Consider the following 72,089-nt stretch of genomic DNA (forward strand, 5'->3'; position numbering starts at 1 on the left):
AAACCTTGAATACTGATCCATACGTGTTTGTTTACAGTATCATCAACTTTTCTTTGCATATGAGTATGCATGTACTCTAAAGAGTGCTAAAGTCTTCTCCATTAAACTTTTTGATTTTTTGCCCTGTTTTAATCTTATTTATTGATCTTTTTTGTATTTTCTTTATCACTGAGGGCACCACTGAAATTTTTGTTACGTTCTTGTAACATAATGACAATAAATAATCTAAACCTTGAGACAATTTAGTTACAGTTTAGAGTTATAAACCTTGGAGGAGTCCTTTTACCTTCAGCTAAAAGCAATCAGGTTGTCTCATAATATAAAAAATAACCTAGGCAAGGCAAGGCAAGGCAAGTTTATTTGTATAGCACAATTCAACAACAAGGTGATTCAAAGTGCTTTACAGAGACATTAGAAACAAGAACAAATAAAAAGCATGATTTAAAATTGATTAAAACAAGCAAATAAACTAACTAACTAATTAACAAACAAACAAACAAACAAACAAAACAGTATATAAAATCAAAACAGATAAAATCAGAACAGTAGATAAAATCAGTAGTTAAATGTAAGTTTTGAAATTTAAGCTTAAAGTGTGGATTTGGTGCTTTATTCAAATGCAGCTGAGAACAGGTGAGTCTTCAACCTGGATTTAAATAAACTGAGTGTTTCAGCTGATCTGAGGCTTTCTGGGAGTTTGTTCCAGATATAAGGAGACATACACTTCTTTTTCTTTTCTTTTTTTCAAAAAGTCCCATGGAATAAACCTTTAGGCTGACAAGATGTTTCAATGTCTTTAATTTAAAGATTTCTGTTGGGTCTAAACTCAGACCCCGCTGTATCCAAGACTTATTCCCATGAAAGAAAAACAAGGCAACAGTGTTCGATCGATTTCTTGCGCAAGGGAGGCCCCCTCATCTGTGTCCAGCACGACAATGAACCCCGATGATGGCCTCCTCTCGCTGCCTTTTATTGACAAACTTCAAACAATAGTTTACAAAACACCTCCCCCTGCAACCCCCTTTGGTTACAAAGACAAGGCACTGTATGTAAGTGTGTGTGTGTGTGGGTGTTATGTGAGAATGTGTGTGTGTGTGTGTGTGTGTGTTGATCAAAGGGTCATAAAACCTAAAAACAGGAACAACATCCTTGGTCATAAAGAGGGTAGTCTTCCCCCACACCCAATGTATGGTTTACCAAAGATAACACAGTGAAACCATACAAAGGGTAGGAAGCTCTACCAAACATCAAACAGATCTTCAAAAGGACGTTCCTGTGATAAAACACTTCAACCTCCCACCCAGAACCTCGAGAATCTGGGGATGGGAGGAAAGAAAGAATTCCTTTCACAGAGTTAAAAACAATGGACAAATGGTATATATAAAAATGACAAATGTTTAACTATTTAATCTAACATTTCCCTCCTGTTTTGTTATTTTTATGTTACAAATTATTCCTATGTAGCATATTCTCAGCCATGCACCTCTTGCTTAACATTTTCAGTGCAGGCATCATTCATACACAGGCTTCTGTTACGTCAGTAATTTCAGTCATTTCATATTGTTGTAAGAGTACATAATTAACAAATGTATCAGAAATCATTTTAGTTAGCAATGATCTTATACACGGTAAAATGCATCCTATACATAAGCAAATCAGTATCAATAGTCCAAAAACAGGAGTTAGTACTTTTAAAAGGAGATGCCACCAAGGACCAGACAGTAACCATGCCATCCAGCCTTGTGGTGCATCTGCTCCTGGCGTGCTATTCATCATGTATTTCTGCAATGTGGTTAAATTCTGCAGTGCTTCATAAATGTCTCCTCCACTTGTATATCCATCTGGTATGAACGTACAACATGTTTCTCCTATCAATTTGCATACTCCTCCTTGCGATGCAGTTATCAAGTCCAAAGCCAGTCTGTTTTGCAAAACCATTGTTCGTATGGCCTTTTGCTCCTCTGCTAAGGCTGTTCCAAGGGTCTGGGTCCAATTTATGTGTCTCAGTAGTGCATACCTGTTAATTTCTACATGAGTTCCAACTTTCCCGACCCCGATCCACGGGAACAACCCTTGTAAGAATTTGGCTCCAGGTCCCCAGATTCGAAACTCCCAGGGGACCTCACTTAAATCTGTGAGCTTTGTGCTTGCACTCTGTACGTCTCTCTTTGTCTTTGATCCTGGATGATGTTCTATCCTCTCCATGAAGAAAACATGATCAGATAATTTCACGAGTGCACATAGACCTCCCCATTTTGCTGGTAAAGATGGGTAAGCCTTATGTCCACATAAGAAATACCAATCTGCTAACACCCTCGTACCCTTAGGTGTCGGTGCGATTGTTGAGCATTTGGCCACATCCTGTCTTCCTTCAGTAAGTGTCATTTGGTACGAAGTGTCAAATGCACAGTCTGCTGCTCGTTGAATCTCATCATTTGCACATCTGGCATTCTTCAAACACGTCAGACAGCTAATTCTTCTTGCAGTGCGCTTGATGTATCCAAGTGTTCCTTTCAGCGATCTTCACTGCTGTGGGCGTCGTCAGCAGCACCTGATAAGGACCTTCCCACCGTGGACTGGACCAGCACTTCCTCTTTATGGCCTTTATCAGCACCCAATCTCCAGGCTTCAGGCTCTGCTCCTGCGGAGAAACAGAAACATCTGGCAGATCATTTGCTCTCATGACTTCTTTACTTTTAAACATTTTAAGCATCCAATCTGCTAATGTGTTCTCCTCTTCTGCTTTTCTGTCGTCACTACTGAAGGATATAAAAAAAAACAACAACAGCAATAGAATAATATTAAACACAAAGTGAACCCGTCTTCCTTCATTAAATAGGTTCTTTTAGATGTTAAGGAGGAATTGACTTAACCAGGCTGGCGGAGAATGAAGACAACCGGACACCTGCAGCAGATGGGGAATCAGTGAACTTTTATTGAGACAGAGACAACCTCTCAACACAGCTCACATCAGGAGATTCCCAATATTTGCTGTGAGGATGGGTATATATTCTCTAAAACTTACAGGAGGGGGTTGTGAGGAAAGTGCTGCATTAGCAGAAAAACAACTCCATAAAAGGAAATCGGCCTTGGGTGTTCTAGTCTCTTCGCTTGCAGATATCTTGCACCTGCAGGATGAGGCGATCGCTTCTTATCGCTCTCAAGGCCAAAGTCGTGAGCACATTTTTATTACACAGTTGCACAGTAACTTTAAAGCTGAACAATATTTAAAGCTGAATAATGTTTGATCAGATTATATTTTCTTCAAATCCCCCTTTTGACCCATCTTAAATGGGTCAACACACAAACATAAGTAACATTCAAAGGAACACAGAGACGTGTCGAAGCCTGGCTCGAAAAACTCCTCGGGTCTTATCATTTGTCTTTATCTGTCATTGCAGATGAGGAGAAAAGAGTCCAGGCACCACCCTGCCCAGGGGTCGGCTGCAAGCAGTCTCGGTTCCCGATGAAAGCAGTAACAGCTGTCCTGCACACAAGGATACAACGAGTTAGTGCAACCAGGGTAGTGACACAAAATTAACAGTTCCTGTAACTCAGCAACCAAAAAGCATAAGTAATGATAAAAATGTGGAGAGTACAGAGTATACTATAATAATGAGAGATATAAACGTGAAAATGTGAAAGAATAAATCAACCATCAAATAAACCCAGAACGGTAACTGCTAAGGACATTCAAAAGTGAATATGGTAAAACGCGAGGAAGGGGTGTGGAAAAAAACAATTTATATCCAGTGGTGGGAGTACACATTCGCTCAGGCTTAAGTCCGGAGACCCTGAGAACATCGCTTAACCCTCACAACCCGACCAGACACAGTTCAGCCAGATATATCCTTCAAGAGGAAGTGGGTGAGGGAAACAATTAATAACAAGCCTAATACAAAACACCACAGAGAAACAATCATTCTAGAAGCATTTAAACAAGAGAAAGACGATAATGTTCGTCACCCTCACGATCAGAGTTTTCATCATCCGTTGGCGAGGAGGTGGGAAGTTGACTAGCCAATAAAGGCATCTGCCGGGCGAGATCCTTATCCTCAGGAGTGAGAGCTGTAACAATCAGTCTCTGGAAGAGGGATCGAATGCATGGAATACAACAGCAACCGCAGGTGACTAGGACAGCAACAAAAACTGAGATGGAAACTAGGATGGAAGCTACAAGGGCCTTATATTTGCCAAACATGTTAAGCCAAGAGTCCCACATGGCAGTATCAACGCCCGAGTGTTCCTTCATTTTAACAGTAAGAGCTGTGAGACCAGTAATAGCTTTAGTGAGGGAACCATCAGGAGCTGTGTTATTGGGGATATAGGTACAGCACTCCTGACCAAAAAGGCTGCAGACTCCGCCTCTTTCTGCGAGGAGAAAATCCGTTGCGACCCTGTTTTGGAAAGCCATTAGGGAAGTGGCAGATAACTGTGCATGCACAGCTTCAAAACCATCTCGAGTGTAATTAGCTAACAGTTGCACATTAAAGTGAATGTAGTTAATTCTGTCTACATTCGCATTTATTTCAACCATCCAAAGTATCGAGGCCCATCCTGCTTTAACCTGGTCTCGCAGTTTATATTCATCGGGGACCCCACGGGGTATACCTACAGCATCAATATAGGTTGGATTATGAGCTGAACCTGGGATTAGAGAACGTTTAGAGCGGCGTTCAGAGGAGGATGGGAGGCCAACTCCGTGTACTTCTATAGAGAGATCTACTGGAGTGACTAAAACAGGTAAAATAAGAGTTATGAGAGCGCAAAGACCTGACGCATCCCGAGGGAAACCATCATATAACTTGTTATTGCCACACCACCACCACAAATCAGCCCTAGCCGTAGGTCGGAAGTTTGGTTTCATAACCGTCATCTCAGTGCACCAAGAAGAGTTCAAGCTACCTAGTTTTACTGCATTGCCAGTCAGGTTAATACAAGTGAAATTGTTCACAGCTACATCTGATGAAAAGAAAGGTGGTTTATTAGAGACCGAGCGTTGAGTTTTAGGAAAGTGGTTTTCCAGATATGAGCAATGACCTCGTTTTGTATTGTTCATAAGATGCAGGAGGCATGCACTATTGACTGGCGCCGGTACAACTCTTAAAGTGGGGCGGGCTCCCATACATACTATGCAGTCGGAAGCCGTCTTGTCAGCAGCTTGTTCAGCTAGTAGTAACCAGTTGTTTGTTGCTCCAGAAATACCGGTTAGAATTTGGAAGAGGTCATCTTTAGACATTTTATTTGTGTCTACAATGCGTATTCGGCCGTTTCTCCCCCCGTTTGTATATGTCACCGGAGGGCCATTAAAGGTGGGGTTATCATCTTTAACTACAGAGCTTGGAGCTGCACCAACGCTAGGGCATATTTCCATTTGCCAATACAGGGCGGTGCGATCAGTCCAAGGGGCAAGTATAAATTGTTGACAGGAGGTCAAGGCCAGATCCTTTAGGGTAAAAATTAAGCCTGAAAGATCCGGTTTTTTTGCTATTCTGAGCATATTTTGGTTTCTCCAGTGCAAAGCCTGACCCCTAGAGTGCTTGGACCAATCGAGGTCCGTTTCTGACACTAAACTGGACCACTTCCACTGATGCCAACCTCCCAGGGTTATATACCACACTGAGGAGGAGAGATGTACTGCAAGGTTAAAAAGATCCCCCCCTTGGTCTTTGGTGACGGGAGTGACTGGGAAGCTAGCGAAATCTATTTCGACTACCCAACTTTTATTGTTGGGGACACAGAGAGTAATCATTCTAGTCGTACTTGGGGTACAGGAGGTAACCGTGTCTCGTTTCTTTCTAAATGAATCGGGCGTGGGCAAAACTGGAGAGGAAGTGGTGGGCAAGACCCTAGGGGCTACATTTGTCAGATTGGGACTGTCAGAAGGGGGCGAAGCTTTTGAACTTGAAGGTGTCAGAAGTGTCGGGGGCCCTTCACAGATCAGGATTATGCCAATGGGAATGAGACCCAGGGCCAGGAAGCAAACAAAGACGCAACATCTTTGCCTGCCTGTCATTTCAGGGGGAAAGGGCCAAGACATGTTTACTTAGCTTGGATGTCTTCTAATAGAGGATGATGGGGCAGAGAAAGGTGGTCCAGTTCCCCCCACCTCGCCAAGGGCGTGTTCTAGGAGTTAAAGAGCAACAAAAAGTATCAGTGACACAACTTTAAATGAGCTTTCAGCGGTTAAAACTATTGCAATGTAAAATGTAAATCTTAAAAACTCAAGCCAATATAAAAGCAAAGTCATAAAAGATGTTAAAAATAGAAAAATAAAAATGTTTAGTTCAGTATGAAGAACACCCCCTTTTGTAACCAGCCGGCTTGTAGGTTGAGTTTTGGCTCCCTCAAGTGGTTGGTGATGCTGTTGCAGCTCCTTCTGACAGGTCCTTCTGCACCTCTCTCAAGGTTCTTCCTGGTTCGGTGGCAGCAGCGCACTGTGTGTAATGAAACCAGGTGTCACCTTTCCCTTCGAGCCTGACAGCGTGGGAGGTCCGCTCTGTTATGCGGTAAGGGCCTGTCCAGCGAGGCTCAGCCCACTTTCTCTTTGTGACTTTCAGGAGGACGTAGTCCATTCCAGGTGTAGCCGCCTCTTTCAGCTCTTGCTGGTTTCTTTCAGCGACCTGTGAGGAATACTGGGCAACAAAACTGCGGAGCATGTTATAATATGTCCTCGGATCGAGGTCTGAATCAGCTTCATCCGACATTAACAGGCGAGAGGAGGGGCCAGGAAAAGGCCTGCCATGCTCCAACTCAAATGGAGTGTAACCAGAGGTTTGATTTACTGAGCATCTTATGGACATTAATGCAAGAGGCAATGCCTTAACCCAATCTAATTTGGTCTGTGCACAGATTTTAGCCAATTTAGTTTTTAGAGTTTGATTCATCCTTTCCACTTTCCCCTGGGATTGGGGGTGGTAAACTGAGCCAAACTTATGTTTCAAACCTAATGCGGCTTCAACCCTCTGCAGATCGTGGTTCCTGAAATGTGAACCATTGTCCGACCTTATGACCTCGGGAAACCCATGCTGTGGTATATAATGATTAATCAGACACTTCACCACAGTTCTACTGTTTTCACTTGCTGTCGGCCAGGCTTCTGGCCAACCTGAAAATGCATCCACAGCCACCAGCAGGTACCTGTAACTACCTACTCTGTCCACCATGTCTGTGTAATCAATGATTATTTCTTTCCCTGGGCAAAGTGGGATGGGGAAGTACCCTGCTATTGGCTTGAAGGCGGGCTTGATTCCAAATTGGTTGCACTCCTTACAGGTTTTAACCATGTATTTTGTCATGTCTTTTAGATAAGGGTGCCACCAGGCGGCTAAGTTCCTCATCATTTGTGCAGGTCCCACATGCCCCACTCCATGTGCCTCTTCCATTGCTGTCTGTCTGACCCCTGGCGGTAGAATGGGCCTTCCATCTGGGCCACGCCAAACATCTGTGTTTGTGGCCCCTCTTATTACCCATAATGATTTTTCCTGGGGGCTGGCTTTGTCCTGTAACTCTCTGATTGTGGCTAGGCCTAGTTGTATGGGTGGTCTTTCGGGAGGGGGTGTGGCTTCTGGGTCCATTACCATAATCAGGGAGGGTAAGTAACCAGCTGTCTGCTTCGCTACTAAGTCGGCCTGTTTGTTACCTAATGCCACTAAGTCCAATCCGGCACTGTGTCCTTTGCATTTTACCACTGCCACCTTAACAGGTAACAACAGTGCTTCCGCTAATTCCCTCATTTCTATCTCATGTTTAATAGGCTTTCCGCTGGCTGTCAAAAAACCAGCTCTTAGCCACTGCTTGAGCTCCACATGCACTGCTCCCACAGCATAAGCTGAATCACTGTATATATTCACTTTCTGTCCCTTTCCCATCCTTAAGGCTTCAATCACCGCTCTCAGTTCAGCTCTCTGTGCAGACTGTTGTCCTGTCAACTGCTCTGCTTTCACTGTTTTCCATCTCATGTCTGTCTGTTCCACTATTGCCCATGCAGCCTTCAACATTCCACTTTCAGTTCTGAAACAACATCCATCTGTGAACCAATCTTTTTCTGCATCCATTAGAGGTTCTGCCTGCAAATCTGGCCTGATTTTCTCCTGTACCTGCACAACCTCTTCACACATATGTGGTTCCCCTGATCCCATGTGATCAGCCATGTTTATGCCTTCATGTGAGTAGGTGATGTGTGGTGCTTCCAAAATGGTACTGAGGCGTCTCTGCCTGAGTGAAGTGAGTGTGAAGGCCTGTGAGGAGACGTAGGCCACCACACTGTGTGATGTCAAAATTTTTAGTGGGTGGTTCATCACTATGTGTGCTGTTTTCTGAATGATTTTTGCAAGTCCAGAAACGTGTTGTGTGCACGGTGGGTGGCGTTTTTCAGTGTTGTCAAGCATTACGCTTACATATGTCAACACTTTTCTCTCTCCCCCTTTTTTCTGGAACAGGATACCATTGATATGGGTTCCAGTTCCAGAAACATCAAGATGAAAAGGCAAAGCATAATCTGGCACAGCAAGGTCAGAGGCGACAGAAAGCTGTTGTTTTAACTTTATAAACGCCTGTTCTGTTTCTGTAGTCCATGAGAGGGGAGCAGAGAGGTTTCTCATGCCTTGTTCATTTACCAAAACGCGCAAAGGGGAAGTAAGGCCAACATAGTCTGGGACATAGGTCCTGCTGTAACCAGTCAGGCCCAAAAATGACAACATGTCTTTTACAGTTAGAGGTTTTGGATGGTGCAAAATGGAGTTCCTGTGTTCTGGGGACAAGGAAATACCGGACTGTGAGACCATGCGGCCTAGAAAAGAAACCTGTTTTCTTGCAATCTGTAGTTTGTTTTTGCTCACTTTAAAACCTGTGTTGGCCAGGTGGTGAAGTACCACTCTGGTGGCCTCCAAACAGATGTCAGCCGTGGGGGCAGACAGCAAAAGGTCATCCACATATTGTATTAACATACAGTCAGATGGTAGTGGGCTGGTTTGTAAAAGTTCTTTCAAACACTGATTAAACAGTCCTGGGGAGAGGGCAAATCCCTGTGGTAAGCGAGTGTAACGCCATTGTCGGCCTCTAAATGTAAATGAGAAAATGTCACGCAGTGACTCACGAAGTGGGAGGCAGAAAAAGGCATTAGCCAAGTCAATGCAGGTGAACCAGGCATGAGATGGTGGGAGGTTGGTCAAGGCAACATAAGGATTAGGCACAGGCAAAGTAGGAGTGCCAAGTAAGGCATTAATCCTTCTCAAATCATGTGCCATTCTGAACTTCCCCGTGCCTTTTTTCTCAACGGGTAGGATGGGCGTGTTCCACTTAGAGCAGGAGGGCTCCAAGACACCGGCAGTGACCAAACCAGAAATTGTTTCTGCAATCCCAGCCTCAGCCTCCGGTCTGTGTGGGTACTGAGGCTGCCATAAAGGGGTAGCAGATGACAGTTGAAAAGAGACTGGCTCCACATCAACTAAACCTACATCTGTGGGTCCAAGGGACCACAAACAATCTGGAAGAGAGTCGAGTAAAGGCGCAGCATCACAGTGGTCTGTGTGTTCTCTTCCATGTGACCCGCTGACCACTCCATGTTGCAGTGTTGAGGAATTAAAGCAATCATTTAAAATTTGGTATGTCTTGGTAGATGGAGAGAACAAAACCTGTGGGAGTTTTGTAGGTGTCCAGTCAGTGGCCGCAAGGGAACGTTTAACCATTCCACCCAGCTCCTTAGCCTGGTGTCCAGGATGTAAGGCCAGTGACACATGGGGAGCTGCCTCATCAGACATCATGTACCACTGTAATTGATCTGTTGTAAAAGTAACCGCTGCTGCCACTCCCTCCGGTGCCGCAAAAATGCACGACATGTTCAGAGACCAAGCCCGCCCCTCACACTGCTCTTGGAACATGTGCTGGTACCAGGTGGTGTCATGCCTGTCATAAAACAGTGTAACATGAGGTGGGTCAGGGGGAGGGACATAAGGATGTAGGAGTGAGAGCCACGGCCGCCATTGCTGAAAAGCAGTCCAAACTCCTGGTTCAGCAGGTGTTTCAACTTCCAATAATGCCCAGTAGATGTCAGCAGAGTCCGCCAAACAGGAGGAGGGTTGCAGCAGAAACTGACCACCTCCCTCTGGCCCATCAGAGCAGGGAAGTACAACCCCAGTAGGGAGAGTCACAGTTAGGCCTTGTGAAGAGCAGAGTATTGTGGCTCCTAATTTAATCAACAAGTCTCTTCCCAGTAAATTCACAGGCGCCTGTTTTGAACAAACATAGCTGTGTAACAAGGTCTGATCTCCAACCGTTGTGGGGAGGGGCACGGTGTAAGGCAGAGTTTTAGGTTCCCCAGATATGCCCACCACTGTAGTCACTCTGTCAGTAAGTCTTTCACGAGCAACATCCTTAATGGTGGAGTACGTAGCTCCAGTGTCCACTAAAAAGCTGCTTCTCCTTTTATCTACAGTTATGGACAGCATAGGGTCCGCCGTTGTCCCTTCACCGTCCTGGGCAGTCTGTGGGGTGTCCTATAGCTGGGGACCACCCTCGTAGTACTCCCACCCCATCACAGGCATCTGTGGGGCCGGGGGCACTTCAACTAAAGCACCACGAGGTCCACCTCTGTGGCCAGGATGCTGATAGGGCCCACCACGGGCTCCCCTGCCTCTTCCAGCAGCCGGGTTCAAAGGGCACGCTTTAGCCCAGTGTCCAGGTTGTCCACACCGGAAACAAACATACATCTGGCCTCCCCTACCACCTCCCATCTGACCCCTTCCCCTGAAACCACCTCTGTTTCCTCCAAATGGGGAACCTCTCTGCCCATAAGGGGCCGGGGAGTGATAAGCACCATACTGGGGGGGCTGTGGATCAGTTGGCCATGGGTTCGGATACAAATCAGGGGCAACTGGACCAGGAGGGGGAGCCGCAGCGGCCACAAGCTGCTTTTTAGGCTTGTCACCTTTTCCACCCAGGTCGTTTTTAGCTTTCTGCAGCTGAACCTTCAACAGTTGCAACTGTAAATCTTCGACGCTCTCCGCTTTATCATCAGACTTAATCTGCACTTTGTTAAGATTAAAAATCAAATGTTTCTTCCAGATTGCAAAGTCACAGTCCTGCAAATCAGGATTATCCTCCATTTTCTGGCTTACTGACTCCGGAATGCCCCTCAGCACCGCCCTTCTAAACCACATGCTCTGTGAACAAGTCCTACTGGGGTGATGACCTGTATGGTTCACCCAGTCTTCAACAGCCTGATTTAGATAATTGGTGGGATTTTGCTTTCCCTCCCATTTAAATTTCTGTAAGGTGCCTTGATTTTTGGGTGGGAATTGTTTGCGCAGGGCCGGTCCAATAAACCTCAAGGCCTGCATTAGTGGCACCTCGTTCTCATGCATGGTAGTACCCGCATTTTGTTCCAGGTCCGCTGCCTGAGATCGGGATGTGCACCTAGTTATAATAGCTCTAAAATCTCCCAGTGCGAGGTCCTGTCCAGCTGTGTATTTATCCAAACCAGCCAACCAGGCATTCCCTCCCTCCATTATGTCAGGGAGTTTGTCCACTAGGGCCTGGACATCTCCGAATGAATAAGGTTGATACACTGGTGTACGTTGCGCTTTAGTCTGGACCAGGGGAAACATGCCTGGAGGCCGAGGCACAGGGCCCTTAGATCTAGTCTGATATCCTAAACTGGGAGGGGTAGAGGGGGGTGTATTGTTAAGGCCACTGAGTTCATCATCAGTATCCTCAGTTTCTTCCCCGCCTGGTGGGGTAGCAGTGTCAGCAAAAACGTGGGCTAAACTCATCTGTGTTTCCGGATCCTGACGGCCCACCAAAGACATGGTAACTGTGACATTTGGTGAAGTGCCAGGCTCAGTTTTTGCAATAGCGGTCAGATCTCCCTTAACAGCGACAGGAGTGCTGGCAAAGGGGTTGGACCGGGAAAGAGGGGCTGACGCAACACGATTATTCACCTGGACCACTGACCTATGTTCATTTAAGCAGCTGCGTAATGCTGCTTCTTGATCAGTTAATTGTTGTTCAGTGGGTTCCTGTCTGTTCATTCGAACCGCAAATGGTGCGCTCGCAAAGGGGTCAGTTAGGCCCTCAGATCCGGTTCCAAAACAATGGGACATAGAAGAGGGGGCTCTACTACTAGCTGAGGATGTCGCCGACAGAGAGGAGCTTCCTGGGCAAAAATGCTTGGTATCTATGGGAGTTGGAGCTACGGGCGGTTCTTCTCCAATAGTCATTATTCCACCAGAGATATTAAGTACCGGATATATGCCTGCTGAGGGAGGAGTTGAGGCAGAATAGGGAGGTGGCTGAGACCTATTTTTCTTCATGTGTGGTTTTGCAGTTTCCCATAAACACACCCAGTGATTAAATTTAGCTTTGCGGCCTGCGTGCTTATCTGCTTCCTTTCTGTGTCTCACCCTGCTCATCACACCTGCACCTGCTGCTGCTGAGTTGGCTTCTTCCTCTTTCTCTTTTGCCTGCATAGCCTTATTCTGCCAAATTATTCCCCAGTTACCACTACTCCCCTCGTCCTTTCCCTTTTCTTTCATTAACCTTTCAGCTGTTTTCCTCAATGACTCTTTCTGCTTTTTTGCTTCTTTAGGCTGGTGTGTGGAGTTGATGACTGTCTCAACACATGTTAATTGTTCTCCCAATGTGTTAAGAATAACACCGGGACCCCAACCATCATCATTAGTTTCTCGATCTAATTCTCCATCCATTTTACTGTCAATGGAGGAGTGTTCTTTTATTGATTTTAAAGGAGAATTTGGGCCAGCTGGGTTTCTGCCTCTGTTAGGCACTAACAGCTGGGGCGCTGCTTTAAAGGTGAGTCAGCACTGAAATATCCCTTCAGGTGTTACCAAGCTTCTACCAAACCGGAGTCTGGCGGGTAACCTTGCCTAGAGCTTCCTGATAGGGGTGCTAGTTGGTTGTCACCTTGTTCACACGTCTCATTCACACTTCATACATTACCTGCAGTCACTCATTACCCTCCTTATGTATGTAATAAATGTGTAAAAAAAAAAAAATTCTATGTGTGGTGTATTATTTTAACCAAAAGAGGAACCTAGTTCCTTTAATTGTGTAATCTGTGAGCAACGGAGAACCAAACTGTCCTGCCCAGTGTTCCACAGCAAGCATTCAGCGTGTATTTATGTGTGTCCAATATCAAACAGAACATCAAAACATTTAAAACACTAAAATCATCGGGGTTTTAAGAAGAGATCCGTTTTCTCCTATTGATCAAAGGGACCCCTCCTTTGGACTCCAACCAGTACTTCTCCTTTTTAAGTTTTAGAGGATCTTTTCTAATAAAGTCCTCTGGGCCTTCCTAACCCTTCTGTAGTTTAGAGAATATTACTAAAAAATATTCTCAAGGCCTTTAACCTTTTAATTTGTTTAGAAAGGCGTTACTAATAAACCCTTTCAAGGTCCCAGACCTGCACTGAGGTATGTATCCGACACCGGAGAGCAACCCGTCGGCTGCAACCGTGGTCAGACCTCAGTTCACTCTTATCTTTATTCACTTATTCACTTATTTCTTATTCACTTATCTCTTATTCACTTATTTCTTATTCACTTGTCTGATTCTCAACAAGCCTTAAGTAAGCCAGACAATTTTGGTTATGAATTACTAGGAGTTTGGACACTAAGTATTTTTATAATGTTCAATATAGCAGAAATAAAAGGTCTGCTTACCTTGTTTTTGTGTGCACACAGCTTTTGTCCAAACTCCGTTCACTCAGACCACGGCCGAAGTCCTCCCATCCGTTCCAGTTGACCTGGAGCGGATCCTGTTCCGTGACGCCAATTGAAGGATATAAAAAAAAACAACAACAGCAATAGAATAATATTAAACACAAAGTGAACCCGTCTTCCTTCATTAAATAGGTTCTTTTAGATGTTAAGGAGGAATTGACTTAACCAGGCTGGCGGAGAATGAAGACAACCGGACACCTGCAGCAGATGGGGAATCAGTGAACTTTTATTGAGACAGAGACAACCTCTCAACACAGCTCACATCAGGAGATTCCCAATATTTGCTGTGAGGATGGGTATATATTCTCTAAAACTTACAGGAGGGGGTTGTGAGGAAAGTGCTGCATTAGCAGAAAAACAACTCCATAAAAGGAAATCGGCCTTGGGTGTTCTAGTCTCTTCGCTTGCAGATATCTTGCACCTGCAGGATGAGGCGATCGCTTCTTATCGCTCTCAAGGCCAAAGTCGTGAGCACATTTTTATTACACAGTTGCACAGTAACTTTAAAGCTGAACAATATTTAAAGCTGAATAATGTTTGATCAGATTATATTTTCTTCACTACAGAAAACTGGAACTCTAAATGGTCTGCCATATATAATCTCAAAGGGTGTCAGACCATTCTCTGTTGGAGTAATCCTCATGTACACTTTAACTAATTCTACACAGTCTAACCATGTCCTGCCTGTCTCTTCCATTGACTTCCTAAGTCTTAACTTTACTGTTCCATTAGTTCTCTCTACCAACCCTGCACTTTGTGGGTGATATGAACAATGATGTTTTAATGTTATCCCTAGATGTTGTGCCATTAATCCAATCACTTCATTTACAAAATGTGGACCATTATCACTATAAATGGTCTCTGGAATCCCATGTTCTGGGATAATATTCTTACATATTGCTTTGGCAACCGAAATGGCATCTGCTTTTCTAGTTGGTACAATTTCTACCCACTTTGAAAAAGGACACACTATCACTAAACAGTATTTATAGTTGTTACAGTTGGACAGTTCTATAAAGTCCATGTGAATAACTTGAAATGGGTGACTGGGTCTAGGGAATTTCCCTCTCTTGGGTCTCAAATTACCCTGGGAATTGTGTTTGCAACATATCATACATGACCTGCAAAAATTTTTTGAAAAGGTATTAAATCCTAGAGTATAAAAATGTTGCTCTACTGCTGCCATCATCCCCCCTGTGGAGACATGGCAAAGCCCATGACTCAAAATAGCAGCAGTCTTATACAAATTCTTAGGCAGTATTGGTTTATTACACAGATAATAAACACCATCCTGCAAGCTTGCTCCTTTAGTGAGCCACAACTGTTTTTCTGCAGTAGGTGAGTGTGCCTGCATGTCTGCTAATACATCTGGTGTAATAGGCAACGTCTGCTGGTGTTGCACCGCTAAAACATGAACACCATATTCTCCTAAAGCTGCCTCTTTTGCGATCTTATCTGCGAAAGCATTCCCTAATGCAACTGGATCTTTCCCTCGGGTATGTGCTGCACATTTACAAACGGCAATTCTACTGGGTAACAACACTGCGTCCAGCAGATTTTGCAAGAGTGTGGCGTGTTCTACAGGTTTCCCTGTTGAGGTTGTCATACCTCGTCTTGCCCACTGTGCTGCAAAGAAATGTAATGTAGCGAATGCATACTGACTATCAGTGTATATTGTCACATCTTGTTTCTCTGCAGCTTTACACGCTTCCGTTAAAGCTACTATCTCTGCTGCTTGAGCAGACATAGAACATGTTAGTTGTCCTGCACAAATAACTTTCTCACTATCTACTACAGCAAAACCTGTTTTAGCCTGTCCCTCTGCTGTTTTAAAACTTGAACCATCAACAAACCAAACCTTTCCCTCACTTAGTGGCACATCCGTTAAGTCATCCCTCGGCTTACACTCCTTCTCAACGTGTTCTCTACACTCATGAGGAGTGCCCTCGTCTTCTGTTGGCAAAAGGGTTGACGGATTTAGAATTGTGCACCGCTTTATGGTAATGTGTGGTTGTGATAGTAAGAGTGACATCAAAGACAAATGTCTTGCAGGTGACAGAAATGTCATTTTAGTCTGCAGTAGTAAAACATCCACCTCGTGTGGAACTAACAGTGTCAAAGGGTGAAATAAAACTATTTCCCCAGAACATTGAACAGCCTGAGCTGCTGCACACACTGATCTCACACACGGAGGCAAAGCACAAGCAACTGGATCTAACCTTTTAGAATAGTAAGCTACTGGCTTCATTTTCCCCCCGCTGTCTTGTGCTAACATTGAAGTCATAAAATGTCCTTTGCAGTCAACTGTTTGGACAAATGGCTTTTTATAATCAGGCAATCCTAACACAGTCGCGCTCGTCAACAGTTGTTTCAACGTGCAGAATGCCTGTACTCCCTCTGGAGTCCAAGTTAGACTATCTGACATAGCTAAGGACTCACTGTACATCATGTCTAACAGTGGTTGACTTACTTCAGCAAAATTTGGTACCCATGAACGACAATAATTAGTCAGTCCTAGAAATTGCATCATATGTTTCTTTGTCACTGGCCTAGGAGCTGCTAAAATAGCTGCTTTCCTTTCTGGGTGTATGCTTTTTCCTGCTGAACTAAGCTGGTGACCTAGGAATTTCACCTCTTCCTGTACCCACTGTAACTTTGAAAGCGATGCTTTATTCCCTGTTTTTGCCAAATGTGTCAACAGTGCTATAGACGTAGTTTTACAATTTTGTTCTGAATCAGACGCTATCAAAATATCATCCACATAAACTAGGATCTGTGAATGGGATGGTATCATGAAATCAGACAGACAATTAGTTATTGCTTGCATGAAAAGGGTCGGACTGTCACAAAAACCCTGTGGTAATCTAGTGTAGGTATATTTTTTACCTTGGTATGTAAATCCAAACCAACCTTGTGAATTCTCATGCACTGGTATGGAAAAGAAAGCATTACTCAGATCTACCACTGTGAAATATGTCATCTCTGGTCTTATCTGATTTAACAAGGTATGAGGGTCTGGGACACATGGTGCAATACTTTCTACAGCTTGATTTACAGCCCTCAAGTCTTGAACCATGCGCCACGATTGAGAATCAGCTTTTTTTACTGGAAAAATGGGCGTGTTACATGCTGCATTTGGGGCTTCTACCAGTATCCCTGCTTCAATCATGTCTTCTATTACAGGCTTAATCCCTACTTCTGCATCTGGTTTAAGTGGATACTGTTTCACTCTAGGTCTATATGAGGTTTTAGGCTTTATTACTACTGGGTTTGCTGTTTTCATTAACCCTACATCAGTCTTTCCTTTTGACCACAAAATGTCTGGAATCTGTTTAAGCTCAGGGTGATCATTTAGATCTACCATATGTCATTCTGCTGTTTCATTCTCACTTCCCTTTAAGTGTGTCTGAGGTGTTGCATGTGTCACCCACCCCAGCTTCTTACGGAAGATACTGCTATGCATGTTTGTTTCCCATCCCCCTCCACATGGCTGCCATACATTTGTGTGCTCTCCCTGCTCCACTAAAAATGCTAAATCTTCCCACTCAGCTGTGCTACACTTAGTTAGTGGAGCATGTGGCACCTTCCCTTTGAAGAGTTGTCGAGCTGCTTCAGAAATTATCACACTGCATCCTGCCATTTGTTTACCATCAGTATATACAGCTTTTACAGTAATTCTTTGAGGACCCAGTTTCATTACTTTGTCAGTGTAGGCATCATCAAGTCCTGGTGTTGTTTTAAACCTAAGTGTGATGTGCATCTCATCTGGCTCCTGTCTATCATAGCCCTCAGCTAATCTCTCCTCAGCTGTGGTCAACATTTTACAGGTTATCTGATCTGGCCTGGAAGTTGACAGGTCAAGCGTCCAATAGTAATGTACATCGCTACTGCCCTGGTGAACCATTGCTTCTGCAGTTTCTCCTTTTCCTGCAGTTATCATTCCAACAGCCGTGGGAATGATTGAGATTCCAAGTTTTACCATCATGTCTCTACCCAAAAGGTTCACAGGGCATGTTGGACACATTACTACTGAGCCCTGAGCTGTCTCTCCAGTGGATGGATCTCTGATCCATACTGGCTTAGAGATCCTATGTTGATCTAACTGTCCGTTTGCAGATTTTACATAAATGACACCATTTGAGGGGTTTATTCCTGACACATGGTCCCTCAGGACGGTTTTATCTGCTCCTGAGTCACATAAAAACTGTATAGTTTTTCCCTGCACTGTTAATGTGCGAAAGGGTTTCACTTCTTTCCCTGATAAATTCAACAAAACCTCAGTCAAATCTATGGTTTGGGGCACTGATTGTTGTTTGTGGCAGTCTGATGGGGTGTCTAAACATGCATGTGTATTGACAGTGGCAGCAGATACTAGTCATTTATTATATGAGGGGTTACGTGGACCTGGTCGTCTATACTCCTCACGTAGGTCCTCAAGGCAGTCTCTAATGAAATGACCTATTTTCCCACAGTTGTAACACCTTTCATCCCTTCTCCTCCGTTCTCCTCTAGCCCTCCAATTACCTCTATCTCCTCTACCTTTACTTTGTCTAGTCTGCCCCTGAAAAAGTACCTGAGGCTCTTCATCAACATAAAATGTGGCAGCATTCACTGTATTCTGCAATTTTTTCTTTTTACTTTTAATCACATCCTGTGCATGCTTTGCCCAATTCATACATTGAGTAACTCCATCTGTGGTGTGATTTACATTTTGCTTCCTAATAAAATCTGCAATGGATGGATGGAACCCACTCATTAAGGCATGTTTCAGCTGCTGTTGATAGGGGCCTGCTACGTCTGCATCTTCTTCAAGTCCACTATGCCTCTTAAACACTTCCTCCAATCTACCTCTATACTCATGAACGTCTTCTCCTTCCTTCTGTATGCATTGTGAAATTTTTGTGTAGTCTGCAATTGTTCTAAAAGTATTTCTGAGACGATCATACACTCCATTAATTTGGACAGCGAGACCTGCATCTCCATAGGGCAGGGTGTTATCACCTGGCCCTCTGCCCGTGTACCGTCCTCTGACACGGGTCCAGTTATAAGTGAGACATCTCCTAAAGGTAGCCTCAGTTTCCTGTCCATTTAAACGGTACGAGGAACAAAGCTGTCTATGTCGAGCTATAAACTCATCAACATTAGTCAATGGGTCTCCAAGGCTCTTACAAGCATCAGCACATTCAGACTCGGTCCATGGCCGGTAAACATGAATAGTGCGGCTATTATCTGCATCCACTCCAAAATGCGGGTTAGCAACCTCTACCATAGGGTAAGTGCTCACCTCATGGATTGGATCAGGAGAAAAACTTTCTTCATCTTCACACTCTGGGGCTGAAACACCATGTGTTTTTTTGTGTTGTGTCAGGGATGGATATGTGGTTGTAACATTCGTGTTCACTTTCTTTCCTTTCTGTCTCCTCTCTTGCCTAGTCTGTCTTGGACTCAATGCTGCTCCTAATGCCTCTCCATATTCATCCTTTAATCTGTCCTCCACTTCTGCCTCTGCTCTCTCACGTTCATCTCTGGCTCTTCTTTCTGCTAACATTCTTGCTCTTTCTAATGCTTTTCTACGGTGTTGTTCTAAAGTAGTTGCAGTGGATTGAGCTGTAGTTTCATCCTCTGGTTTCACAACTACTGCTTGCAATATTGCTCTTTTAACATTCTGTGCTTCTCTCCTCCTCTGAGCCTGCTCCAGCCACAACTTAGCAACTGCTAACTGCAATTCCTTCCTCCGCTTCGCTTTCCCTGTTTTACCTGCTACACTTACAGCTATTCTTTCTACCAGCATTTTACACTGAACTTCCACTAATGTCCCTTCAAATCCATATTTCTTACGCCAACAACCTACATACTGCGTGCTGCCTGGTGAAAATTTCTCCATGAATTTTACATCCCCTTCTAAGGCAGACTTACACATTTTATTCCCCATTATGACAATTTTCTCAAGTTTGCGGTAGGCAACGCCTTACTCCAAAACCCAGGCTATGTGTACACAACAGGTCACAGAATTACGTTAACACCACTTTAGGTTTCCTTCTGTGTTGCTGCGTTCACTTTACTGGCACTCATACACACGTACGTTCATTCACACTGTTTATAGGCCTGTAACTTCTGTTGAAAGCTCTCAAACGCCCCAAATGGCGGAGAATTCAACCTTCGGACACTCTCCAACGCCCCAAATGGCGGAGATTCCGGACTCCGAACCTAGGTTCTCTCCACGCCCCCAAACGGCGGAGAACTCTCTACGCCCCAAACGGCGGAGAAGCCTGCGTCTCTCTCACGCGGCTAGCGCGCTCCCGGACTCACGTTTAACGCACAGCCCGTAGCCGCTCTCTATTGTTTTGGGTCACGTGCGCTCTCGTGACCAGCGCTCCCCCGGACTCAAACGTTTCACGCAGAATCACGGTGACGCGTATCTAGGATCCCACATTCATTCACACGGTTATAGAGACGCTCTCTGATTGCTTACCGTTGTGTTGCGTTTCGTTCACAGGAGAGTCCTAGAATCCCGTCAGTCGCCGTCCACGAGGGGAGTTCAGACGCTATTCCACCGGCCTGGTCGCGAATTTAACACTCCAGGGCTTTGTCAGGCGTCCTAACGGCCTGGTTGTCGACAGTCTGCGGCGTGTCCTCTCTCTCCTCAGTGTGCGGCGAAATTCTCGGAATCCGGCTCGAAGGACCAAAAAATGTTGGGTCTAAACTCAGACCCCGCTGTATCCAAGACTTATTCCCATGAAAGAAAAACAAGGCAACAGTGTTCGATCGATTTCTTGCGCAAGGGAGGCCCCCTCATCTGTGTCCAGCACGACAATGAACCCCGATGATGGCCTCCTCTCGCTGCCTTTTATTGACAAACTTCAAACAATAGTTTACAAAACACCTCCCCCTGCAACCCCCTTTGGTTACAAAGACAAGGCACTGTATGTAAGTGTGTGTGTGTGTGGGTGTTATGTGAGAATGTGTGTGTGTGTGTGTGTGTGTGTTGATCAAAGGGTCATAAAACCTAAAAACAGGAACAACATCCTTGGTCATAAAGAGGGTAGTCTTCCCCCACACCCAATGTATGGTTTACCAAAGATAACACAGTGAAACCATACAAAGGGTAGGAAGCTCTACCAAACATCAAACAGATCTTCAAAAGGACGTTCCTGTGATAAAACACTTCAACCTCCCACCCAGAACCTCGAGAATCTGGGGATGGGAGGAAAGAAAGAATTCCTTTCACAGAGTTAAAAACAATGGACAAATGGTATATATAAAAATGACAAATGTTTAACTATTTAATCTAACAATTTCTGCTTGTGATGTTGTTATATACTGGACTGAGGACCCCTTTAGGATTGGCAAAACATCCCAAACAAATTAGAACAAATCAGATCACCTTCATTCTATCCATCCATCCATCCATCTATCTTCCACTTATCCAGTTGAGGGTCACAGGGGGGCTGGATCTTAGTCCCTGGCGATATGGTGGATTTAACCACTGCACCAATGTGCTGCCTGAAACAAGCTTTGAATATCAACAGAGCAGTGGTGTGGGTTCTGTCATTAAGAGGGAACTCAGTGTTGCTTCGGGTTTTCTGTCTTTGTTTCTGGCTCCGTTCTTTGAAACAGCTTTATTATTTTTCTTTTGTGAAAGTTTTTCCATGTATTCTTCTCCAAAATGTAGTCATGGTTGGCATAGAAAATTACATTACTTTTAATGTACTTCTCAAAATAGTAGTTGGAGTATTTCATGTATTCATCAGTCATGAACCCATATGCATCCACCTGAGGATACAGAAAGAGAGAAAGAAAAAAAATATTTTAGTACAGCACTTTTCAAAACATATTTTGCAGAATACCTTAATACAGGATCAATCTGGATCATGCACAGCACAAATCTACAGCAGAATGTCTATATATACATACATGCAGTCAACATTAAAAACATTAAAAAATATCAGAAATGTGTGTGTGTGTGTGTGTATATATATATATATATACACACACACACATATATATATATATATATATATATATATATATATTATGCAGCTGGATAGCGTAGTGGTTAGACTACACGCCTTTGGAACAGAGGATCGCAAGTTCGATTCCTGCCTGGGGCGTCTGTATCCAGTAAGGGTCCTAAGGCTAGACCCCCTATGCTAAGCAAGCCTACCGCAGACATGAGCGAGACAGATAAATATGAAGGCATGCCGGCTCGGACGTCGCCCGGATCAACAAGGTCCGCGTCAGGTGTTGAGGAACCAGGGCACCCTGACGAAAAGTGGGCTACTGGAACAAGAAGGCATCGGTGGGCAAGGGACGAAAACAGGGCGTTGTTGGAATGCTACTACGCAAGTAACCCCGGCGGAAGGGGCTACATGAATAGGATGAGGGACCTATGGATTCTTCGATACCCAACATCCACAATGACGGCGAAACAACTAGTAGCTCAGTGTTCCAACATTCGAAAGAAGGGACTGCTCTCACAGCTAGAGATTGACGAGGTACAACACAAATGCTACGGCAAGGAGGAGTCAGGACGCCAGGTCAGGGGGGAGATATCATCACCCCCACCCGAGATTGGGTACATAGCCCCAAGTGCGATAGGAGAAGGATTGTTGAGTGCGAGAGGAACTGACCTGAAAAATAGGATCATGGCCAAGCTTGAAACCTGGATCCCCCGTAGCCGGTTACCAAGATTACGTGAAGTACCCTCAGAAGGTCTGCTAGATGATGTTAATGCGGCAATACCTACAACCACGATTACCGACACTAACAAGCTGATCTACAATACGGCAGCAGTGATCAGTGAGATGCTTGGCTACAAGTTGAACAGCCACAAGGGGCAGTACCCTCCATGGAGAAGGAGGCTAGAGGGCAAGATCAAAGTAGCACGGAGGGAGGTTAGCCAACTAACGGAGTTGCAGAAAGGTGCGACGAATAAGGTGCCTAAGAAATACAGCAAGCTGTCCATACCTGAGGCCTTGGAAACTGCCAAGCAAAGACTCACAGCCTTGGCCAGCCGCTTGAGGAGGTACACCAGAGAGATAGAAGGCAGGAGAATAAACCAGCTGTTCTCCACAGAACCAGCAAAGGTGTACTCTCAGTGGCAAGGGAACAATAAGAGAACAGCACCACCAAGGCTGGAGACGGAGCAATACTGGAAGAGCATATGGGAGAAGGATGCAACCCATAACGGCAATGCTCAGTGGCTAGAGGATCTGAGGGCAGACCACAGCGACCTCCCTGAACAGGGTCCAGTAACCATCACAGTGGCAGATATCCAAGAAAGGGTCTCCAGTATGAAGAGTTGGACAGCACCAGGGCCCGACATGGTTCACGCCTACTGGCTGAAGAAGCTGACTGCACTCCACGAGCGTCTGGCAGCACAAATGAACCAGCTGCTAGTTAACGAGAGACACCCGGAATGGCTAACTGAAGGCCGGACGGTCCTGATCCCCAAGGACCCCAAGAAGGGACCGGTCCCCTCCAACTACCGACCAATAACCTGCCTCAGTACTACATGGAAGCTCCTGTCAGGCATCATATCGGCTAAGATGAACAGGCACATGGGTCAATACATGAGCGGGACACAGAAAGGAATTGGCAAGAATACCAGAGGCGCAAAACACCAGCTACTGGTAGACAGAACAATCAGCCGAGACTGCAAGACCAGACTGACCAACCTGTGCACTGCCTGGATTGATTACAAGAAGGCCTATGACTCAATGCCCCACAGCTGGATACTGGAATGCCTAGAATTGTACAAGATCAATGGGACCCTAAGAGCCTTCATCAGGAACTCAATGGGGATGTGGCGTACAACACTAGAGGCCAACTCCAAGCCCATAGCACAAGTCACCATCAAGTGCGGGATCTACCAAGGAGATGCTCTGTCCCCACTGCTGTTCTGCATAGGCCTGAACCCCCTCAGTGAGATCATTAACAAGACTGGCTACGGATACCGACTACGGAACGGAGCAGTTGTCAGCCACCTCCTGTACATGGATGACATCAAGCTGTATGCCAAGAGTGAACGAGACATCGATTCACTGATCCACACTACCAGGCTATACAGCAATGACATTGGAATGTCGTTCGGACTGGAGAAGTGTAGTCGGATGGTAACAAAGAGAGGGAAGGTAGTCAGAACTGAGGGGATTGAACTACCAGAAGGCAACATTGCAGACATAGAGGACAGTTACAAGTACCTGGGGATCCCGCAGGCAAATGGGAACCATGAAGAGGCCGCTAGAAAGGCTGCAACCACCAAGTACCTGCAGAGGGTCAGGCAAGTCCTGAGGAGTCAGCTGAATGGTAAGAACAAGATCCGGGCCATCAACACATACGCCCTGCCCGTGATCAGGTACCCTGCTGGGGTAATAGGCTGGCCAAAGGAGGAGATAGAAGCCACTGACATAAAGACAAGAAAGCTCCTGACCATGCATGGAGGGTTTCACCCCAAGTCCAGCACCCTGAGGCTGTACGCTAAGCGGAAGGAAGGGGGCCGGGGACTGGTGAGTGTCAGCACCACAGTCCAGGATGAGACAAGGAACATCCAAGAATACATTGGGAAGATGGCCCCAACTGACCGAGTGCTCAGTGAATACCTCAGGCAGCAGAAACCCAAGAAAGAGGAGGGAGACGAGGAACCATCATGGAAGGACAGGCCCCTGCACGGTATGTACCACCGGCAGATAGAGGAGGTGGCTGATATCCAGAAATCCTACCAGTGGCTGGACAAAGCTGGACTGAAAGACAGCACAGAGGCACTAATCATGGCAGCACAAGAACAAGCTCTGAGCACAAGATCCATAGAGGCTGGGGTCTATCACACCAGGCAAGACCCCAGGTGCAGGCTGTGTAAAGATGCCCCAGAGACAATCCAGCACATAACAGCAGGGTGCAAGATGCTAGCAGGCAAGGCATACATGGAACGCCATAACCAAGTGGCCGGCATAGTGTACAGGAACATCTGTGCCGAGTATAACCTGGAAGTCCCGAGGTCAAAATGGGAGATGCCCCCAAGGGTGGTGGAGAATGACCGAGCTAAGATCCTGTGGGACTTCCAGATACAGACGGACAAAATGGTGGTGGCTAACCAACCGGACATAGTGGTGGTAGACAAACAGAAGAAGACGGCCGTAGTGATCGATGTAGCGGTTCCGAATGACAGCAATATCAGGAAGAAGGAACACGAGAAGCTGGAGAAATACCAAGGGCTCAGAGAAGAGCTGGAGAGGATGTGGAGGGTGAAGGTAACGGTGGTCCCCGTGGTAATCGGAGCACTAGGTGCGGTGACTCCCAAGCTAGGCGAGTGGCTCCAGCAGATCCCGGGAATAACATCGGAGATCTCTGTCCAGAAGAGCGCAGTCCTGGGAACAGCTAAGATACTGCGCAGGACCCTCAAGCTCCCAGGCCTCTGGTAGAGGACCCGAGCTTGAAGGATAAACCGCCCGCAGGGGCGTGCTGGGTGTTTATATATATATATATATGTGTGTGTGTGTGTGTGTGTGTGTGTGTGTGTATATATATATATATATATATATATAAAATATATCTTCAGGGACTAAGATCATGCTCCCCTGTGACCCTCAAAAGCTAAAGGGTTGTTAACTAATTCTAGTGCCAAGTAAAAACCACAATGATTAGTGGTCATTAAAACTGATGATTTTCTCATAAATCACAACACTTGGGTGGGTCCTGGGTCGTGTGACCCAGTGTTTCAAGTTTCATGGTATTTGGTTTTTCATTGTTTATGTTTTGGTTCATTTCAAGTTTTCAAGGTTTTCATGATTTTTGTTCTGGGCTTGTTTCCGTTTTTGCTCCAGTTCAAAATCATGTTCATAGTTGCTATAGTCATTTCTGGTTTCCCATTTTAGGTCCTAGTTTAGCTTTTGCCACTGTCCTTGCTGCCTAGTTTTGCTTTTATGTAATCAACCATAATAAAGGCTTGCTTTTGTTTTTTGAAGGTCAAGGTCAAATTATATATAGCACATTTTCAGACAGACGATGTTGCACAAAGTGCTTAACAATATAAAAATGCCATTAAAAAAGAAACAATGTAAAACAATAATAACAATATAAAACAATTATAGGACAATAAAAGAATGAAAACAATAACTAAGACTGTCAAATAAGACCAAAGTCCTTGGGTTATAGTGTGTTAAAAGCCAGGGCATAAAAATATGTTCCGTTGTCCACAGTGTCTGCTTTTGGATCTCCTTCTCTAATCTCCAAGCAAACCGTGACAGACATACTTCTCTCTCCTGGATAAACTGCCTTTATAGGTTTAGATGCATTGTTAGGACGCATTGTCATCGGCAGTACTAACCCTAGCCCAAATTTTGATATCAGATAGATATCAAAATTTGCTGTATCACACAGAACTGCCTTTTGAGGTGGTTTGAGCATTTGATTCGGATGCCTGCTTCACACTTCCTAGATTACGTAGTTTGGGCATTGAAAGAGGACCCAGGGCAACTTCAAGATACGTTTAACAGATTACATGTCCCGCCTGGCTTTGGGGCCCCTTGATGTCTCCTCTAATCTCCAATGAGCTGCAGGAAGTGGCTGGGGTGGGGGGAAGTATGAGGATCTCTGCTCAGACTGCTGTCCGGAATAAGATGAGCAGCAAAAAAAAAAATGGACGGACAGATGAGCTTGGATGAAAACAATGCAATGCTTTCTGCTATGCAAACAGAGTAGCGTTTGTACTGATATGTTTAAAATATGTGATGTTCAGTTTTAACCAATTTGCAAAATTGTGTTAAATAATTTCTTTTAATGAAAGAGCTGCTCTGGGGTTCAGTGCCTGTCAGTATCTGTATTGTGTGCTTTGAAATCTGTGACTCTCACAATGAAATGTAAAGGTGATAGTAACTCACTGTATCACATGTGTGCAAAGCCAGGAAGAGAGTGAACGCTCCGTTGGTTGGTCTGACTAATGGCCAGAATGTTTCATTCAGATTAGGTGACTTTAGGAACCTGCGGATAAAAAAAGCTTCAATGGAAAATGAACAGAAAACAAACCAAACATATAAAAAGAAGAAGAAAAAAAATACTGACAAGTAAGGAAACACTGCATCCTTCACACTGACCTTTAAGTTAAAATAGCTTCAGGAAAGGCTGTAAATGATTGTTGGCTGTAAATGATCAAATATCTGATTGTTGGATTTATAAGAATTAAATGATTTTGAGTTCAATCACCAAAAATAATATTTTATGGTGATTGCGTGGCCCAGATATCTTACATTTTTTTAATTAGTTATTTCATAATTTACTGGCTTGGAAAAAATTTCTGCTTTCCATGAATGATAAAAATAATTATTTTTTGCTTCCTAATGTCGTTTTACCCATTTTGGCAATTCGACATTACCTTTAAATGTAAGCATCTTATTTGTCATTATTATATTTAAATAGGATAAAATCTGGTATTTTAATGCTGGGTTTTTTTGGGGGGTTTTTTTTCAGTTTTTGGTGTGTGTGTGTGTGTGGTTTTTTTTAAATCTAATTATTTATTTTTACCTCCGATAACAACTGACCTGTTCCTCACGTATCGGAGGAAGTCCTGGTGTAGAACGTAGAAGCGGCTCTCATTGTACTGCCCTGAATAGTAGTCCCTTGGCCTGGTGAGGTTAAAACACAAAAGACAGGAGGGATAATGTATATTATTAGTTTTTTTTCTTTTGTTTGTTTCTTCTTCTTTTTTTATAAATTGCCTATTAAAACCTAAAACCAAAGTGGATTACAACCCAAGTTTCATGTTGTTTTGGGTGTTTCAAGAGGGTATTTGTCATTTGAATCTGTTAAGCAAGACACCTGTGCGTCTCTCACTTGGTTGTTGGTGCACTCAGCAGTGACATCTGGGAGCTGTGGCCATGGATTTTTACTAGCTAGACAAAACCACAGCTGCTCTTAAAAAGTTGTCTAATGTCAATTTAAAGCAATTAGAAAATCTAAATTTGTTAAAGAAAGAGAAAAATAACCAGTGTATGTAACAGTCATGTACATCAATGAGAAATCACAAATGAAAGCTAAAAATTTAACAATGAGCATACATCAAAACTTTCAGTCAATTTCCTGCAGATGATAATCACCATTCCTTGTCGAATTGGCCACCAGAGATCTGCTGTCCTTTGAGAAGACCCCCGAGCCATTGAAAATCTCTTATTCCCTCAGGAATCATCACATATTTTATTCCCTGCCAAGAGAAAAATTATGCAGAGTAATCATCTTTATTTTGTGGAGATTATAAAAAGTATCACAATCCTGTCTAAGCTTTAGTACCTCATCATGAGGGGCAGATTTGTATCCATATGTCCCAAAAACAGAAGGTGATGCAGTGATGGAGTACGCTGTGTGAACGTACACTGATGTTCTATTTCCTACATCTTCCTCAAAACCTTTGGTAACGGCACCGTTCATCCTGCCAAACAGACGCAATTCAGAAAATTGATCTTTGGTTTGGTTTATGTTGATTTCATTGCAATGTTCAAGTTCAGTCACTATAGTTCAAGCGACAGCATTCACACTGAAAGCGGTGTGATATGCCTTTCATCTTATTGTGCTTTTCCTTAGTTTCTGTCTTATAGCAGCATTTGTTCAAGGATTTCCTTGATGCCTTCCCATAAAGTACAAGAGAATTTTTTTAATGCAAGTTTATTTACATCAATAAAAAATGTTTTCAGCAATTAATTTCTATATTAATTTCTAGTTATTAATAACCCTTTTTGTCAGTTTTGAGTAATTTTCCCAGTATTTTGACTTAGTGGGGGAAACAAACTAGTTTTTCAGCTCTTGGCCCTGTATGATGTTACTAAGTGCTCATATCTCAGGAGTGTTAGTACAAAAGCCTCATCCACCTGCCGTCTAGTTGTATGCAAGACTGGAAATAAGGATCAGCATAATATTAATTAGCTGCAATAGCGCCATTGTTTAGTAGGTTGCGGTACCAAAAAAATCGAACAGACTTCCATTCAAAGAGGTGAAACTTATGGCGTAAATAAATTTTCCATGAGTCACTGGCTAAAATTAGGTCTGTTTGATGACTGATGTGATTCATATTTCTAGTCTGGAGTACCAGAGGGGGGTGTCATTTACCAGTACAGCTGAGTCACATGCCGGTAAGAGATCTTTTCAGACAATAGCTGGTGTTGTTTAGGCTTAGGAAATAACAGTCAGTCTGGGAACTCAAAGGTAATCTTGTCATTCCTCATATAAAGTCGGTTCTTTCTACTTGTATCACTTCCTTAAGAGTTGAGGTAAGAACAAGTTTTGTGAGTGTAATTGCTTGGCTTCTCATTTGAGTTTGAAAGTCTATTTCCTTCTTTGGATTTCATGTAAGGGTGTGGGACACACCACACTGGGCCAGTGTAAGCTTTCCTGTCTTCTTTTCACTGTCCTATCAACATGAAATAAAAAAAATAAATAATAATATTATTCAGGAAGAGACCTCCACATCAGCATGGGTATAAGAGCAGAGGAAGCAAAGAATTTGCATTTTTTCCAGAAAACTGTTGAAGCATCTCTCTCTGAGATGAATCTTTTAGTTCCTGTACTAATAGATCATTAAAATGTTGGTAAAGACCAAAATGATTGCGCACTTGCGCCATATTACAAAAATCATTGGGTGGACAGCAAGCTGAAATCAGACTTGCGACAACGGTGAGCATTAGGTTTAAGTGATTCCATGGTTAAGCTGGTTCAGCTTGTTCTTTATGGATAGAGGCTTTGGCATCTGGAGAGGACCATAGCTAAAAAGTGATTACACAGAGACTTCTAATTATTTCAAGCAACTCTTCCTTTCTCCAGGGATATAATTAGATCCCTTGGAAGGAGGAGAAAGACATAATGAGAAAGATATGATGAAAATAAACCTTTTAAAAAAACAAAAAACAAGCGCGTCCATGCTCACAGGTGTACACACGGGTGATCACACCCACAAACTACACCCTTTTTGGCTCCTACCTCAAAGCACACTGTGTTCTGTTGATCTTATGTGCTGCACAATAATGTTTAACATTTAGTATTTACTGTCATATTCCCATATATCATTGTGATGTTGTTTATTCTATTACTCTTGTTCTCTTCTGCTTGCTTTCTTTTTTCTTTCTCAGCAGGTGATCCAGGTGATTGATATATGCATTTTTTTTCTCTGCCCGTTCTGTTGGTTTTTGGTTTTTGCCCTTCTCCCCCGTCCCTCTTCTCAGCTGTTTCTCTTTCCCTCTTTCTTTCTCCCCTTCTTTCCCCCAGTCAAGTCTGTCCCGTATTCAGTAAGTGAAAATAAAATAAACAATAAAAGGTGAATCAAATGGACCATTACGGCAAGGCTGGGATGGTCAGTTTGGTAAAGTAAATCCGTTGGGCATCTTTCTTTGCCTTTAGACAACAATTCTGAGGGCAAAAGAGCCAAACGGGACAGGCCAAAAAAAAAAAAAAAAAAAAAAAAAAAAAAAAGATAAATAAATAAATAACAAGACAAGATATGGCACTGTTTCTGTCAAACATATTTGCCTCAATATTGAATTTTTTCCTGTCTTTCTTTCTTTTTTGCACACATTTGTCACATGCTGTAGGTTTTTGATTGTGAAAGTAATTTCAATATTAGACACTAAAGTAAATGCAGAACACAAACTTTTGTATATGATGATTTAATTTAGTAAGGAAACAACAAAAAAACTATCCAACCCTGACCCAACGAAAAAAAAAATTATAGTCCAGCCAATCCAGAGTTTAAGTAGAATGCAATAATTTGACAAAAAAAAGTAATTTGTTCGCCATTTGTTACCATCTTTAAACCGGAGGCTTAATATAAGCCATATATACAGATATATAGAGATGGCACATGAAAAACTAAGTTTCATGACAATTTCATTAATTTAAAAAAAGAGCTAGCTTATTCATCAGTCAGAAAAAAGTACATGTAAGTACTGTACCTATAAGTTTGGTAAGGTAGTGAAATTAAATTATTATGCTGTAGAAAAAATCAGCTGCAAGCGTCAGAGATTTCAAAATGCTTCCAGATTGTCCAGCACTGACTGCTTTAGCAAATATGGCCCAAATGTCCAGCGCACAGTTTCAATGTGTATGTGAAGTGCACCAGCAAAAAGTCTGTTGAAAAAGAACCTAAGGGCTGCCTGCAGTTTGCAAATGAATGAATCACTTAATCACTGTTTGAAAACACCGTATGACAACAGCGATGGATTATTTAGCAGGAAAGCTTTGACTGGCAGGAAAAGGAACTCTTAGGCAATGGGAAATATTTACGACATTTCTGCAACACTAGTTCCTAGGCTTCTTTGTCACAATATTATATCATAATTATTGCTACTTTTGTCATTTCTGTTTGTAAGGGTTTTCTTTTTATATGCTGCCATTGTCTTTAAGCTCTGCAACAAAAAAGGATAAAAAAAAATCTGCTCAACCAAAATAACCAAAAACACCCAAATACATGTCTGCACATGTTCCTGCTTCTTATTTCTTGGAGGTTTTTTCTTTTTCTTTTTTAAGTTGTTCAAAAGAAAGAAGTTCTTGAAGAACAACTGCCGATTTTCTGAGAGAAATGAGTTTCATATCAGTGTCTGCATAAGTGTACACAAATTATATCTCAAAGGCTCTCCACCATAGTTAAATATGCATTCTAATACACAGAAATAATACATTGATTTTTTTTTTTTAAGGTGTGGAATATCCTGGAATTTTAAGAGGTGTGTTCTCCTCTTGGATCCTTCTTTAGCTCTCTGACAGGTCTCATTGCAGGCTTTCTTTCTGTGCTATCTGCCCAACTCTACAATTACATATGCTTGAGTGTAAACAGAGATTAGGCAGTTTGGTTTGGCAGTTAGTTTGGCTGAGCTGCTATACTTCCTGACAGCAGCTCTCTCCACTCTCTGTTTACATATGCCCGGCATGAGAGTCTAATCCTAACCCAGTCACAACTGGCCATTGTGTTCTGTTTGCTGTGTTAAGATATGATATGTTTAGTTGTGATACATAAGAGCAGTTCTCTCTTTATACATTCAGAAAATTTTGTGAATAGAAATAACTTATAGGTTAATTTGAGTAACGTCTTGCAAAAAAAAAAAAATTTATTAGGTACACCTATTCAACCCAAACCTCTGGTAAGCCAGTCATAAGGCTTTTCAATTCAAATTTAATATAGACATGTAGAAATTGTGAAAGAAAGGTGACTTTGAAAGTGGCATGGTTGTTGGTGCCGACTGGCTGGTCTATTTCAGAAGGTTCTGAAGAGAAAAAGGACTCCAGCATAGTACTAATAAGGTTTACCTCATAAAGTACCTGGAGAATTTATGTGATGTTGTACCAAAGAAGAAATACTCTCTTTGTGATGCTTTCAGGCACTTAATTTATCTTGATCTTAAAGGTTTATAATATATTTCAGTGGTATTTTTAAATACCACTGAAATATGTTATTAGCTGGCTGTTTCTAGAGATTTCATCAGACCTAAGTGATTGTTGTGCTCTCCATTAAACTGCTCTCAAATAGGAACATTTTACCCCTAAACTACCCTTCAGTTCAGAGAGAATAGGCAGGTATTTTTTTAAGCTCTTTCTTACCGAAAAATGTAATCATGAGCATCGATCTCTGCACCCACTTTTGAGCCGTTCAGAATTCCCGCAGTACCCACCACAGCGCAGTGAATACAGCCATCGCCCCCTGGTTTTGGGAGGAGCAGTGGCTCTTTTGGCTTTGGAATCAGCTTCACTGAAGCCATCACTTCTGCAAACGAAAAGAGAACGAATAAGTACAGACACTTACAGGAGCAAACCTGTTCAGACTTGTGGATGCCAGATTTTCATCCTAACATGCAAATTTCACAGCAGAATTTCATCAGACCAAATAGTGTTTTTTCCAATCTTATGTTTTCCAGTTTTGCTGGATTAGGGTTAGACTAAAACTAACTAAACTAAACTGTAGTCTTAGTTTCCTGTTTTGATAGGAGTGGCAACTGGTGTGTGTGGCTTTCTGGTAATTCAAGTTTCAATTTGTTATCTGTTCTTCTGCATACTTTAGTTGTAACAAGTGTTTATTTGCTGTTGTCTTCATATTAGTACAAAGAAATCTGGCTGTTCTCCTCTGAACTCTGAGATCAACAAGACGTTTTCACCCAGAGAACTGCCAGTGCTTCCTACCATTTTATGAATTATTTTTATTATTTTATAATTTTATTATTGTATTGTGATGGGTTATTATCATTATTAATTGACTTATGGATGGCAAAAAGTAATTTTTTAATTCACAAAACACTTTTTTTCAGTGCAGAAAAAAGCTTCTATAGTAAGCTCTAGAGATGGTTGTGTGGGAAAATTAAAATCCCAGTAGATCAGCACTTTCTGAAATATTCAGGCCAGCCCATTTGGCACCAGCAACTATGCCACACTTAAATACAAATAAATCTTCTTTCGTTGCCCATTCAGATGCTCAGTTTGAACTTCAGCAGGTAATCTTGACCATATCTATGTGTCTAAATGCATTGAGATGCTGCTATGTGATTGGATGATTAGGTATTTCCATTAAAGAGCCGTTGAACAGATATATAATGAAATGACTGTATTTTCATTGGGTGCGGTAAGAATAATTTCATGTCTTTCAATACAAGTTCAATCTTAGCTTTTTTGACTGATTGTTTAATTACTTCTTTATAAGCTTGATGAGCTTTGTCCTTTGTCTCTCTTGTGCTGGAAATAGTGTAATTACAGAACTGAAAAGTGTGTGTGACACAAAAACAATAATAAAAGGTGACATAATATTTCTTAACACTTAACTGTCTTTCTTATTGACGTGTATCTTTTTCACAATTATTTTATCAGAATATTTAGAGTTAGAATTAGGAAGAGGAAATTAAATCATAAAAAAAAAATCTATTATTCCATTACTTAGCAGTCTGTTACACAATACTTGACCTGATATCAGTTTCACAACTACCTACCATCATATTTGTACTCCATAAACCCAAAAGGATTGTTAAAATGTGAAAGGCGATTCCACTCGCTCATATTAATGTTGTCCTTGTGCAGAAACAAACGTATGTTGGGAAGAAAAGCCTTCTTGAAGTTCTCATCCTGAGAGTTTCGCAGTGATTGGGCACATGTCTGATAATAACAGAAATATTAAATTGTGAAATAGGTTAAAAAGATTTTGTGCCTGACTTATTTTAGAAACCTTTAGGAATAATTAAATGGAGTGAAACCATTAAGAAACCCAGTCAAACAGAAAATACAGGACAGTTACAGCAGAGGCAACAGACTGACTGCATTGCTGAGCTCACTTCAGCGTTGCCAGCCCACACCCATCATTAATTACTACATTTGTCCTGTTTCTGTCATATTGTGTCTTAGCATGCTTACTGTTGGTCTAGGTGGGGCATCCTGGTTATAGACATCATCAAAATCCCACTGAGGAGCCTTTGTGAAATTTCCTTGGTAGAGGAGAGGTATTGGAGTCTCAGCCACGGCTCCATGTGTAGAGTATTTCGGTTCTGTCACTGGGTTTGTTTGTGTTGAATCAACATTTTTTGCTGGGCTGGTTGTGGTAGACACAGAAAGCAGTGCAGTTGTTTTTTCTTTCTGTCCCCAGAGTTTAATATCAAACGAAATGCTTTCCCATCTGAGTTCATGTTTTCCTGAGAAAGTTATCCAACTGAATCATAAATTTCACAGAAAAGCACAAATGGAAACAGGACAAAAGGGAACAAAAAGGAAAGTTCAGAATTAGCAAATCAATTTATGATTCCTTTTTTTAAAAACAAAATTAAATAAACTACTTACCGTTTTGATAACTTTTCCTGAGATAGAATCAAAGCCACAAAAAAAACTGTCATTATAAGGAGCAACGAAAACATCCTGGATGTGTGGACTGCCATCGCTGTTGAGTGAAGGCTTCGCCGTTAAATTGAACACACATAGACACACATATGCACTCCCTTCTGGATTTGACTCCTTCTCACTGAAGTGACTGGGCTGGGCTACACCACAGTTTGCGGACAGATATGCAGTCAAATATATTCAGACACACAAAGCCAACCACACAGAGCTTAACAGCAATGTGGTTTGTTACACAACAATGGAATTTCAGAAACAGACACACCTCGGGGATTAAACCTGAGAGAGATACTCCCATACAGCTTATGACAAAATTTAATCCGAAGTGATTGATGGCCCTAATCATGACCTTTTGACCTCCGGAAGCGCGCCATCTGTTGTTGGGGGAAAAAAAGTTTTTAGAGGGAGGGAGTGCAGCAGGGGAGGAGAATAAAAAGCAGAGAGGAGTCCGTCACAATTTCTAAGGCACAGACGCAAGATGGATTTCCTTCTGCAGCCCAGCAGCGTTCCTGTGTCCGATGAGATCTGCTCTCCCAAAGAAGAAGGCTTTGAATATGACATATTCAAATACAGCATATTTACTATGGAAGGCCTCGATCGGGACCTTATGACCCTACCGGAAATACTCCGGAAGTGTCTAGTCATTTTCAGACCTGATGCGTCATGTTCCCTAAGCATGAGGGGAGGGGTATGGTTCCTGAAGCACAGCGGTGATGCAGCAGATGATTCTGTGATGTATAGAGAGACAGAGCGGCAGTTAGTTTTCCGCAAACTCATAGTTTGAATTCTGTTTCGATATTATGACAATTTTCTCTGTTTTTTACAATAGCGGGTGTAATTTTACTTTCTTAAGCTGCACCGGCGTTTGTAATGGGAATAAAGACTGACTTCCTGTAGAGATTTCAATAGTATTTTATTTTCCTATAATACAGACGCTGTAAAAAACCTTTAAGATACACCATAGCTTGTGATGAAAAGAAGAACTTTCTATCCGCTTGTAACCTACAGGCTGCCTATGTGTAAAAAATGAATAAATATCCCTTAGTGAATACTACTTTTCCTTTTGAGAGACTGAAAAACAAACCATAATTGCCGCGACAGGCGATCTTGTTTCACACACACACACACACACACACACACACACACACACACACACACACACACACACACACCGCGGGTCAAGGAGGAGTGAGACGGCGGAAGAGTTTTTTTTTTTTCTTCATTACTTTTACAATGGGTTTTCTCAATAGATAGAAAATGATGACGCTGAGGAGTCAACATCCGATATTATCATTGCTTGTAACCCGGTAAATAATTTCGTACATCTCCCCATAAAACAAGTCTTAGTGGAAAAAAGCTCATATTCAAATAAGTTTATTAAAGCACCCCCCCTCTGTGGGAAAGAGTCAACCATGAGGCGAGTTTTGTCAACAGGAGACGGGTTTTGTCCATTTGGTAAAACAAATATCCGCCTCAAAGTCGTAATTTTACCGTTGCAGAATGTGGAAAACAGACAGCCCTCACAGGAGGCACCCAGGGGCCCACCTCACACACCATAGTTAAAATATTTAAATTTCAACTAAATTTGTAGTAATGATTGGATTTCCTCACTTATCTACACCACACTCCTTGTCCTTGATTTCTTATCGTTTCTTATCGTTCCTCTGTCCCTTAATAGAAACCACATATATAGAAACTATCCTCCCTTTCAGTTGTCTTTTGCACTTCCATATCGCAAAGCAGTTACTGTAGGTTATTTTCTGCTTATGCATTAATGTAATTAATTAACTTATTTATCCTTAAGTAAGGTAATGACTTGAGTTCTAATGCTTTTTGTCTCTTGAGTTAGCTGTTGTTAGGATTCAAAAATTGAGAAAGGGTACAAGAGGTGATCGAAAAATAACCACACTGGTCCGGCCGGGTGAAGTCAAACGAGGATTTTAATTCACACGTGGGAAGATCACTGGAAACAGCAATTGATCTTCGACTTACTAAGGCACAAACAATTATTTTATAACATCAGGGTTTGATTTACTGACGCCCCTTCATGCGTCACCGGTACATTTTATACATAGATCAGATCAACACCAGAATGACTTTTCACCTAGAAGATCATCTTCTATTTTCATGGCTTGGTACTTTCCGTTCTTATCTTAAAATGAATTGTTCCTCTTTCTTGTCGAGACATAACTAATCTCTCCTCTAAATAAATCTAACTAATGTGTGTGTATGTGTTGACCTCACATGCTCTTTGTGTCACCTCTTAACTGTCTGTGTCTCATCCTCAAATGCTCTTTCTCAATTCACCTGTTGCACTTCTGACCTTTCACTAGACCAGAAGCTCACTGAGACTATGTGTATGTCTTCTACTAAATAAATGTTTTAACCAAGAACCTCTACTAAAACCTTAATATAAAATGACCTGATATAAGTGTTTTGTAAGCATGTATTGCAATTCCTTCTATGTTCTAGTTTTCCCTCAGCATGTATCACCTAGACACTCTCACTAGATGAAGCTCAAAACCATTAATGAACCTGAACATCAACTCAAATAAGCACAGATATGCAATATGTATAAAATAGTTATAACTGCACCTGAAATACAAAGTTAACATCATCATAAACATCTTAAGGCCATCTTAAAGCTATCTGTTACATTGTTAAAGCAATGATCATACTGCAGATTATATTATGCTGGTCAAATACTTTTCTGTTCATCCCCACAATCCCCCTTTCGACCTCTGGCACACCAGAGGTCGATACATAGGTTGTTGTTCACTCCTCAGTCCACTCGACTACCTCCAGATCCATCATCGGCATCATGGACATAGGGGCCACCGCCCCAGGGTCCACTGCCTTTACAATCACTTTCTCTACCAACCTTCGGGCACAAGGAATGAGACAACAACCACAGGTCACCAAAATACCCACCAATACAGATAGAGACAACATAATTGACAGAGCAAGCCCCTTCCACTTTCCGAACACTGAGGTCATCCAGCTCTCCAGCGGGTTGTCAATTCCCGAGTGGTCATGCATGGTCCTAGAGAGACTCTTTAGCCCCTCCAAGGCTCGCGTCACCGAGCCATCTGGAGCAGTGTTATTCGGGATAAAAGTACAACACTGATCACCGAACATCGCACAAACCCCCCCTTTTTCCGCCAATAACATATCAAGGGCCATTCTATTTTGGACTCCCATTAATGAGGTCGGACCCATCTGCTCCGCTAACCCTTCCATCCCGTCTCTGGTAAGGTTAGAGAGCCTCAGCAAATTATAGTGAACATAATTGATTCTGTCTACATTTTTGTTCGGGGTCACTGGAAAAAGAGCAGAAATTATTGGAAGATTCTCAAAACCCGCAGCTATTTGGTCTATGAGTTTATATTCATTCGGAACTCCTCTGGGGACCCCTATTGAGTCAATCCAGGTTGGCGAGTTCAGCCTAGGGTCATAAGCGTGTGTTCCCTCAATCCCGCTTTTGGACAGGATATGTCTCTTCCGCCTAGCTGCCAATGTGCGTGTGTTGTGCTGTGGAATGTTTTTTACCTGATTTCCAATTAGCATAAGAGGTGCTCCTAGTCTCACCATCGCGCACGTCCCCACACTTCCCAGAGGAACACGAGCCAAAAGAGTCTTGTGCCCACAATAATAATAAAGTCCACTTCTAGCCCAAGTCCCAATTAAAGTGTTGGGATCACTTACATTGTTTGTGGTTCTTCCCGTCTGGGTAACAGCGCACCAACTTGGGTCTATTTCCCCCACGTTATATATTACTTTATCTGTGGAGAACTTAAAACACGCATAATTACCTTTTTTCGGCAAAAATGGTCCTACCTTTGTCCGCTTATCAACTGGAGGAAACAAACTGGATAACACAGTACAGTCTCCAGTACTCACCGCTCCTCTAGTCATTCGCAACATGCAATCATAACCCCACTTGTCCTCCGGATGGAGCGGAGCGGGCTCTGTGAACAACCGTGGTCTAGTGGTTAGGATTCAGCCCCTCACATTACATTGGCGGTCCACGAGGGTCATGGGCCAAGAGATCTGGGACCGATGGTCAAGCGGGCGCTGGACAACGCCAGCTGGCAAAGCACCCAAATTCCAAATGTCTGGTATGCACCAAAATGTAAAATATATCGCATAACTTGTTTGTCCAACGATGCAGTGATCTTAGAACATAAAGAAATCTCCAGAATACATGGCAGGGAAAGAATGGATCATCCTGATGCAGTAGCTGAGCTCTCAAAATTGCCTGATACTTTGTGGTCCGCAGGGCCCACAGATGTAGGTTTAGCTAACTGTTCGCCTGTCCTGTTCCAGCTGAAGTCTGACACACCAATTAACAGACCACAATATAAGCACAAAACTGAAGCAGAAGAAGGTATAGCTGAAACCATTGAAGGACTGTGGAAGGCAGGAGTGCTTGAGCCCTCATGGTCATTTTGGAACACACCTATTTTGCCAGTGGAAAAACATGGGACAGGGAAGTACCGTATGGCACATGATTTGAGAGCAATAAATGCCATACTGAGGACTGACACTGTGCCTGTACCAAATCCCTACACAGCTCTGACCGAAATTACTGGGGACCAAAAGTGGTTCACATGTATTGACCTAGCGAATGCATTCTTTTGTCTCCCACTGCACGAGTCACTCAGAGACATTTTCTCTTTCACATACAGAGGCCGGAAATTTAGGTACACACGCCTACCACAAGGCTTTGCACTCTCACCAGGTATTTTCAATCAGGTGTTGAAAGAGGCATTGTCCCCATGTCAACTGCCAGAGGGCTGTACATTAATACAGTATGTTGATGATCTTCTTATTGCAGCCCCGTCAGCAGCGGCCTGTACGGCAGCATCGCTCGTGGTGTTGAACAGATTGGCGGAGTGTGGCTTCAAAGTGAGTAAAGAAAAACTGCAGTTGGTCCGGCCAGAGGTAACATTCCTGGGCCGGGTGATCGCACACAGATCAGTGGGGTTAATGAACACACACAGAGACCAAATTCTGACACATCCAAAACCAAGAACTGTGAAGGAGTTGCTTTCCTTTCTTGGCTTGACAGGTTACAGCAGGCAGTTCATTCCGAACTATGCGGGTAAAACTGCCCCTTTAAGGGACCTGATCAAGAAAGTTGGTGTTCGAAATCTAAAGGCTGAATTGCCTTGGACGCCGGACACAGAGACAGCGTTCATTTCGCTAAAACAGGATTTGTCAAGAGCCACAGATCTGGCCACACCTAACTATGATGACGCATTTTATCTTGATGTTTCAGAAACAAAGGGAGTTGTGAATGGTGTGTTGTTTCAGAAACAAAGGGAGTTGTGAATGGTGTGTTGTTTCAGAAAAAAGGGGGAGGTAGGGATGTACTTATGTATGTCAGCATAAGATTAAATTCAACAGAAGCAAGGCATCCCACATGCACACAACACACAGCAGGAGTAGCAAAGATAATTCAGAAAACAGCACACATAGTGAGGGAACACCCACTGAAAGTGCTTACCACACACAGTGTAGTGGCCTATGTGAACTCACAGGTATTCACAATGACTCCACTGACGCAACAAAGGTTGAGCAAAATTTTAGAGGCGCCAAATTTGATATTCACACATGAAGGAATAAATATGGCAGACCTAATGGGGTCAGGAGAACCACATGACTGTATTAAGAAAGCCCAGGTTGAAGGAAAAATCAGGGAAGACCTAAAGGCTAATCCCGTAAATCCCGGACGAGCCCCCAAAATGTTAGGATTCAAAAATTGAGAAAGGGTACAAGAGGTGATCGAAAAATAACCACACTGGTCCGGCCGGGTGAAGTCAAACGAGGATTTTAATTCACACGTGGGAAGATCACTGGAAACAGCAATTGATCTTCGACTTACTAAGGCACAAACAATTATTTTATAACATCAGGGTTTGATTTACTGACGCCCCTTCATGCGTCACCGGTACATTTTATACATAGATCAGATCAACACCAGAATGACTTTTCACCTAGAAGATCATCTTCTATTTTCATGGCTTGGTACTTTCCGTTCTTATCTTAAAATGAATTGTTCCTCTTTCTTGTCGAGACATAACTAATCTCTCCTCTAAATAAATCTAACTAATGTGTGTGTATGTGTTGACCTCACATGCTCTTTGTGTCACCTCTTAACTGTCTGTGTCTCGTCCTCAAATGCTCTTTCTCAATTCACCTGTTGCACTTCTGACCTTTCACTAGACCAGAAGCTCACTGAGACTATGTGTATGTCTTCTACTAAATAAATGTTTTAACCAAGAACCTCTACTAAAACCTTAATATAAAATGACCTGATATAAGTGTTTTGTAAGCATGTATTGCAATTCCTTCTATGTTCTAGTTTTCCCTCAGCATGTATCACCTAGACACTCTCACTAGATGAAGCTCAAAACCATTAATGAACCTGAACATCAACTCAAATAAGCACAGATATGCAATATGTATAAAATAGTTATAACTGCACCTGAAATACAAAGTTAACATCATCATAAACATCTTAAGGCCATCTTAAAGCTATCTGTTACATTGTTAAAGCAATGATCATACTGCAGATTATATTATGCTGGTCAAATACTTTTCTGTTCATCCCCACAATCCCCCTTTCGACCTCTGGCACACCAGAGGTCGATACATAGGTTGTTGTTCACTCCTCAGTCCACTCGACTACCTCCAGATCCATCATCGGCATCATGGACATAGGGGCCACCGCCCCAGGGTCCACTGCCTTTACAATCACTTTCTCTACCAACCTTCGGGCACAAGGAATGAGACAACAACCACAGGTCACCAAAATACCCACCAATACAGATAGAGACAACATAATTGACAGAGCAAGCCCCTTCCACTTTCCGAACACTGAGGTCATCCAGCTCTCCAGCGGGTTGTCAATTCCCGAGTGGTCATGCATGGTCCTAGAGAGACTCTTTAGCCCCTCCAAGGCTCGCGTCACCGAGCCATCTGGAGCAGTGTTATTCGGGATAAAAGTACAACACTGATCACCGAACATCGCACAAACCCCCCCTTTTTCCGCCAATAACATATCAAGGGCCATTCTATTTTGGACTCCCATTAATGAGGTCGGACCCATCTGCTCCGCTAACCCTTCCATCCCGTCTCTGGTAAGGTTAGAGAGCCTCAGCAAATTATAGTGAACATAATTGATTCTGTCTACATTTTTGTTCGGGGTCACTGGAAAAAGAGCAGAAATTATTGGAAGATTCTCAAAACCCGCAGCTATTTGGTCTATGAGTTTATATTCATTCGGAACTCCTCTGGGGACCCCTATTGAGTCAATCCAGGTTGGCGAGTTCAGCCTAGGGTCATAAGCGTGTGTTCCCTCAATCCCGCTTTTGGACAGGATATGTCTCTTCCGCCTAGCTGCCAATGTGCGTGTGTTGTGCTGTGGAATGTTTTTTACCTGATTTCCAATTAGCATAAGAGGTGCTCCTAGTCTCACCATCGCGCACGTCCCCACACTTCCCAGAGGAACACGAGCCAAAAGAGTCTTGTGCCCACAATAATAATAAAGTCCACTTCTAGCCCAAGTCCCAATTAAAGTGTTGGGATCACTTACATTGTTTGTGGTTCTTCCCGTCTGGGTAACAGCGCACCAACTTGGGTCTATTTCCCCCACGTTATATATTACTTTATCTGTGGAGAACTTAAAACACGTATAATTACCTTTTTTCGGCAAAAATGGTCCTACCTTTGTCCGCTTATCAACTGGAGGAAACAAACTGGATAACACAGTACAGTCTCCAGTACTCACCGCTCCTCTAGTCATTCGCAACATGCAATCATAACCCCACTTGTCCTCCGGATGGAGCGGAGCGGGCTCTGTGAACAACCGTGGTCTAGTGGTTAGGATTCAGCCCCTCACATTACATTGGCGGTCCACGAGGGTCATGGGCCAAGAGATCTGGGACCGATGGTCAAGCGGGCGCTGGACAACGCCAGCTGGCAAAGCACCCAAATTCCAAATGTCTGGTATGCACCAAAATGTAAAATATATCGCATAACTTGTTTGTCCAACGATGCAGTGATCTTAGAACATAAAGAAATCTCCAGAATACATGGCAGGGAAAGAATGGATCATCCTGATGCAGTAGCTGAGCTCTCAAAATTGCCTGATACTTTGTGGTCCGCAGGGCCCACAGATGTAGGTTTAGCTAACTGTTCGCCTGTCCTGTTCCAGCTGAAGTCTGACACACCAATTAACAGACCACAATATAAGCACAAAACTGAAGCAGAAGAAGGTATAGCTGAAACCATTGAAGGACTGTGGAAGGCAGGAGTGCTTGAGCCCTCATGGTCATTTTGGAACACACCTATTTTGCCAGTGGAAAAACATGGGACAGGGAAGTACCGTATGGCACATGATTTGAGAGCAATAAATGCCATACTGAGGACTGACACTGTGCCTGTACCAAATCCCTACACAGCTCTGACCGAAATTACTGGGGACCAAAAGTGGTTCACATGTATTGACCTAGCGAATGCATTCTTTTGTCTCCCACTGCACGAGTCACTCAGAGACATTTTCTCTTTCACATACAGAGGCCGGAAATTTAGGTACACACGCCTACCACAAGGCTTTGCACTCTCACCAGGTATTTTCAATCAGGTGTTGAAAGAGGCATTGTCCCCATGTCAACTGCCAGAGGGCTGTACATTAATACAGTATGTTGATGATCTTCTTATTGCAGCCCCGTCAGCAGCGGCCTGTACGGCAGCATCGCTCGTGGTGTTGAACAGATTGGCGGAGTGTGGCTTCAAAGTGAGTAAAGAAAAACTGCAGTTGGTCCGGCCAGAGGTAACATTCCTGGGCCGGGTGATCGCACACAGATCAGTGGGGTTAATGAACACACACAGAGACCAAATTCTGACACATCCAAAACCAAGAACTGTGAAGGAGTTGCTTTCCTTTCTTGGCTTGACAGGTTACAGCAGGCAGTTCATTCCGAACTATGCGGGTAAAACTGCCCCTTTAAGGGACCTGATCAAGAAAGTTGGTGTTCGAAATCTAAAGGCTGAATTGCCTTGGACGCCGGACACAGAGACAGCGTTCATTTCGCTAAAACAGGATTTGTCAAGAGCCACAGATCTGGCCACACCTAACTATGATGACGCATTTTATCTTGATGTTTCAGAAACAAAGGGAGTTGTGAATGGTGTGTTGTTTCAGAAACAAAGGGAGTTGTGAATGGTGTGTTGTTTCAGAAAAAAGGGGGAGGTAGGGATGTACTTATGTATGTCAGCATAAGATTAAATTCAACAGAAGCAAGGCATCCCACATGCACACAACACACAGCAGGAGTAGCAAAGATAATTCAGAAAACAGCACACATAGTGAGGGAACACCCACTGAAAGTGCTTACCACACACAGTGTAGTGGCCTATGTGAACTCACAGGTATTCACAATGACTCCACTGACGCAACAAAGGTTGAGCAAAATTTTAGAGGCGCCAAATTTGATATTCACACATGAAGGAATAAATATGGCAGACCTAATGGGGTCAGGAGAACCACATGACTGTATTAAGAAAGCCCAGGTTGAAGGAAAAATCAGGGAAGACCTAAAGGCTAATCCCGTAAATCCCGGACGAGCCCCCAAAATGTTAGGATTCAAAAATTGAGAAAGGGTACAAGAGGTGATCGAAAAATAACCACACTGGTCCGGCCGGGTGAAGTCAAACGAGGATTTTAATTCACACGTGGGAAGATCACTGGAAACAGCAATTGATCTTCGACTTACTAAGGCACAAACAATTATTTTATAACATCAGGGTTTGATTTACTGACGCCCCTTCATGCGTCACCGGTACATTTTATACATAGATCAGATCAACACCAGAATGACTTTTCACCTAGAAGATCATCTTCTATTTTCATGGCTTGGTACTTTCCGTTCTTATCTTAAAATGAATTGTTCCTCTTTCTTGTCGAGACATAACTAATCTCTCCTCTAAATAAATCTAACTAATGTGTGTGTATGTGTTGACCTCACATGCTCTTTGTGTCACCTCTTAACTGTCTGTGTCTCGTCCTCAAATGCTCTTTCTCAATTCACCTGTTGCACTTCTGACCTTTCACTAGACCAGAAGCTCACTGAGACTATGTGTATGTCTTCTACTAAATAAATGTTTTAACCAAGAACCTCTACTAAAACCTTAATATAAAATGACCTGATATAAGTGTTTTGTAAGCATGTATTGCAATTCCTTCTATGTTCTAGTTTTCCCTCAGCATGTATCACCTAGACACTCTCACTAGATGAAGCTCAAAACCATTAATGAACCTGAACATCAACTCAAATAAGCACAGATATGCAATATGTATAAAATAGTTATAACTGCACCTGAAATACAAAGTTAACATCATCATAAACATCTTAAGGCCATCTTAAAGCTATCTGTTACATTGTTAAAGCAATGATCATACTGCAGATTATATTATGCTGGTCAAATACTTTTCTGTTCATCCCCACAATCCCCCTTTCGACCTCTGGCACACCAGAGGTCGATACATAGGTTGTTGTTCACTCCTCAGTCCACTCGACTACCTCCAGATCCATCATCGGCATCATGGACATAGGGGCCACCGCCCCAGGGTCCACTGCCTTTACAATCACTTTCTCTACCAACCTTCGGGCACAAGGAATGAGACAACAACCACAGGTCACCAAAATACCCACCAATACAGATAGAGACAACATAATTGACAGAGCAAGCCCCTTCCACTTTCCGAACACTGAGGTCATCCAGCTCTCCAGCGGGTTGTCAATTCCCGAGTGGTCATGCATGGTCCTAGAGAGACTCTTTAGCCCCTCCAAGGCTCGCGTCACCGAGCCATCTGGAGCAGTGTTATTCGGGATAAAAGTACAACACTGATCACCGAACATCGCACAAACCCCCCCTTTTTCCGCCAATAACATATCAAGGGCCATTCTATTTTGGACTCCCATTAATGAGGTCGGACCCATCTGCTCCGCTAACCCTTCCATCCCGTCTCTGGTAAGGTTAGAGAGCCTCAGCAAATTATAGTGAACATAATTGATTCTGTCTACATTTTTGTTCGGGGTCACTGGAAAAAGAGCAGAAATTATTGGAAGATTCTCAAAACCCGCAGCTATTTGGTCTATGAGTTTATATTCATTCGGAACTCCTCTGGGGACCCCTATTGAGTCAATCCAGGTTGGCGAGTTCAGCCTAGGGTCATAAGCGTGTGTTCCCTCAATCCCGCTTTTGGACAGGATATGTCTCTTCCGCCTAGCTGCCAATGTGCGTGTGTTGTGCTGTGGAATGTTTTTTACCTGATTTCCAATTAGCATAAGAGGTGCTCCTAGTCTCACCATCGCGCACGTCCCCACACTTCCCAGAGGAACACGAGCCAAAAGAGTCTTGTGCCCACAATAATAATAAAGTCCACTTCTAGCCCAAGTCCCAATTAAAGTGTTGGGATCACTTACATTGTTTGTGGTTCTTCCCGTCTGGGTAACAGCGCACCAACTTGGGTCTATTTCCCCCACGTTATATATTACTTTATCTGTGGAGAACTTAAAACACGTATAATTACCTTTTTTCGGCAAAAATGGTCCTACCTTTGTCCGCTTATCAACTGGAGGAAACAAACTGGATAACACAGTACAGTCTCCAGTACTCACCGCTCCTCTAGTCATTCGCAACATGCAATCATAACCCCACTTGTCCTCCGGATGGAGCGGAGCGGGCTCTGTGAACAACCGTGGTCTAGTGGTTAGGATTCAGCCCCTCACATTACATTGGCGGTCCACGAGGGTCATGGGCCAAGAGATCTGGGACCGATGGTCAAGCGGGCGCTGGACAACGCCAGCTGGCAAAGCACCCAAATTCCAAATGTCTGGTATGCACCAAAATGTAAAATATATCGCATAACTTGTTTGTCCAACGATGCAGTGATCTTAGAACATAAAGAAATCTCCAGAATACATGGCAGGGAAAGAATGGATCATCCTGATGCAGTAGCTGAGCTCTCAAAATTGCCTGATACTTTGTGGTCCGCAGGGCCCACAGATGTAGGTTTAGCTAACTGTTCGCCTGTCCTGTTCCAGCTGAAGTCTGACACACCAATTAACAGACCACAATATAAGCACAAAACTGAAGCAGAAGAAGGTATAGCTGAAACCATTGAAGGACTGTGGAAGGCAGGAGTGCTTGAGCCCTCATGGTCATTTTGGAACACACCTATTTTGCCAGTGGAAAAACATGGGACAGGGAAGTACCGTATGGCACATGATTTGAGAGCAATAAATGCCATACTGAGGACTGACACTGTGCCTGTACCAAATCCCTACACAGCTCTGACCGAAATTACTGGGGACCAAAAGTGGTTCACATGTATTGACCTAGCGAATGCATTCTTTTGTCTCCCACTGCACGAGTCACTCAGAGACATTTTCTCTTTCACATACAGAGGCCGGAAATTTAGGTACACACGCCTACCACAAGGCTTTGCACTCTCACCAGGTATTTTCAATCAGGTGTTGAAAGAGGCATTGTCCCCATGTCAACTGCCAGAGGGCTGTACATTAATACAGTATGTTGATGATCTTCTTATTGCAGCCCCGTCAGCAGCGGCCTGTACGGCAGCATCGCTCGTGGTGTTGAACAGATTGGCGGAGTGTGGCTTCAAAGTGAGTAAAGAAAAACTGCAGTTGGTCCGGCCAGAGGTAACATTCCTGGGCCGGGTGATCGCACACAGATCAGTGGGGTTAATGAACACACACAGAGACCAAATTCTGACACATCCAAAACCAAGAACTGTGAAGGAGTTGCTTTCCTTTCTTGGCTTGACAGGTTACAGCAGGCAGTTCATTCCGAACTATGCGGGTAAAACTGCCCCTTTAAGGGACCTGATCAAGAAAGTTGGTGTTCGAAATCTAAAGGCTGAATTGCCTTGGACGCCGGACACAGAGACAGCGTTCATTTCGCTAAAACAGGATTTGTCAAGAGCCACAGATCTGGCCACACCTAACTATGATGACGCATTTTATCTTGATGTTTCAGAAACAAAGGGAGTTGTGAATGGTGTGTTGTTTCAGAAAAAAGGGGGAGGTAGGGATGTACTTATGTATGTCAGCATAAGATTAAATTCAACAGAAGCAAGGCATCCCACATGCACACAACACGCAGCAGGAGTAGCAAAGATAATTCAGAAAACAGCACACATAGTGAGGGAACACCCACTGAAAGTGCTTACCACACACAGTGTAGTGGCCTATGTGAACTCACAGGTATTCACAATGACTCCACTGACGCAACAAAGGTTGAGGTTGAGTTTGATTTTGTTACCACAAACTTTGTGTGAAGTTCACAACAGAGGTAAAGAGATTTAAACACCCCAGTTTAAGGAGGCAGGCAGGGGTTGAACCAGCTGCACAGGGCTGGTGAAGCAGAGAGTGTCGGGGGGAGATGTGCAACAGAAGCAGAGGGAACATTTTACAAGATGATAAATGGCAGATTTAGATGATTAAGGATTTGTTGACAAGATTAAAAGACACGTCCGTCAGAGTTCAACAACATTACAGTTTGATTAAATAAAAAAGTTTTTAGACTACACAAGGTTCATTTTCTCCTCTGATAGTAATCATATTAAACATGTCAAGAAAGAAAGAGTATAAAGAAAATAGTAAATGTGTGTCTAATTAAACTCTTCCTGTGAGCCTTACATCATCCTTTAATATGTTTGGTGTTACAAACTTGAAGAAGCACAGAAAAGATCATCAGACATTAATCTAATCAGTTTTCAGCCTTCATTCATATTGAAAAGTTGAAATCTTCCCTGCTAGACCCAAGTGCAGCGTTTAACACCGTCGGACAGAACATTTTATTACAGCTATTATTAAATGGAGAGTCCTCTTCACACACTGAGGTTAATTATGAAGCTCCACAGGCTTCTGTGCAAAGACCAGTTCTGTTTACATTATACGTGCTTTAGAAGACATAGCATACCACAGGTCAGCTCAGCAACATTTCGACTTTGGCTTGTTTTTTCTGGTTAACGTTAATTACGTAATTTAGAATTAAAGTTTAGTGTTTTTAGCATTTAGGATGGCCGTGGCGAGTAACTCAAGTGCTGTAAACATTTCATGAAACCTCATCAAAAGTTATCTGAGTTGGAAGGGTGGCTGTTAATAAGCCATTCTTAAGGAAGGAGAACAGAGAAAAATAAGGCTGAGGTGTGCCAAATTACACAAGAAATTGACTGGAAAAAGAAATCAGCTGTAATATGTCTTATGGAGTAATGAATCCAAATTTGAAATATGCATGGAAGAGGTCCGAAGAGAGATACAACAGTGAATGTCTATAGCCGTCTTTAACACAGCGTGGATACTCTACCGTGCTTTGAGGCTGGATTTCAGCCAGTGTTGTTGGAGCTCTTATCCAAATTAATCAAATTATGAATGTAGAAAAGTTCCACCAGATTTTGATCGACCATGTAATACCACGTAGTGTCTGATTGGCTTCAACTTCATTTTTCAGTACGACAATGATCGCAAACATACTGCCAATGTAGTCAAAGTATGCCTGGATGAAACAACGCATCAGTCATGGATTGATCTCTCCAGGGTTCGAACCTCAAGATAATCGAAGCGGTGTGACAGAAAAAAAATCTTGACAGAAAACAAAACAAAAGGCAGCCAGCATCCAAAGAAGAGTCTCGGATGTCTTTCAAGAAGCCTGCAGAACTAAGAAATTACAAGAAAGCTTACCTATTAGAGTTTAAGCTGTGTTGAAGAATGAAAGGCAGCTTTAACTGAACAAAAGGGGAGAAAAAAATCCCACATTGACAGCTATCTCTGAGTGACGTGTCCCTGGCAGGCTGACTGTAATTTTCTGAACCATGGGTACAGTGGAGAATTATTAACAGGTAGGGATCTGGTTCCAAGGAAACTAATTATTGTAGACACAAAAGTCTTAAGATAGTAAGTTACATAAACAGCTGAAGTCCCACTACTATATTCAGAGTTTATCTATGCAAGCGTGTGTGTGTGTGTGTGTGTGTGTGTGTGTGTGTGTGCAGTCGGGAGAGTTGGAGGTATCCAATTTCCTTTTTTTTTTTTTTTTTTTTTTTTTTTTTTTGATTGCCTTCTTGCGAACGCCGTCTGTTTTCCACATTCTGCAACGGTAAAATACGACTTTGAGGCGGATATTTGTTTTACCAAATGGACAAAACCCGTCTCCTGTTGACAAAACTCTCCTCATGGTTTAAACTTGACTCTGAGAAAAAAAACTCTTTCCCACAGAGGGGGGGTGCTTTAATAAACTTATTCGAATATGAGCTTTTTTCCACTAAGACTTATTTTATTGGGAGATGTACGAAATTATTTACCGGGTTACAAGCAATGATAATATCGGCTGTTGACTCCTCAGCATCATCATTTTCTGTCTATTGAGAAAACCCATTGTAAAAGTAATGAAGAAAAAAACTCTTCCGCTGTCTCATTCCTCCTTGACCCGCGGTGTGTGCGTGTGTGCGTGAAACAAGATCGCCTGTCACGGCAATTATGGTTTGTTTTTTCAGTCTCTTGTAAAAAGGACTCTCAAAAGGAAAAGTAGTATTCACTAAGGGATATTTATTCAATTTTTTACACATACGGGGTAGGCAGCCTGTAGGTTACAAGTGGATAGAAAGTTCTTCTTTTCATCATAAGCTATGGTGTATCTTAAAGGTTTTTTACTGCGTCTGTATTATAGGAAAATAAAATTACTATTGAAAGAAACGGTTCTCTACAGGAAGTCATCTCACTCCTCCTTGACCCGCGGTGTGTGTGTGTGTGTGTGTGTGTGTGTGTGTGTGTGTGTGTGTGTGTGTGTGTGTGTGTGTGTGTGTGTGTGTGTGTGTGTGAAACAAGATCGCCTGTCGCGGCAATTATGGTTTGTTTTTCAGTCTCTCAAAAGGAAAAGTAGTATTCACTAAGGGATATTTATTCATTTTTTACACATATAGGGTAGGCAGCCTGTAGGTTACAAGCGGATAGAAAGTTCTTCTTTTCATCACAAGCTATGGTGTATCTTAAAGGTTTTTTACAGCGTCTGTATTATAGGAAAATAAAATACTATTGAAATCTCTACAGGAAGTCACTCTTTATTTCCATTACAAACGCCGGTGCAGCTTAAGAAACTAAAATTACATCCGCTCTGTCTCTCTATACACCACAGAATCAGCTGCTGCCCCCCATGCTCGAGGGTTCGGAGGGAGAGCAGATTTCTTCGCCGTCCAAGTAAACAGGAGCGCTGCTGGGCTGCAGAATGAAAGGATCCATCTTGTGTGTGTCTGTGCCTTAGAAATTGTGACGCCTCCTCTCTGCTTTTTATTCTCCTCCCCTGCTGCAGTCCCTCCCTCTAAAAACTTTTTTTTCCCAACAACAGATGGCGCGCTTCCGGTGTTCACCCCTCCCTTCTCCGGATGTCGGGGGTTTCCCGCCCCCCCTTCTCCGGATGCAATTCATCACGCTCATTACACACTTCCGGGGGGGAGCGGGGGAGGTCAAAAGGTCATGATTAGGGCCATCAATCACTTCGGATTAAATTTTGTCATAAGGTGTATGGGAGTATCTCTCTAACCTGTTATACATGTAGTATTTTAAAACTAAAGTAAAAGCCACAGCATTCCTTTAATAACGTTGAAAACTGCAAAAAGGTTCATTTGGTTTGTCTTGGGAATTTGACCGTGTGTGGGTGCGTCCTGCCATCTCCCCGCCTTGGGTGCCACACTTTTTGTTCAGCTGACTCTACTCAGCAATTAAGATAAGGAGAAAAAAGTCTTGTTGGTTTTGTAGCCAGTGGGATGTGTGTGTGTGTGAGATGACTGCTTATTCCTGATCAGTAGAGAGGAGTGTGTTTTTTGGTCATTAACTTATTTTTCAGTTTAGTGACAAACTCCTGGGTTTTGTTGTTTTCTTTCTTTAAAGGGTGATAGTGGCTTGTCTTTCACTTTTAGTTTAATTAGTAATTCAATTATTAGAGAAAATCTTTAATTTAACGGGGGGCACCCTAGTTATATTTTTTGTGCTTATTATATCTTTAATTGGTGATTCACTGTTATCTCACTACACTTTACATGTTCTATGACATTACTTAAAGATGCCACTAGGTGGCGCTTAGTGCAGAGGAGGAGCATAAACCCCCTTGGAGGCAAATCTGCAGAATAAATCCTGAAGTTGAAACTTTAAACAAGCTCATGATCTTTATTTTACTTGAGTCATTTTGAGAGTTACTAGTGCTCAAAAGGACTCATAGGTAACAGCTGAAACAGTAAGGCTGTTGTCAACAGTAGTGAAAGCAGCCGAGAGCATTGTGGGGACCTCTCTTGCCTCCCTCCCCAGGCCCTCTCCATTACAGGTGACTCCACTCATCCCTTCAACAGCGTCTTCAGTTTGCTGCCATCAGGAAGGATACTGAAGAGCCTCCGGGCCAGAACACGCAGACTGAGAGTCAGCTTCGTCCATTGGGCTGTCAGGATGCTAACCATCTCTGAATCGAGAAGGGGGGCCCAAGGGTACATCTTTCGCCATCTTACAATGCTGTGATTGTAGCCATTCCCCACTTTCTGTGAATGGTACTCATGGTCATTGATCAGTAGGCTTTGATTAGTTGTCATTGATCAATGGTCATAAGAATTTGCATACTAACAATCATGGAACTAACCCCCCAGCACATTGTTTATTCAGGGGCGCTAGTTTCCTTCACTATGCAAATGTACTGTTTATAAGGTTGGGGAAACCTGCAGGCAGCTGAGACAGAAGAAGTCACTTGGATGAGTGATGAAACGTTTCTCCCATTGAAAATGTCCAGATGAACAGAATCAACCTTTTGGGATTTACTTACCTGGATGATTAAGCACGCATCAAGACGTTATTTTATTAATATTCTTAAAATGATAGCGGCACACACGAAAATTTTTGAAGCACAAACCAGCACAAATGTAGCACAAACGTTTAACATCAATTTTGTTTGATTTGGGTAATGTGGGGGGGCTGGTTGACCATTGATGACCTCTAGAAATTCTTATTAATATCTTTAAAATAATAGCAGCACAAACGAAAATTTTTGCAGCACAAACCAGCACAAACGTTTGATACCACTTTTGTTGGATTTGAAGAACGTGGGGGGGCCAACTTCACTCACATTGGTGCAATCGGCACCACTAATGGCCTTAATTCAGGTTGAGGATTTTTTAGATCTTCCACTTCACGTTTTTGTTCCATAACCCCCAGGATTATTTAAGACAGCGGTCCCAGGTAGCTCCAAGCCCTCCTGGGTTTTAAATGCACCTTAGAACACACATGCATCAACATTACAATGAGCGGGTGGAGGGAGGTTCGGAGTCTTCTCTCACCCCCATTCTCTGCGACCTGCTGGAGCAGGGGGGCTAGGACTAGGAGGAGGAGTTGGCCGTCCGACTGCGGTCTGGAGTGTGGAGCCTTCCTGCTGCTGCGGAGTCGGGGCGGTCTGCCTCCCCCCACCGCAGGGAAAAGGGAAACACCACCTGGGTCTGGGTGCAGTTCCCCCCTCCAGGGGCGGGGGCACCTAGACCCGGTTTGTAGAGTACGCTTGGGGAGTGTGATCGTGTGTACAACGTCTCTTTATGTCTGTCTCCACGTTGGTTGAGTGTGGAGTAAGTGCATATGAGAGCATGAGGGTGGGAATGGATGTTTGTATCTGTGTGTGCCTGTATGTCTGTGTCTATATGTCAGGTTGGGTGTCAGGCGCCACCTCTCTGGGGACATCTCAGGCCCTCCAAGGTTTGGAGGCCTATCTCCCCCTACCACCACTTCCCCTGCCAGTGGCGGACCCCCTCAGACATCGGTGCGTTGGTGGTTCTTTGTGTCCGGGGATGGGCGTCCAGGTACACACCGGCTCACTCCTTGGCGGCCGCTTATCGGGGCCTGGAGCCTGGGGCTCGCTCGGGCCACTTCGGAGGTGGGGTGCCCCCGGCCTCTCGGCCTGGGGCTCGGTCACTCAGGCGCAGCTGGCTGCCGGCGGAGCTCACGGGCGCGTCACTGCAACTCCCCCTGGCTTCTGCTCCGCGGCTGCTGAGTGAGCCCTCATCTGGGACTCTCCTCAGCTCTTTCCGGGACAGTGGCGCAGCTGCCCCTCTGTTGGTCTTCCTTGGTCTCTTGTGTTCTGGGGGCCTCTGGATGTCTGGAGTTTTGATCTCCTCCACACCTGCTTCACGCCCTGGAGGACGGGGCTGTGGCCCCCCCACACCCTCTAGCAGATTATTACATGAAGGAACCTTTTAAAAAACAAAAAACAAGCGCGTCCATGCTCACAGGTGTACACACGGGTGATCACACCCACAAACTACACCCTTTTTGGCTCCTACCTCAAAGCACACTGTGTTCTGTTGATCTTATGTGCTGCACAATAATGTTTAACATTTAGTATTTACTGTCATATTCCCATATATCATTGTGATGTTGTTTATTCTATTACTCTTGTTCTCTTCTGCTTGCTTTCTTTTTTCTTTCTCAGCAGGTGATCCAGGTGATTGATATATGCATTTTTTTTTTCTCTGCCCGTTCTGTTGGTTTTTGTCTTTTGCCCTTCTCCCCCGTCCCTCTTCTCAGCTGTTTCTCTTTCCCTCTTTCTTTCTCCCCTTCTTTCCCCCAGTCAAGTCTGTCCCGTATTCAGTAAGTGAAAATAAAATAAACAATAAAAGGTGAATCAAATGGACCATTACGGCAAGGCTGGGATGGTCAGTTTGGTAAAGTAAATCCGTTGGGCATCTTTCTTTGCCTTTAGACAACAATTCTGATGGCAAAAGAGCCAAACGGGACAGGCCAAAAAAAAAAAAAAAAAAAAAGCTGTCTGTGCACAATTTTATTGGCCAATAGGGATCAGTATTCCGGCGCAGGATCATCGATCAGAGAGAAAGACCAGCACGAGTACGTGTTTGAGCCTGCATGATGAAATCGCAAGCAATATATTGATAGATTTTGAGGTAAAGTTAAACCATCAATAAAAAGAAAAGATCATGCATTTACCGAGGGCAACAAGGAGGAGAAAAGTCTTGCACGTGTTTGGATCATATCAACAACGGCGCATGGACAGTCACACTACAGTCACCCTTTAAGCATATTCATTTGACAGCCAACTTGCATCACGGACTCAAAAAGGCCAAAAACAAAGAGGGCAGTTGGTCTTTAGCCAGCTCATCTGCCAGTCCGGCCCTCAGACTTCAGACCACATCACTGTCAATCTGCCTGATAAGAGCAGACAAGGAGGAGGGGGAACAGCCAGGACAGTAGCCACATCACACTCACCTCCCCCTGGGCAAAGAACTCAGATGGCCCGGGCCACTTTGCCCAGGACCCCGATTCTCTCAACAGTGGGGGCCGTGTGTCCTGCCACTCACCCAGAGCTGATGTGACATGGCCATTACGCTGCTAGGAAAGGCCAGTCTTTTTTTAAATACTCGTATTCTGAGTGCATGTGTCTCTTCAATCTACATTTTCTCTTTGTTTCCTGTCAGCTGAGCTTTCTTTATATCTTTTACACCCTCAACCTGTTCCATAAAAGATCCTATTGTCATGTCTGTTCTTCCCTTTTTTGTGTCTTTTATTTTGAGATGCTTGTCATATCCTCTTTGGCCAATCTCATCTGTAATCTGCTTTTTTCTTTATCACCGCTGTGATTTTGATGCCTCTGACACGGTCTAGAAGGCTGAGCACTAAAGGGGCAATGTTTTTAGATAACAGAGTGGTGTCCAGGTTGGGACTTGAGCAGTAACTTTTATTCACACTTAAAAATATCAGATTATTTGAACAGGTCTCACCTGTTTCCACTCTTTATCACTGAGCTTGGCCAACTGGCTCCAGCTTTAAGTGGAAGTAGCATGGATCAATTTATCTAACGATATGTTATAGCGAGTGAAACGTGTGCTGAATACATAGCAGCAGGTTGGGCCTCAAGAGTCGGAATTCAGTGAAATGCCATTTAAAAAATATAATATAACAATAATAATGGAGCCCATGTATTATGTGATTTAAGATAAAAAATATATATATCTACATATTAAAGGTTATATGACACTGAAGTAGTTAAAATATTTTCACAGCTTTTTTGTGACATTTCAGAAGTTTGATTAAGATGTGCTTGACATTAAAAAAAAAAAAAAAAAAAAAAAAAGACAGCGGTCCCAATCCCCGGGCCTCGGACCGATACCGGTCCGTGAGTCGTTTGGTACCGGGCCACGAGAGTTGAGGCTCAGGTGTGAAATGTATAGTTTTCAGGGGTTTTATCGGTTTTCCGCATTATTTTGTTATCGTTTTTATCGTTAACTCGGTTTTCCTGGGTCTTTTCACGCGTGTTATGAATAAATCTTCTTTTTTTCGGTACCGGTACTAGTTTTATTTTGTTGTATTCATCCGCTACACCTTAAAGGCCGGTCCGTGAAAATATTGTCGGGCATAAACCGGTCCGTGGCGCAAAAAAGGTTGGAGACCGCTGATTGAAGAAATGACCGTCTTAACTGCATCCCACCTCAGCAGCGATGGTGCGCTGTGAGCAGCCCTACTTATGCAGTTCAACAAGCCGACCATGTTCAAAAAGGAGAGTTTTTTTGCTTTTGCCATCAGAACATCCTGACAGTCTGACTACCTGACAGAAAATGACAATGAATCCACAGTTTTGCACACATTTGGCCTTTTAAAGGCGTGTGGTCCTAAACATTTGATCAGCTGTAAAACAGCCTGTCCCAGTTTAAGTTTGTTAAATGCAAGTTAAATGTTTTGTCTCACTCCCAGTTCTGCTTGTTGCATGTTGTTGGAACCTTGTTAAGATCCAACAATGCAAAAGATGATTTGACTGTATTTAATAATCGATTAGTTTCTTCTGAATGGATTAAGAATGCTTTTTTTTCCGCATTGCAATGCATCACAATTGTAAATCATTATACGATTAATTGTGTCAGCTCTATTAGATGTAAGATTGTATATTTGCTTTTGAAATGGGCAGTTTGGTTTATTGTGCTTTGTATTTGCTTTCATACTGCAAGGAAAGAACGCTAATCTACACCGAGCATCTGAAGAACAACATGCAAGTCCTCCAGCACATTGAATCCAAAACCTGTTCCAGTTCCTCAGACACCATCAGAGACTGTTTTGAAAGCCCTCTACTATCAGGTCTGGATAAAAGGAAACTTTGCCAACCACTGCAAGTATCAAGTGTTTTAAATTTTGTTTGACTGTTTATTATGTACTTATTTGTTTTTGGTTGTATTAAGTTTGATATTAATTAGATCAGTGCCTTTTTAGTCATTAATTTGATTATTAAATATTAACTGTTTAGGGCAGCACGGTGGTTAGGACTGTTGCTGCACAGCAGGAAGGTCCCGAGTTCAATTCCACAATCAGGCTGGGGTCTTTCTGTGTGGAGTTTGCATGTTCTCCCCGTGTTTGTGTGGGTCCTCTCTGGGTACTCTGGCTTCCTCTCACCATCCAAAGACATGCAGTTTGTGGGGATAGGTTAATTGATTAATCCAAATTGCCCATAACTGTAAATGTGAGTGCGAATGGTTGTCTGTCCCTGTGTGTTAGCCCTGCGACAGACTGGCGACCTGTCCAGGGTGTACCCTGCCTTTCGCCCTATGACAGCTGGGATAGGCTCCAGCGCCCCCCGCGACCCTGAAAAGGATAAGCGGGGGGCGGGTTTTGAGAAGCTTAAGAGAACAACATACTGCCTGTAACATCATTCGCCATGAGTGGTTTGGTGATGGGCATATCCATGGAGGGAGGCATGGACCTTTGTAGCAACCTTCACAACAGCAACCCTGACTGCCATTAGGTATTGGGATGAACTCCTTGGACACATTATCAGACCCTACACTGATGCAGTGGGTCTGGGGTTCCTGCTAGAGCACAACAATGCTAGGCCTCATGTGGCAATAATATGCAGGTCGTAGAAATGAATTAGCCCCTTTTCCATTATTACCCACTCATTCTGACTTGCCACGGTTTTCAGGGATTTTCATTACATCATAGCACCTGGCACCAGCTACTAACATAGTACCTGCTTGGCCGGGGTTGCAAGTGATCTGACCATGTACCAAAATGTGAAGTCATCAGACTGCATGCCACCGATTGGCTGGTTAGTGGTGTCAGTTCATGAGCCATGAGAGCGAAAATCAGAACCAGCATTTTTGAAACCCGGGAACGAAGGAAATGGCCACTAAAAATGACATATGTGCAAAATACACAAATAGTCAGTGCAGGCTAGCAATAGTTGTAAAATGAATGTAAATCTTCCATTTTCAGTAGGCCAGAACATGGCACCTTATTCCTGTTTTCTTTTGTTGTTGCTCCCAACCTAGACACATATAGGCAGAATGAACATCCTTGTTTGTAGTCATGAATTTTGGCTCTGCAGAAATTTGCTTAGAGTGAAAAGAAACCACAACAAAAACCTACAAGGCTACAAACTCATCAACTGATCTGGACCAGCATATGTGAGCTATAGGCATCAACATTTTTACTGCAAAACTTATACTACTACTACAACTAAGAGAAAGGAGGGAACAGCAGGACAAACTGTGAACTTCTAATAGGTAAAAGTTATAAAAACAAAGACACTGAATGTCATATCTCATAGAAAATTGTTTCAATAAAAACTACATTACCAGCATCAATCTCACTTTGTATCATTTCAGACTGACTAATATTTAATGACTTATAATTGATTGCTGAATAGTTTTTGAGATGACTGGGGTTGCTTGTCTCCACAGGTCCTTGTGTTACATCACACTGACTCCACCATGTGGTAGAGGAGAGGAAATTCCTGGAAGGATCAAACACTGGAGATACAATCAACACCTGTTGTGACACCTGAGGATCACAACATTGCATGTTGTATACAGCGCTTTGAGTACCCCGGGAGAGTAGAAAAGCGCTATATAAGAACCAGTCCATTTACCATTTACAATTCCACATCCAATGTGGAATGAAGGGGTGACAGGAGGAGTAAGAGTGTGATCAGGTAAGCAACGCTCCACGTTTATATCAGTCGCTTAATGGCCACTGGAGCATAAAGAGCTGATTAGTCAGAAAACACTGCTGAGGTCAAGACTGTGTATGGAAATGAAACTTAAACACAACTTTGAAGTAGTTTTCATGCAGTGGCCAGAAAGTAACTCTTCTGGGGCCAGCAGGTGAGAATGACTCATACTTTACCCAGTTTGATCCTTTTTCAGGATTATAGACATTTAAAGTTTGTCGTGAAGTGTATCCTGCGTGTGTGTAAGTGTATGTGGTCAAAGTTCATGAAACACAGGGTCTAATGAAAAAAACCAACCTCCCTGTTGAAGTTCTGCTTGAGGTGGGAGCTGAAGATCTATAAGTTTAGGTCCGTCAGGTCTGAAAAATAATCAGATCATTTGAGTTTTTTTGTGTTTTGCTCTTAAGCACTGACTGATATGAAGAGAGGCATTCAAACTGAATCAGTCATGAAGCTCTCATTTGACAGCTGAGTGACAGATTTATATTATCATATTAAAGAAATATCTGGATTACATCCCACTAACTTGACACTATATAATCTCACAATGATTGTGTGTATAATCAAACCTCGTGTATTCAAGGAACTTCAGTAGGTGAGCAAACAGATTTAGCTGCTTTACATTAATATGTTTTTCTAAGGTTGTAAGTAAACAATGATCTGGGTCAAACATCAGACAATGTATTGTTGCATCTGTTTTTCCATATTGTTGATGTGTTTTTTTATTAAGAAGCATATTTAATTAAAAATAAACACATTACATTGAGTAAGTAAAGCTAAAAACATTTGAACAATTTCGTTATTTTAATTTCAAATGCAACTATTAGGTATTGTACTGAAGTCATTTATGTTATTTATGGGCCTACAGTTAATATTTTCTTAAACATGTTAAGACATGACTCACAAACCTTGTGGGGCTTCTGACTGAAAAACTCCCAATACTGTAAAATTCCAGGTATACTTTATAATTACTCATAAATGGAGTAATTTTAGTTCTTTAAGCAGCTTTACACTTCCTCCAGCTAAAAGAAATCAGTTTGTCAAGGGGAGTGCGTGTCATGGAGAGCATCACCCAAAAGCAGGACTCGGAAAACAGGACTTAAAACTCAAAAACCGCTTTATTGTTGAAAACTTGTAAAAATAAGAAAATATGAGCCAAGTGCAAATTATCTAAATGAAAACTATCATACAGCAAACCCCCAAGGTGGAACACACAGCTTAAAGGTGAACACAGCAAAGAAGAAAGGACAATGTATACAGACCAGGTAACCATGACACTCACATTCACACCTATGGCCAAAATACTCTCACCAGTTAACCTAACCCAACTAAGTGCATGTCTTCATGCAGCATCAAAGGAAGCTGATGCTACAGAGAGAATCCACACAGACAAAGAGAGAACATGCACACAAAGAAACCCTCCAGTTATATGTTGGATGTGAACACTTCTTGCTGTGCTGACCACTGCACTACTGTGCTGCCTGACATGGCTCTTGAATATCTTCAGTAGTGTAGGTTTTATCCTTATGGGTGGACTCAGTGTTACTTTGGCTTTTCAGTCCCTGATTCTGGCTCCGTTCTTTGATACAGCTTTATTACTTTTCTGTTGTGAAGATCTTTCCATGTATTCTTCTCCAAAATGTAGTCATGGTTGGAATAGAAATGTACTTTTGTTTTAATGTACTTCTGAGCATAGTAGTTGGAGTATTTCATGTAGTCATCAGTCATGAATCCATATGCATCCACCTGAGGATACAGAAAGAGAGAGAGAAAAAATCCTTACTTTTCAAGACATAGTTTGCAGAATACCTTAATACAGTTCCCATCAGGAAAAACAACAGCAACAACAACAATAATAATAGGTCATAATAATAATAATTAATTAAATATTCCATTCGCTTATCCTTTTCAGGGTCGCGGGAGCCTATCCCAGCTGTCATAGGGTGAGAGGCGGGGTACACCCTGGACAGGTCGCCAGTCTGTCGCAGGGCTAACACACAAGGACAGACAACCATTCACACTCACATTCACATTCACACCTAGTGGCAATTTGGATTATCCAATTAACCTATCCCTACGATGTGACAATAAAAGTGATTTGATTTGAAGCTGCATGTCTTTGGACAGTGGGAGGAAGCCGGAGTACCCGGAGGGAACACACACAAACACGGGGAGAACATGCAAACTCCACACAGAAAGACCCCAGCCTGATGGTGGAATTGAACTCAGGACCTTCTTGCTGTGCGGCAACAGTGCTAACCACCGTGCCACCGTGCTAATTAAATAATTAATGAAATAATAATTAATGAAAGTGCCTGACAGCACAATTCCAGAAGATTGATGGTTGCTTCTTCTCTATAAAAAGAACATAGCAGCACATTTTAATTTACAAATTGCATGTGAATGACCCAGAAAGACTTCAGAAACTCTGTTCAATTTGGGCAGACAAGACAGAGTGGAGATTTTTGTCCATAATGTACAATGGCACATTTAGGAAAACAAACAAACACAGCACATTATTTTTCATATTATAAACACCTCATACCAACAAGCAGGACATCAGCTTTTAGGACAGATGAGTTAAGCTGTATCTTTCAGCCACAGTGCCTGGGCACAATCATTTAGTTGAGTACAAAAAAATAATATAAAAAAAAAACTCCTGCACGTTTTTAGTTTATAACCGATATTCTCAGTGCAACGAATGTATAGGAGAATGACTGAAAAATCAAGGTGTTGCAATGGCCCAGTCAACGCAAAGAAATGCTTCAAACTTTAATGAACTGAAGCAACATTGCAAAGATGAGTGGGAAAAAAATTCCTGAACAACAATGTGAGAAACTTTGGTTATTGCTGGTAAAGACGATTCTAAAAGGTACCGAATCATGTTGAATAAATGATTACTTGGTCTGATATGTCATGTGGTGGCATTGTTCATCTGGGTTTATGTTTACGTAATTTCAAGATTGCTTTTTTTTCAAGATTCGTTCGTTTTGTGGTTTGACTGTGACATATAGATGTCATCTACTTTGCAGAAAACATGTGTGAAATAGCTTATTTTCATTAAAGAGCTGCTTTGAGGCTTTTAGTCTGTGTATTGTGTATATAGGTGTGGAAACCAATACCTCTTACACAGAAATGTAAAGGTAATATTAACTCACTGTGTCACAAATATGCAAAGCCAGGAAGAGAGTGAATGCTCCATTGGTTGGTCTGACTATTGCCCAGAATCTTTTATTCAGATTAGGTGACTTTAGGAACCTGTGATTAAAAAACAAACAAACAAACAAAAAATATAAAAATACTGGAAGGGTTAAGAGACGATCTGAAAATGAAAGAAGGAAAACTTGCACAATAAATACACATGATGGTGACGAGGGAAGTGGAAATACACGGGGAACACAGTTGGGAGGAGTTAATCGAGACAGGAGGAAGCAAAACAAAACACACTAAACACAAGACGCAGGCAAGAACACACGGCCTGACATGAGGCCGGGAGGAAGGAACCCAAAGGGGAACAAGAAAGACTGGGGAGACAAACAGAGGAGACACAAAGAGGGTAATACAGAATAATTAAGAAAGATGAGACATGGAGGGGGAGAGAGAGGCGAGATGGGCTGGGGAAAATGTATAGGAAAGCACATGACAGAGAGGGAAGAGATGGAATAAAAAACAAGGAGGGAAACATGTAAACAGAAAAAGGAGACGAGGCACATCGACAAGAAAACATGGAATCAGAAATAAAACTAAACATGGAAGCAAAACCGGGACTAAACTCAATACTAAATAATAGAAACCTACAAAATTAGCACAAAGAAGCCCCATTAACTCAAAATGCTCGGTCAAAAGACCCAGAACAATAAAAACACACATAAAAAAGAATTATGCCTAGTTAATTTCCTGCTATTAAAGTTGATATCATTGAAAATAGGTACATATGAAAACCAAATAAGATTTTGAAATCCACAATGTATTTCAATTGATTGACTGGAAGTCCCAACCATCACTTTAATGATTCTCAACAGAGCTGAGCAGAAGCTCAGAAGAGTCACTCTCCCAGAATGGAGTTAACTCTAAGAGCAAACTTGTTCAGGAAAGAAAAACAATTATTAGATGATGAAACAATGTGAACTGTTGCCTGTTTCTATGTTAGCCCTGGGATGCACCAGTAATTTGTCCAGGTATGGAACCAGCTTTTCTGCAACCTTATTATATTATATTATATTATATTATATTATATTATTACCAACATCTGCTCATATGTAATCACAGTATGCTCATAGGAGTCTGACCTGTTCTTCACGTATCGGAGGAAGTCCTGGTGTAGAACGTAGAATCGGCTCTCATTGTACTGCCCTGAATAGTAGGTCCCTGGCCTGGTGAGGTGAAAACACAAGGGAGAGGAGGGATAATTTATATTATTAATTTTAGTTGTTTTTTTAAATAAAAGGCAATACAATTGTCCATTAAAACCTAAAAGAAAAAGTAGATATCAACTCAAGTTGCTTTAGCATTTTCCAGAGTGCATTTGTAGAGTACATCTGCTAATAATGAGGCACCTGTGAACACCTCACGTGTGGGTGCACTCAGCAGTGACATGTAGGAGCCACGAGGAAGGCCATGGATTTTTACCAGTTAGACAAAATCCCAGCTGGTAAATTGTCTCTAGTTCTTCTCCACTCACACCTCTGAGCTGTGAGGCTGCTCTTAAAAGATTGTCTAATGACACTATAAACTAATTGGAAAAATTGAGATTTGTCAAAGCAGGAGAAAAAAAAAATTACTACATAACTACTTAATTTAATAATCACCATTTCTTGTGGTGTGGGCCACTATAGCCCTCATGTCCTTTGAAAAGACCCTCAAGCCATCGGAAATCTCTCATTGCCTCAGGAATCAGCACATATTTTATTCCCTGCCAAGAGAAAAATTATGGAGCAAAATAATCTTTAGTCTGTGGAGAGTATAAACAATATCACACTGTTGTCTTGTAAGTTTTACTACCTCATCATGAGGGGCAGACTTGTATCCATACTTCCCAAAAAAATAAGGTGATGCGGCGATGGAGTGCTCTGTGTGAACGTACACTGATGTTCTATTTCCTACATCTTCCTCATAACCTTTGATAACGGCACCGTTCATCCTGCCAAACAGACACAATTCAGAAAGTTGATCTTTGGTTCAGTTTACGTTGATTTAATTGTAATGTTCAAAATCAGTCAGTAGTTCAAGCAACAGCATTCAAATTGAAGGTAGTGTGATATACCTTTCATCTTATTATGCTTTTCGTTAGTGTCTGTTATATAGCAGCCTTTGTGCAAGGATTTCCTAAATGCATTCCCATAAGGTACAAGAGATTTCTTTTTTTGGAAATTAAAAGAAATAGATAACTCAAAAGTCTAAGTATGTTAAAAATATTGGTTGTTATCTCAATATTTAAATTTAATAGCTAGACATTTCAACTTTTGAGTAGGGATGCAAATGTTTGTGCAGGTTGGAACCTGGAGAGGTAGGTGTGTGTGTGTGTGTGTGTGTGTGTGTGTGTGTGTGTGTGTGTGTGTGTGTGTGTGTGTGTATGTATGTATGTATGTATGTATGTATGTGTATATATATATATATATATATATATATATATATATATATATATAGTGGATGCAGCTGGATAGCGTAGTGGATGCAGCTGGATAGCGTAGTGGTTAGACTACACGCCTTTGGAACAGAGGATCGCAAGTTCGATTCCTGCCTGGGGCGTCTGTATCCAGTAAGGGTCCTAAGGCTAGACCCCCTATGCTAAGCAAGCCTACCGCAGACATGAGCGAGACAGATAAATATGAAGGCATGCCGGCTCGGACGTCGCCCGGATCAACAAGGTCCGCGTCAGGTGTTGAGGAACCAGGGCACCCTGACGAAAAGTGGGCTACTGGAACAAGAAGGCATCGGTGGGCAAGAGACGAAAACAGGGCGTTGTTGGAATGCTACTACGCAAGTAACCCCGGCGGAAGGGGCTACATGAATAGGATGAGGGACCTATGGATTCTTCGATACCCAACATCCACAATGACGGCGAAACAACTAGTAGCTCAGTGTTCCAACATTCGAAAGAGGATCATGGCCAAGCTTGAAACCTGGATCCCCCGTAGCCGGTTACCAAGATTACGTGAAGTACCCTCAGAAGGTCTGCTAGATGATGTTAATGCAGCACTACGGACAATACCTACAACCACGATTACCGACACTAACAAGCTGATCTACAATACGGCAGCAGTGATCAGTGAGATGCTTGGCTACAAGTTGAACAGCGACAAGGGGTACCCTCCATGGAGAAGGAGGCTAGAGGGCAAGATCAAAGTAGCACGGAGGGAGGTTAGCCAACTAACGGAGTTGCAGAAAGGTGTGACAAATAAGGTGCCTAAGAAATACAGCAAGCTGTCCATACCTGAGGCCTTGGAAACTGCCAAGCAAAGACTCACAGCCTTGGCCAGCCGCTTGGCCAGCCGCTTGAGGAGGTACACCAGAGAGATAGAAGGCAGGAGAATAAACCAGCTGTTCTCCACAGAACCAGCAAAGGTGTGGCAAGGGAACAATAAGAGAACAGCACCACCAAGGCTGGAGACGGAGCAATACTGGAAGAGCATATGGGAGAAGGATGCAACCCATAACGGCAATGCTCAGTGGCTAGAGGATCTGAGGGCAGACCACAGCGACCTCCCTGAACAGGGTCCAGTAACCATTACAGTGGCAGATATCCAAGAAAGGGTCTCCAGTATGAAGAGTTGGACAGCACCAGGGCCCGACATGGTTCACGCCTACTGGCTGAAGAAGCTGACTGCACTCCACGAGCGTCTAGCAGCACAAATGAACCAGCTGCTAGTTAACGAGAGACACCCGGAATGGCTAACTGAAGGCCGGACGGTCCTGATCCCCAAGGACCCCAAGAAGGGACCGGTCCCCTCCAACTACCGACCAATAACCTGCCTCAGTACTACATGGAAGCTCCTGTCAGGCATCATATCGGCTAAGATGAACAGGCACATGGGTCAATACATGAGCGGGACACAGAAAGGAATTGGCAAGAATACCAGAGGCGCAAAACACCAGCTACTGGTAGACAGAACAATCAGCCGAGACTGCAAGACCAGACTGACCAACCTGTGCACTGCCTGGATTGATTACAAGAAGGCCTATGACTCAATGCCCCACAGCTGGATACTGGAATGCCTAGAATTGTACAAGATCAATGGGACCCTAAGAGCCTTCATCAGGAACTCAATGGGGATGTGGCGTACAACACTAGAGGCCAACTCCAAGCCCATAGCACAAGTCACCATCAAGTGCGGGATCTACCAAGGAGATGCTCTGTCCCCACTGCTGTTCTGCATAGGCCTGAACCCCCTCAGTGAGATCATTAACAAGACTGGCTACGGATACCGACTACGGAACGGAGCAGTTGTCAGCCACCTCCTGTACATGGATGACATCAAGCTGTATGCCAAGAGTGAACGAGACATCGATTCACTGATCCACACTACCAGGCTATACAGCAATGACATTGGAATGTCGTTCGGACTGGAGAAGTGTAGTCGGATGGTAACAAAGAGAGGGAAGGTAGTCAGAACTGAGGGGATTGAACTACCAGAAGGCAACATTGCAGACATAGAGGACAGTTACAAGTACTTGGGGATCCCACAGGCGAATGGGAACCATGAAGAGGCCGCTAGAAAGGCTGCAACCACCAAGTACCTGCAGAGGGTCAGGCAAGTCCTGAGGAGTCAGCTGAATGGTAAGAACAAGATCCGGGCCATCAACACGTACGCCCTGCCCGTGATCAGGTACCCTGCTGGGGTAATAGGCTGGCCAAAGGAGGAGATAGAAGCCACTGACATAAAGACAAGAAAGCTCCTTACCATGCATGGAGGGTTTCACCCCAAGTCCAGCACCCTGAGGCTGTACGCTAAGCGGAAGGAAGGGAGCCGGGGACTGGTGAGTGTCAGCACCACAGTCCAGGATGAGACAACGAACATCCAAGAATACATTGGGAAGATGGCCCCAACTGACCGAGTGCTCAGTGAATACCTCAGGCAGCAGAAACCCAAGAAAGAGGAGGGAGACGAGGAACCATCATGGAAGGACAGGCCCCTGCACGGTATGTACCACCGGCAGATAGAGGAGGTGGCTGATATCCAGAAATCCTACCAGTGGCTGGACAAAGCTGGACTGAAAGACAGCACAGAGGCACTAATCATGGCAGCACAAGAACAAGCTCTGAGCACAAGATCCATAGAGGCTGGGGTCTATCACACCAGGCAAGACCCCAGGTGCAGGCTGTGTAAAGATGCCCCAGAGACAATCCAGCACATAACAGCAGGGTGCAAGATGCTAGCAGGCAAGGCATACATGGAACGCCATAACCAAGTGGCCGGCATAGTGTACAGGAACATCTGTGCCGAGTATAACCTGGAAGTCCCGAGGTCAAAATGGGAGATGCCCCCAAGGGTGGTGGAGAATGACCGAGCTAAGATCCTGTGGGACTTCCAGATACAGACGGACAAAATGGTGGTGGCTAACCAACCGGACATAGTGGTGGTAGACAAACAGAAGAAGACGGCCGTAGTGATCGATGTAGCGGTTCCGAATGACAGCAATATCAGGAAGAAGGAACACGAGAAGCTGGAGAAATACCAAGGGCTCAGAGAAGAGCTCGAGAGGATGTGGAGGGTGAAGGTAACGGTGGTCCCCGTGGTAATCGGAGCACTAGGTGCGGTGACTCCCAAGCTAGGCGAGTGGCTCCAGCAGATCCCGGGAACAACATCGGAGATCTCTGTCCAGAAGAGCGCAGTCCTGGGAACAGCTAAGATACTGCGCAGGACCCTCAAGCTCCCAGGCCTCTGGTAGAGGACCCGAGCTTGAAGGATAAACCGCCCACAGGGGCGTGCTGGGTGTTTTTTTTTTTATATGTGTGTGTGTGTACAGTAAAAAAGTACAGTTTTTAAATTTAAAACTTGTGCGTGTTTTTTATTTTGACAGCGAATGCGCACCTGCGGACCACTTATGTGCACCCCTGGTTATTTAGCTCATCATATCGCAGCCACAGAAATTATTTTGTCCATGAAACCATAAAGCTGCACTTTCTTTTTGCCTTATAGTCTGATTTGTCATAACTTTTCCGTTTTGTGGTAAGCTTTTCTTTGGCTGTCACTTCTTCACCCTGACCTGTCTTATTTGGCTCAGCAGAACTAAAATATATATCCTGCTGCTTTTACACACGCACTCACATTCTCTGCGCGATCAACCTCTCACATGTTTAAGCTTGCTGCCGGAGATTTCACTTGTCATGTTTGCGTAGTAAGCTAACGATTAATAAGACAATGTCAGAGGAATTGGTGCACAAATTATCATCACTCACCAATCAGTACTGTCGCTCTCTATACACAGTTCACACGATTGCAAAGTGAAAGCAAAAAAACAAGCGCAAATCCAAACGCGCTTTCAATATGTCACATATTGACAGTGGCTCACCGATGCCAATGACATAATTACCCAGCTACATTTCCGAAAGAATGCAAAAGCATTGACATATATTTTTCCTTCCTACAATAGCCGGTGTTCCAGATCTACTGGCGTTTAGATCAACTGGCGTTGGTCGAACAGATGTGTGGCATTCTTGCGTTTCAGGAGCTGCTACCGACAAACCAGCAAAAAAAACGCCAAATGTGTCACCTGTGACACTTGTGAGGTTGTCTCAAACACACTCCGTCAGTCTTGATGCTGTTGAACAACAAAATGTATAAAAATGTGGCGAGTTTACCTGGTGATATCCTCATGCGCAACGCGATCGCGAAAACAGCAAACAAGTAATACCACGCCGATGTTGTTCACAGGATAGCAAGAGTAAACGATCGGGAGACCCTAGTCGTCGTTATCGTTCCCCTTGCACGGTTTATTTCTCCAAATTCAGCGTTTTTGCTTCACAACTAAAGCGAGCAGTTTACTTTGTGTGCACTAACATGGACTCGAATCAACCAGCGCCCCCCCTGGCCAAGTGCCACAGCCTACAGCCAGATCAACCTGTGACACACATCTGCACCACGTTTGAATTTGTTTCATGCACATTTGTACCTTTCAATTGTGTCTGTTTGTGCGTCATGCAAATAAACCTTTGAAAAGAATGAAATGATATCATATATTCCTTATTGGCCTACATTTGTTCAAAATCCCAAATTATATACACAAAGTCATAGAAATCACCACTCCAATTGGTCATCATGATTTTGATATTCTCTTTTTCCATAACAATGAAATACGCCTTGGACAAATATGACACATCAATATTTCATTAGTGTTGTCACATCACATCCTGTAAGCATCGTTTGTCTGTGTCCTTTCTCTGGAAATGAATATTTCCAGCCAATATAGGCAATCCATCAACATGGCTGGAGAGTTGGTAGTTATATACAGTCTGTATAAGTGTGGTTAATCCAATGAAGATTTGTAAGGAGACGGCAGTTACTTTGAATTCACAGCAGTTACACAGTGATTAGTAATAAACAGAGCCAGTGAGAGTGAGTGGATTTAAGAAAGTCAGTGACTCAGGTGTGTCGCTTGGTTTGTCATCTGTTTGTGAGACTGGAGGAGACGTAGAAATCTTTTGTTTTAAATCTTAGTTAGGAAGGTTCCTGTTTGAAAACAAGCACATTTTGTGAGAAATGCAAGAAGTACATCTGCAGAAAGCACACAGTTACATTCTGTCCATCATGTGGACAAAATAGAAAATGTTGAGCATTGAAAAACTGAGAACGTTGGGCAATTTCAACAGAAATGTGTTTGTAAGAACGAAAAACCAAATTGTTTCTAAATTAGTTATGGAAAGTCTAACTGTTGTATGTCTGTGTTCTACATGTTTATCTAATGGAAAATAAAGTTGCTATTGTTTTATTGCAGTTTTTGAACAATTCTGAGTGGATTTACACAGTACGGGTCAAAATGACCCGCAACAAAATCAATGTCACTTTTTTGTTTTTCAACATAATACAAGGGTTAATTTCCAAAACTTCCATATGATCTTCAATTTGTAGCAGATCCACTATCACACAGCAGCTGGAGCAGTTTCAAATGGAGGTCAGTCCACTACTACCATAGCCTACTACTAGATTAACTTGTGACACATCTACACCTGCTGCTACGATCACAGTGAGTAGAGGCTGAGTGGCTGCACTTACCCCTGGTACATCCAAATCTACCCACAAACATGTTGACAGATGCAATGCCAGCAATGTGGATTGTCAACACTGAAAACAATCAGTAAGCAAAGACAACAGGGATCATTTGTTTCTGTTTATTTAGCATGCACAACATTTGTAGTCGCCTTCTGCACAGGGGAAGTCCACACACACTGTGTGGTACCACTTTCCACAGAAGGTGCATTCAGTCTGCAAGACTGAATGAGATTGTCAGAGTCATTGTCTGACTGTTTATTACTAATCACTGTGTAAATGCTGTACATTCACAGTAACTGCCATCTCCTTACAAATGTTCATTAGATTAACCACACTTATACAGACTGTATATAACAACCAACTCTGAAATGTTCGTTTGCAGAGGGAAGACACAGACAGACTACGCTAACGACATGTGATGTTACAACAATAGTGAAATATTAGTGTCATTTCATTCATTTCAAAGGTTTATTTGCATGACGCACAAACAGACACAATTGAAAGGTACAAATGTGCATGACACGAATTCAAACGTGGTGCAGATGTGTGTCACAGGTTGATCTGGCTGTAGGCTGTGGCACTTGGCCAGAGGTGGCGCTGGTTGACTCGAGTCCATGTTAGTGCATACAAAGTAAACTGCTCGCTTTAGTTGTGAAGCAAAAACGCTGAATTCGGAGAAACAAACCGTGCAAGGGGAACGATGACGACGACAAGAGTCTCCCGATCGTTTACTCTTGCTGTCCTGTGAACAACATCGGCGTGGTATTACTTGTTTGCTGTTTTCGCGATCGCGTTGCGCATGAGGATATCACCAGGTAAACTCGCCACATTTTTAAACATTTTGTTGTTCAACAGCATCAAGACTGACGGAGTGTGTTTGAGACAACCTCACAAGTGTCACAGGTGACACATTTGGCGGTTTTTTTGCTGGTTTGTCGGTAGCAGCTCCTGAAACGCAAGACTGCCACACATCTGTTCGACCAACGCCAGTTGATCTAAACGCCAGTAGATCTGGAACACCGGACAGGCAGGGCAGAGATAGATTTTGGTAGCCCGACTGGAAATATCGCTAGCCCCAGGACGTCGGGCTAGCGATTTTGCGAGCCCTGTATCTGATTGAGGAATCACTCATCTTTGGAAAAGAGAGTTTATTACAGAGAAATGGCTCTTTCCAAAATAAAAGCTATACTATCCGCTTCTTCTGGGCTATATTCTCAGCAGCATATTAAACATATCAGGTCCCCATAAGGAGAATCATGTGCTAACGGCTGTCTAAATGAATTGGGTAAAGTTTGTAGCATGCATGCTTGTTGTTTTTGTCTTTGCACTAGGATGATGTCGGTGTAAATGTGCAGTCATATTCGTTGTGTTCCCACTAGTGCTTTCAGGTTAACCTTGTTAAAATGACCTTAACGCCACAACATGGCAAATCTCCGTTAACGAGCTACCCCTGATAGCCCCGTGCATGGGGCTAGATGGCCAACACATTAACGAGCTAACTGCGCTAACACACTAGCTCCCACCCATGTAATTGAGCATTGCGTGGCACATCCAACATACTGTTTTACTTTAGTCCATGACTCGCTTACCTTCAGGGTCATACGTCACATGAAAACCAAAATAATTCCAAACGCCAGATCTGAATGAGGGTGGAGGAGGTTCAATTTGCCATGTTGCAAGGAGAGCTTAACTTCTGTCTGGCTAGCTCGCCCTGCGCTCTTCCTTCTGACGATGCTGTCTGTGTGGAGCGCTCAGTGGATCTGCGCTCGACAGTGCAGCCTAGGCGGAGTAGTCGAACGCAGATTCACTGAGCTCTCCACACAGACAGCATCGTCAGAAGGAAAGTTGATAAAATAAATTACAAATGTTGTATTGTTCGATACATATGCGTACCAAACCGAAAGCACTGTATCGAACGGTTCAATATCGATACGAATATCGTTGCACCCCTAATATATATGTATATATATATAATTGTATATATATTTTTCATTTTGAGTTATTACAATCAGAATGGACAGGACCGGGGGACAGGAAAGAGAAAGAAGAGAGTTAACAGAAGGTGAAGGGAAGAAAAATAGAGGAGAAGAGGGATAGAGAGAAAAGACACAGTAAAACTGCCTGATCATATTACAAAATAAATATATATTCTTAGTGCTTATTTTCTGTTTATATTGTTTTATAGAGGCCAGAGTAGGAGAATGCCATTGTGACTAGAATCTGAGCCAAAAGTACTGA

General features: G+C 43.0%; 4 protein-coding genes across 5 annotated transcripts in view; all 4 read right to left on the reverse strand.

Annotated features, from left to right (window-relative positions):
- Window positions 1–10,451: 10,451 nt before the first annotated feature.
- LOC146626955 (uncharacterized) lies at window positions 10,452–13,000 on the reverse strand. The gene has a single exon (XM_085360934.1). It carries the CDS (start codon window positions 12,702–12,704, stop codon window positions 10,497–10,499), a length of 2,208 nt encoding a protein of 735 aa, XP_085217060.1. The 5' UTR covers window positions 12,705–13,000; the 3' UTR covers window positions 10,452–10,496.
- A 1,307-nt stretch (window positions 13,001–14,307) lies between these two features.
- Window positions 14,308–20,486, reverse strand: LOC146626956 (uncharacterized). The gene has a single exon (XM_085360275.1). The coding sequence runs from the start codon at window positions 19,673–19,675 to the stop codon at window positions 18,119–18,121; it is 1,557 nt and encodes a 518-aa protein (XP_085216401.1). The 5' UTR covers window positions 19,676–20,486; the 3' UTR covers window positions 14,308–18,118.
- Window positions 20,487–21,306: 820 nt separating this feature from the next.
- Window positions 21,307–34,619, reverse strand: LOC146626957 (alpha-N-acetylgalactosaminide alpha-2,6-sialyltransferase 1-like). Of its 2 annotated transcripts, XM_085360936.1 has the most exons (10): window positions 34,525–34,619; window positions 34,313–34,396; window positions 34,105–34,213; window positions 33,687–33,849; window positions 32,314–32,476; window positions 28,024–28,162; window positions 27,834–27,937; window positions 27,279–27,362; window positions 26,622–26,721; window positions 21,307–21,516 (listed from the first exon to the last, which is right to left on the reverse strand). In XM_085360936.1, the coding sequence occupies exons 1-10, from the start codon at window positions 34,617–34,619 to the stop codon at window positions 21,307–21,309; spliced, it is 1,251 nt and encodes a 416-aa protein (XP_085217062.1). The 2 variants fall into 2 exon arrangements, with proteins under 2 accessions (XP_085217062.1, XP_085217061.1); XM_085360935.1 differs by having other exon boundaries at window positions 34,105–34,396.
- A 25,564-nt stretch (window positions 34,620–60,183) lies between these two features.
- Window positions 60,184–72,089, reverse strand: part of LOC146626958 (alpha-N-acetylgalactosaminide alpha-2,6-sialyltransferase 1-like) — a 21,336-nt gene continuing 9,430 nt past the window's right edge. The window contains exons 5-9 of the mRNA XM_085360937.1: window positions 63,643–63,781; window positions 63,450–63,553; window positions 62,931–63,014; window positions 61,800–61,899; window positions 60,184–60,387 (exon numbers count right to left, since the gene is read on the reverse strand). Coding sequence (XP_085217063.1) covers window positions 60,184–60,387; window positions 61,800–61,899; window positions 62,931–63,014; window positions 63,450–63,553; window positions 63,643–63,781 — 631 coding nt within the window. The remainder of the gene's footprint in view (window positions 60,388–61,799; window positions 61,900–62,930; window positions 63,015–63,449; window positions 63,554–63,642; window positions 63,782–72,089) is intronic.

This window comes from Diplotaxodon limnothrissa, linkage group LG8 (genome assembly GCF_057381915.1).
Source record: "Diplotaxodon limnothrissa isolate DT_005_m linkage group LG8, D_limnothrissa_male_GT1.1, whole genome shotgun sequence".
Classification (NCBI taxonomy): Eukaryota; Metazoa; Chordata; class Actinopteri; order Cichliformes; family Cichlidae; genus Diplotaxodon; species Diplotaxodon limnothrissa.

Excerpts from the sequence above, each read along its gene's own strand:
- LOC146626955 (XM_085360934.1), bottom strand. The coding sequence starts at position 12,704 with ATGGATGGAGAATTAGATCGAGAAACTAATGATGATGGTTGGGGTCCC.
- LOC146626956 (XM_085360275.1), bottom strand. The coding sequence starts at position 19,675 with ATGGGGAATAAAATGTGTAAGTCTGCCTTAGAAGGGGATGTAAAATTC.
- LOC146626957 (XM_085360935.1), bottom strand. The coding sequence starts at position 34,619 with ATGGCAGTCCACACATCCAGGATGTTTTCGTTGCTCCTTATAATGACA. Across the intron at positions 34,397-34,524 it reads CAGGAAAAGTTATCAAAACG|TTGGATAACTTTCTCAGGAA; the intron begins GTAAGTAGTTTA and ends TTTATGATTCAG. Across the intron at positions 26,722-27,278 it reads CTCCGATACGTGAGGAACAG|GTTCCTAAAGTCACCTAATC; the intron begins GTCAGTTGTTAT and ends TTTTATCCGCAG.